We start from the raw sequence: 72,089 nt of genomic DNA, 5'->3' as shown, positions 1-72,089 counted from the left end.
AGATATGTTTTCTCCATTAAGGTGTAAGTTTCAAGGATGTACCATCAAAATAAAACATTCTTCAAAAACGACAAAAATACAAGTACCTTAAAGTAACACCACAATTCAGGTTTCTGCCAGTATGGTTAGGTTCCTTCAATAATGTTATTGATCGTTTAAGCGCATTTTTCCTCTCTTATATCGGAAGTTTTCCGATGCCCAAAGATGTATGCAAAGAAGTTAAAAAAATGGCTCTGAGCACTATGGGACTTAACGTATGCGGTCATCAGTCCCCTAGAACTTAGAACTACTCATACCTAACTAACCTAAGGACATCACACATATCCATGCTCGAGGCAGGATTCGAATCTGAGACCGTAGCAGTCGCACGGTTCCAGACTGTAGCGCCTAGAACCGATCGGCCACTTCGGCGGGCTTATGTTTTTTTTTTAAGGGGAGGGTGAAGGATTGGTGACGAGGAGGGATGGGGAAGGGGGTTAGGGCAGCCCAGAAATGAAGGAGAACTGCACTAGCTCGGGGTCCCGTGCTCGCCAGGCAGCCAGGCACGTATCCACAGAAGAGTTGTGGACCCCCTGGGGGGGGGGGGGGGGTGGCAAAGAAGTCTCTCCCACTATGTGACCTATGAAGACAGCGAGTGATGCTGCTGTCTCTGCCTTTACTGACTTTTAGGATGGTGTGGCACCTTCATTGACTTTTTGCGGATACACACTAAAATAATTACTGAAGCTATTGTACGACAACTGGTCTTACATTAACTACCTTCTCTCAAAAATGTAAGTAAATTTCGAGTATTACATGTAATGGTGTCCAGGCAGGGAAAATATTTTAAATTTACCTCCATTTGTCGACAAACAGACATATTTAACCGCAATTCTCTGTATATTGTTGCGGGAGTGTAATCATTTATTAAAAACAGAAAAGACACGAAAACCAGCTCACATATCGACTCCACTACGTTTAAAAATCACATGTAAAATCATTACGTCTTAATTACTTGGAATCACACATTCTTAACTTCTCCTTTCTCACTAGGTGTTTGTCCTTGAATCGTACAGATCCTAATTTTCCTTCGTTGCCTATCCATGAAAATTCACGTCATTGCTCTCTGTCTATTCATTGTCCTTCGACTGTCTTTCCCCCAAGATTTACAGAGATATTCATTTCACTGGGCATGGTATTCACACAATAGGAACTATTCTTCCGTAAGACAGACTTACAATTTTACGTAGACCCAGTAACGTAGATAATATTAGTTAAAGGGAAGAAAAAAATAAATAAGTAAGGATCCAGAATGAGATTTTCACTCTGCAGCGGAGTGTGCGCTGATATGAAACTTCCTGGCAGATTGTGTGCCCGACCTAGACTCGAACTTGGGACCTTTGCCTTGCCCGCGAAAGGCAAAGGTCCCGAGATCAAGTCTCCGTCGGGCACATAGTTTTAATCTGCCAGGAAGTTTCATAAGTAAGGATGTCGGACAAAATCTGACCCAGTGGCATGGAGAAGAGAGAGATGTAATGTGGCTCTCGAGAACGCCGGTTGAAAATACGGAGCGCGTCAGTAGCGGCATAAATAAAACTATAGTCATATTAAAATTACTCGACAGTTGACGTGTGTCACCTGTCGCAACAGTGATGCCACATCTGCTGCCGGCTGCCGTTCGGGTATAGGTAGCACACAGAACAGGGCGACTCACTTCACGAATGCCGATAATGTGCAACGCAGAGCAATGTCGGAAATAGCCGCCTCGAGGTATCCCAGAAATGTGATTCTCTGTCGACAGCTGATTTTAAGGGACCAATGACTGAAATACGGCGGACAACGAGTATTGGTATTCAATTGATACTCGTGTGCTAAGCTATCCACAACCTCGTGACGTGCAATGTACCCGAAAAAAATGGCGCTCAACAATTTGCCGCCGATCTAAACCCACATTGGCTTTGTTCATGGCGATTGAACCTAACCTCTACTAACAGGGAAAAAACAGAAAGAAAAAAAAATGGTTCAAATGGCTCTGAGCACTATGGGACTTAACATCTATGGTCATCAGTGCCCTAGAACTTAGAACTACTTAAACCTAACTAACCTAAGGACAGCACACAACACCCAGCCATCACGAGGCAGAGAAAATCCCAGAACCCGCCGGGAATCGAACCCGGGAACCCGGGCGTGGGAAGCGAGAACGCTACCGCACGACCACGAGATGCGGGCAAAAAACAGAAAGAAATTCAGTTTCAGTGCTAAAAGCAAATTGTAGTTTCTCGCTATCATTCCTCACGTGAATGTATCCTCAAACAGGCTACAAGTGCTGCCACGTTACTACTCAACTGCACTATTATGGCACCATAGCGTTTTCAGAAACTTTAAACTAACACAGATGTGTACAAGGAAAACGCATCAACCTGCCAATGCTTCCAGTTCAGTTGTACATATAGTATCATCCCTCATTACTCACTAATTCACAATAAATCAACGAAAGTACCCAGATTCCCGGGTGCAGTAATATTGTTTGTCGACTAGTACCGACCAAGGAGCAGTTCTCGTTGCTACTTGGTTAAGATTTTAGGCGACACAGGCGACTCCAGACGAAAAAAGAAAAAAACGTGTGACAGGAAGAAGAATATGTGCAAATAAAAAGTCGGTACAATGGTGAAAATGATGTGGCAAGGAATTAGAAATGAGAAGAGAACCTTAAAACCAATTAAATGAAAAAAGTAATAATCAGACTCTTTTTATTAGAAATAGAAATAAAAAAATTACGTTCTACACGTCACGTTTATATTCTAAACCAGGCACTCTCTCTCTCAGCGCTCTTCAGAGTCTATGTGCGCTGTACACCGCCCATCCCTTAGTGCAACGGATCCAGAAAACCGTCACTTGCTCACTCTTGGTGGAGCCACTGTGAAATTTATGTGGGTTCCATGCCATGTCGGTCTGCCAGGAAACGAGGCTGATGACGCAGCTGCCACGGCTGCAGTCCTCGTACCTCAGCCCACTAGTTCCTATATTCCCTCCAATGGTCTCTATGTTGCAGTCTGTCAGGAGATGGTGTCCCTTCGGCATCGCGTTTGGTCTTCCCTTCATGGGACTAAGCTCAGGATTATTAAACCTCTCCCAGTGGACTGGACGACCTTCTCTCGGCACTCCCGCCAATAGGAGGTCACTTTAACTAGGTAGCGTACTGCGTAGCCATTGTCATTTGATAAGAGGCGCTCCCCGACCACTTTGTACACATTGTGCACAAGTTTCAACTGTCCACCACTTACTGACGGAATGTCCATTTTTTTTAAACGTTTACGGTCCCGCTCGGGTTTGCCTTCTGAGTTATCGGCCGTTTTAGCGAATGACGCCTAGGCTACCAACGGCGTTGTACTTATTATCTGTCGAAGCAATATGGTGAAGGCTAATTAATTTTTAGTTCAAATGTTGCAAATGGCTCTAAGCACTGTGGGACTTAACTTCTGACGTCATCAGTCCCCTACACTTAGAACTGCTTAAACCTAACTAACCTAAAGACATCATACACATCCAAGCCCGAGCCAGGATTCGAACCTGCGACCGTACCAGCAGTGCGGTTCCGGGCTGAAGCGCCTTGAACCGCTTGGCCACAACGATCGGCAATTTTGTTTTAGTTATGGACCTCCGTTTCTGTATGATGTCATTAGTAGCCCTTTCTCCACTTCCTGTTTTTACCTGTTTTCTCTTATGTCATTTGGGATTCACGTTTAGTCGTTTTTTAACTCCTCTCTGTTTTCGGGTTCTATAGTTTTGACGTGGCCGCGTATGAGCCCAGTTGTTTTGCGCCCTAATACAAAATATAACAAAACACTGGCTTTACAGCTATATTTACAACTATGGTGCCCAATTGCGACGATGAATTTCAGACTTCAAAAAGTCAGCTACACGCAATGTCGTGTGATGCTTTTCTAGTGTAACCCGATCTCTGTGATTACGATTACTGTATATATGACACTGAATCGCGTCTTGTACGGAAGTATCTACTATTATTTGGTTAGAAATTTGCATTAAACGTGTGTATTCGTTAGCTTTCTTGGAAGTGTGTGCCGGCCGGAGTGGCCGTGCGGTTCTAGGCGCTACAGTCTGGAACCGCGTGACCGCTATGGTCGCAGGTTCGAATCCTGCTTCGGGCATGGATGTGTGTGATGTCCTTAGGTTAGTTAGGTTTAAGTAGTTCTAAGTTCTAGGGGACTGATGACCAAAGCTGTTAAGTCCCGTAGTGCTCAGAACCATTTTGGAAGTGTGTGTGTGTGTGTGTGTGTGTGTGTGTGTGTGTGTGTGTGTGTGTGCGTGTGTGTGTGTTTTTCTGTGTTTTTTATGTGGTTACCATGTGTGATGTAATACGAAAAAAAAGTGATTCTTGATCCGAACGCATCAAGAAAGAATGACGGACAAGGAATAGAACGTGGTAGCGAATTGATCTGTTGTTGACGCATTTAGGCAATGGCGAACGGTTCGGGCGTGAGGTTGAGCGTTCTCAAATGGTTCAAATGGCTCTGAGCACTATGCGACTTAACTTCTGAGGTCATCAGTCTTTTAGAAATTAGAACTACTTAAACCTAACTAACCTAAGGACATCACACACATCCATGCCCGAGGCAGGATTCGAGCCTGCGACCGTAGTGGTCGCTCGGCTCCACACTGTAGCGCCTAGAACCGCACGGCCACTACGGCCGGCCTGAGCGTTCTCACTGAAGGTAATGCGGACGCAACTTTCATGTCTTCCGATGGGCCCTGATACAGATTTTCTAACATTCTGCGTGGTATCTGTTCTATATCGTGTCTCCCTACCACTTTCGCGCAACGACGCTCTGAGCGGGTTTTTTAGGGAATTGACTAGTTTGAACCTGGGACCTGTTGCTGGTAAGGAGATGCCAGACCACACATCACATGTAGAGTTCACAAGGGTTCAGTGAGACTAGCGATGATATAACAAAATACTTAACGATTTCAGCGTCAGCTCACTACACTCCCTGTAAAAGAATCTTAATACTAACTAAATTTAGTGGAAGGGCTTCAAGGCTTTCCTATCTTTAGTTAGCTGGTAAAATAACGTCGAAAAAGCAGTTAAGTTTACCATTGGAAATTTTATTCTACTCACAAAACATTGCTTATTAATTGCACTATTGATAAAAGGAAATGTTTTAATACAGGATGGTAAAAACCAACTGCGTTCAACAAAAATGTGAACGAATATTCCCTGAATGGGTTTCCAAGTTCTACAATGGATCGAAGGATGACGTATGCCATATCACATCTATAATCTAGGTTTAAATTAAGTTTCACAAAAGGGAAAACTATCAAAATGGTCTACATTTACCCTCAATTATCTTTTTACTTATCTAACTTGTCGTAAATTACAGTGGCTGATGTGGCTTCTCAATAACTATATAACAGAAAAATCATTGCGTTTCAGATTTTTACTTCAAGTGGCACATGTGAACACCATGAGCTTTAATTGGCGATCGACACTAGTATTACGCAAAAAGGGGGTGTAACAGATGAGACTTCTGCAGTTGTGAGTGAAGCTTTATGCGCTGTTATGAGGCAACACGTGCGTTCATTACCTTGTCGGTGTTCGTCAGGGGGCGACGGCCGGCGCAGCTCTGCTCACCTCGCCGTCTCGGAAGCCACTCTCTCCTAACTTCTCCTTACTACAATTTACCGAAGTTGGTTTAAAAAAACTATCTGGCTGAGTTTTCATCTGACCAATCAGGGTCTCAATGTTAACCTTAAGCTCCGCCTACACAAATTCTGTCCATCCAATGAGAAACGTTATACTTTTTGTGGTGGGGCAATGTTTAAAGTTTGCAACGTAACAGAGACGTGCAAAAATCTCACGCTTAAACTTGCATCTGGTGTGGTCCTTTTAGTGTTATCGTAAGATCTATACTGTTCTTCTGTAGGGCTCTTGCTTTTAACATGGGCTGGGGGGTGGTCCTAGCGGTTAGCTGGCGACGTGGGTGTCCGTCCCTTATCGTAGGGCCTTCCAGCTTAACACGGTTCTGCTCTCGGCTTCTCGTTTCTCCCCTCGGAACTGCGTCTGTCTCACGGTGGGAAGGTATGGCATGCATCTAGGCATTCTTGTGTTAGTCTGTGGTATTCCATTTGCTCACTCGTTACTCGTATTACTTTGGTTAATTTAATGTCACGATTTATTCAGAGCTATGTGACATACTACTGGATTTGCTTATCATGTCAATGTTTTCATGGAAGGTGTTGGATTTGCCTGACACCTTACAATTTTGATGCTTCTGCTTCGTCTTTTTGTCACAGCGATTCTTAAGATTCTGAGTTGCTACAATCTTTTCCCCTGAACTATACGAAAATTGCAAAGGCCATGGAAGGTGGTCCACATTTAAACATTTTCTAACATACATTTGCACATCTTGGCGTCGTTCCTTGCATAGCATAAAGAACTCTGTAGGTCACCCATACTTTGCCCGTCTGCATAGCCTCGCTGTACAGAAAGCTGTGATTTTTGTTCAGAATGATAGTGGAGAATCACCTGTGTTTATCACTAAAGCTTTGCAAAAGGTAGTGTTGCAGTTACTTCACCAAGTTCACTGGGGCGTGGTTGGTACGAAACGGTTAGCGCGCCGACACTGCACTTGGCATGGTATGGACACCCAAATGGAACACATAACGTCAGTGTCGCGCATGTGCGGAAAATAAGTCCGCTCCGCCACAAAACTTCAAAGCTTGGCCTAAGTCGCAATCGCCATGGCAACGGGTGCACAGAGACTTTGCGGGATCTTTTCGGAACACTTGCTGGTTGATTGTGATTGATTCGTATAGCAAGTTCCCTTTTGCTTTGCCAATGAACTCGACAACGTTACGTAGCACTATTCAGCTGTTGTCATCGACTTTTTGCCTAGATGGTTTACCTGAAGTCATTGTGCCAGTTAACGACCGCACTTCATTTCAAAGGAATTTGAAACATTCTGTGACCGCAGTGGCATACAGCACGTAACCAGTGCACCGTTTTATCCACAGTCAAACGGCGAAGCAGAGCGATTTGCCAGAACCTTCAAGCAGCAGATAGCCAAACTACGCTCCGCACACACCAGGGATCACGCATTGCAACTGTTTCTCGCCTAGTATCTTTCACACCCAAGGGGTGGGGCATCGCCGGCGGAATTGCTTGACGGCCGCCGCCATCGGACACTGCTCCACCTGCTCCACTCTCTTCAGCATCCGGCGCCGAAGGATGGCCACAAGTATCTATTCGCGCGGCATTATTATGACTTTTACAGGGCTTTTAGCGCGAGACGATATCTTCCATTGACTTGGCGCTCGCATATATCTTCTTTCAGGTCCAGATGGCTTGCAGGGCCGCCATCAAAATCAATTTCTGTCATGTACACAATGATCTGTAAGTCTCTCTTCCCCCAGAATCACGAATTCAGAGGACAAGGCGGCCACAGCAGTCGCCAGAGGGTGTTATCATGGCACCACAGGACAACACCATGGAGATGGAGCATTCGCCTCCTCCACCTCCTCTCCTGTTACCGATGAAACTGGACATCCCAGACCGCAGCAATCGCCGCCTTCTTCATCTGGTTCATGGCAGTAGGAGGTGGACGCGTAGTCTTTCGGTCGTTTTCCGGGAGACGTTTCCGCCAAGTGCAGGCAGGATGGCGGAGCACGGCTGGAAGCTTGACGTCGCCTGCAGCCACAGCTTCCGGCCAGGCGATGTAGCCACACTCCTGCCTCTCCCGCTGTTGTCGGACTCCCTACACGACGACGGTCAGTCGCTTTGGGGGGGGGGGGGGGGATGAGCAATGTAATGGCGTTAACACAAGCGCCAGAACGGAGATGAAGAAAGCAAGCGAAGAGAAGGCGGTGAGAAGACGCCGGCCAATGGTGCTCTCATTAGGACCACACCACGACGGGAGCAGCGTCTACAAGAAGAGAATATAAGTGCTGCTCCTGCCAGCCTGGGCCGTTCAGTATTTGGACAGAATTAGCACGGCCTAGCAGAGAGTGCTACGATAGCAGTGAAGTGTGATCCAAATCAATGGCTTGCATGAACACTGTATATAGCAAAGTACACTTATCTGCATGTCGCTCATCGCTTGAGACCACTTGTTGTACATACTAGTTTAGTGTTGTCATTCTTCTTATTTGTAATAAAACTATTAATGTGATTTTGTTTGAATTATTGTATAACATTCAGAGAACGCAGTATGCCTTGGGCGCCCTATACGTGACGAGTGGGCTGTGGTGATTTCCTGTCAGAGAGATCTCAGTTCGTAGTAATTGACAGAAAGTCATCGAGTAAAGCAGAAGTGATTCCTGGCATTCCTCAAGGTAGTGTTGTATAAACGATTTGGCAGACAATCTGAGCAGCCATCTCCGGTTGTATGCAGATGACGCTGTCGTTTTTCGACTAATCAAGTCATCAGAAGATAAAAAAAACTGCAAAACGATTTACAAAAGATATATGAATGGTGTTGAAAGTGAAACTTGACCCTAAATAACGAAAGTGTGATGTCCTCCACATGAGTGCTAAAAGGAATCCGTTAAACTTCGGTTACACGATAAATCAGTCTCTTCTAAAAGCCGTAAATTCAACTGAATACCTAGGTATTGCAATTACGAACAACTTCAATTGGAAGCAATACATAGAAAATGTTGTGGAGAAGGCTAACCAAAGACTGCGTTTTATTGGCAGGACACTTAGAAAATATAGCAGATCTACTAAGGAGACTGCCTACACTACGCTTGTCCGTCCTCTTTTAGAAGAATACTGCGCGGTGTGGGATCCTTACCAGATAGGACTGACGGAGTACATCGAAAAAATTCGAAGAAAAGCAGCACATTATGTATTATTGCGAAATATGGGAGAGAGTGTCACAGAAATGATACAGGATTCGGGCTGGACATGACTAAATGAAAGGCGTTTTTCGTTGCGACGGAATCTTCTCACGAAATTTCAATCACCAAGTTTCTCCTGCGAACGCGAAAATATTTTGTTGACCCCAACCTACACAGGGAGGAACGATCACCACGATAAAATGAGGGGAATCAGACCTCGTACGGAAAGGCATAGGTGTTCATTCTTTCCGCGCGCTAAACGAGATTGGAACAATAGAGAATTGTGAAGGTGGTGAGATGAACCCTCTGCCAGGCACTTAAATGTGATTTGCAGAGTATCCATGTAGGTGTAGAAAATTTCTTTGGGTTTTGTGAAATATCACTTGACAATATTTTATTACGGTAGTGATCCAAGGCATCTTGTATTTTTCTCTTGAAAGTCAACCGAATTTCATCTAACATCTCCCTATCTATAGTCCTACGCTTTGTTTTACACATATTATGCAGTAGTCTGTTCCTTTAATAGTGTCTTTGCAGTGGCTGTATATCGCGGAATTTGCCTGGCATTATTGGGGTTATCTAAAGTACAATTTCAATAGCTGCTACGTAGCACACAATAAACGAAGACGAAATACAATTAAACCTTAGTTGCTCGGATAAAACGTAATTTCAGTTTCCTATTATTAACATGGCTCACTTTTAATATTTGTAAATATCTCAGATAATTTCAGAAACTATCACATATTAGTTTTTCTGGCTTGTACATGAAATGAACAACACGCCAGATTTATTTAATATGTCGTTCGAGAGAGAACGAAAGATTGTTTTTGTTTAAAAACTCTTGCTACCCAAATGGTAAGTATCTCCATAAAGGTCATCGTTATAAGTGATAGTCATCCGCCGTTTGTGAACCATTGCTGGGTAAAAATCCTTTGTAGATTTTTCCTATGAGAAACTGTCTTCTGCTTGATTTCTGGTGTCTAATTTCCTTCCATTGGGTCTTCTCTCACGTTCCGAAATACAGCAAAGAACTTAACTCGGTTCATCCACTGTCCTGGCTACACTTCTCATATATGTAATTTCCATTACATTCATGATTATTTATTTCGCCCCAGTTTATTTTCTGAATAATTTGTTTATTTTTCTATTCCTTTCAGCAGTTCCAGCTGGCATGTCTCCATGATCCATGATTGGTTGACCAACGATCGGTTCTGAAGGACTATTTTCGTTGGTACCACACAACAGAGCGCGATGGCGCAGTGGTAAACCAGGAGGACTCGCGTGCTGGGGAATGAAGGTTTAAATAGCCATCCGACCAGCGAGACTTAGGTTTGTCATGGTTTCTGTTAATCACTTAAGGCAAATACCGGGATTATTTCCTTGAAATGAGAGCGGACGATTTATTTTTCCCGTCGTTCTACGCCTTGAGTTTGCGCTCCATAGTGTATGGGACGTCATACCTAAATCATCATTCTCCTTACTCACTGCCATAACTCTGTTAATTATTTATTACGACTTACACACATCGGAATCTTCGTTCCACAACTGTATTTAGTTTGCCAAAACACCTCTGCTCACATTTATTTCAGTGAATAATGGATCAAAAATATACAAGATTCCAATTTATACAAGAACATTGTGAGGTCGGAGTATGATATTCAGGGTCCATGATCGTCGATATGTGTATATGTATGTATATATTTCTTTTATTGTCCTTCCGGTCGTTGTCTTCAACAGCTGTTAATGAAAAAAAAATCAATTTGTTGTATGATTCCAGTATAAAATTGTCAATTGTTTCGATATGTTGATTGTATATCATTCTACACCTATTACTAAACAGTTTTGGGTCTGCTATCGAATTTGTACTAATACGATGCATTAATAATTGAAGTCTATCTGTACTGGAGGTAATTAGTACAACGCCATCCACTTCATCTGCATCTACATATACACGAGTACTCTGCAACTGATACCTAAATGCCTTGGAGGGGGTTTATCAAACCACTTTCACACTACTTCTCTACCGTTCTACTATGTATAGAGCACGGGAGAATAGTAATATTTCCGTGTGAGCTCTGGTTTCTCATATTTAACAAGTCAGTTCTCCATATGTAGGTGGGCGTGAACGAAATGTTTTCGCTCTTGTATGAGAGAATTTCATGAGAAGACTCGTCGTTATGAAAAACGCCTTTTCTTAATGTCTGCCACTTCAGCTCCTGCATTTTATCTATGACAATCTCTCCCCTCGCGAAAATAGAGAGCGAGCTGCCCTTCGTTTACCTTTCCCGAAGTCCTCCGTCAAGCCTATCTTGCAAGGTTCTCATAAAGCACATAAATACTTTAGTAGATGACACGCAAACAAGTGTAACCTGTCTTTTTAGTGGATTAGTTGTATTTTCAAAGTGTTATGAAATGTAACACAGTGTTCGGGTGGGTTTCCCACAAGGATACCTGCACGATCATTTACATTTAAGTTGTTCAAATTTGTAATCCCTAGCTATTTACTTGAAGTGACAGCCTTAAAATTTATGTGATTTATCTTTTACCCTAAATTAAACAGATCTTTCACTACTTATGCGGATGAGCACATACGTTTCATTATTTAGGGTCAATTGCCACTTTTCGCACCATACAGATATCTAGTTTTTTTTGTATCCATCCTCCTGATTGGAGATTTGAGGAACTTGTACCTTTCACTTATGGCATAAAATCGAAAACCTACAGTGTCCTTACGATGGTATTTATTACATGGCTACCAGTTTCGGCGCTTCAGTGCAATATGTCCAGGTCTTAACTGACGCTGAGGGGTTTACAGCAATTGTATACACGATTCGTCAGTCACCAACATCAACGAACTGGTTTTCGCAGACTACTTACAACAACGATGTTGTGTCTCCAACCATCAGGTATCAAATGAATCATCTCAGTTGATAGCAGACTGTCTCCAACAACGATGTTGTGTCTTCAACAATCAGCCATCAACTGACTCTGCTCAGTCAAGTCAGTTGATAGTTGATGGTTGGAGACACAACACCGTTGTTGTAAGTAGTCGGTGAAAACCAGTTCGTAGATGTTGGCTACTGATGAATCGTGTTTACGATTGCAGTTAACCGCCTCAGCATCAGTTAAGACTGAAGAGATTGCACTGAAGCAGCGAAACTGGTAGCCATATAATAAATAACATCGTAAGGACAACTGTAGGTGTTCCACTTTATTACATACAGATATCCTGTCTAAACCATGTTGCAATTTGCACAGATCTTCTGATGACTCTACTAGCCGGTGAAAGACGGCATCATCAGCGAACAGTCTAAGATGGGTGCTCAGACTTCCCCCATAAATGTTAAAATAGATTAGGAACAGTTGAGGACCAGTGACACTTCGTTGGAGTACGCCAGATATCACTGCTGTTTTACTCGATTACCTTCGATGAGCTACTACGAATACTCACCAATCTAACAGGTAGTCATGAATCCAGTCGCATAACTGAGACGATAGTTCATAGGCACGTAATTTGGTAGCAAGCCGTTTGTGATGAACGGTATTGAAACCCTTCTGGAAATCTAAAAATGTTGTTGTTGTTGTTGTGGTCTTCAGTCCTAAGACTGGTTTGATGCAGCTCTCCATGCTACTCTATCCTGTGCAAGCTTCTTCATCTCCCAGTACCTACTGCAACCTACATCCTTCTGAATCTGCTTAGTGTATTCATCTCTTGGTCTCCCTCTACGATTTTTACCCTCCACGCTGCCCTCCAATACTAAATTGGTGATCCCTTGATGCCTCAGAACATGTCCTACCAACCGATCCCTTCTTCTGGTCAAGTTGTGCCACAATCTTCTCTTCTCCCCGATCCTATTCAATACTTCCTCATTAGTTATGTGATCTACCCATCTAATCTTCAGCATTCTTCTGTAGCACCACATTTCGAAAGCTTCTATTCTCTTCTTGTCCAAACTATTTATCGTCCATGTTTCACTTCCATACATGGCTACACTCCATACGAATACTTTCAGAAATGACTTCCTGACACTTAAATCAATACTGGATGTTAACAAATTTCTCTTCTTCAGAAACGCTTTCCTTGCCATTGCCAGCCTACATTTTATATCCTCTCTACTTCGACCATCATCAGTTATTTTGCTCCCCAAATAGCAAAACTCCTTTACTACTTTAAGTGCCTCATTTCCTAATCTAATTCCCTCAGCATCACCCGACTTAATTAGACTACATTCCATTATCCTTGTTTTGCTTTTGTTGATGTTCATCTTATATCCTCCTTTCAAGACACTGTCCATTCCATTCAACTGCTCTTCCAAGTCCTTTGCTGTCTCTGACAGAATTACAATGTCATCGGCGAACCTCAAAGTTTTTATTTCTTCTCCATGAATTTTAATACCTACTCCAAATATTTCTTTTGTTTCCTTTACTGCTTGCTCAATATACAGATTGAACAACATCGGGGAGAGGCTACAACCCTGTCTTACTCCCTTCCCAACCACTGCTTCCCTTTCATGTCCCTCGACTCTTATAACTGCCATCTGGTTTCTGTACAAATTGTAAATAGCTTTTCGCTCCCTGTATTTTACCCCTGCCACCTTTAGAATTTGAAAGAGAGTATTCCAGTCAACATTGTCAAAAGCTTTCTCTAAGTCTACAAATGCTAGAAACGTAGGTTTGCCTTTCCTTAATCTTTCTTCTAAGATAAGTCTTAAGGTCAGTATTGCCTCACGTGTTCCAGTGTTTCTACGGAATCCAAACTGATCTTCCCCGAGGTTGGCTTCTACTAGTTTTTCCATTCGTCTGTAAAGAATTCGTGTTAGTATTTTGCAGCTGTGACTTATTAAGCTGATAGTTCGGTAATTTTCACATCTGTCAACACCTGCTTTCTTTGGGATTGGAATTATTATATTCTTCTTGAAGTCTGAGGGTATTTCGCCTGTTTCATACATCTTGCTCACCAGATGGTAAAGTTTTGTCAGGACTGGCTCTCCCACGGCCGTCAGTAGTTCCAATGGAATATTGTCTACTCCGGGGGCCTTGTTTCGACTCAGGTCTTTCAGTGCTCTGTCAAACTCTTCACGCAGTATCATATCTCCCATTTCATCTTCATCTACATCCTCTTCCATTTCCATAATATTGTCCTCCAGTACATCGCCCTTGTATAGACCCTCTATATACTCCTCCCACCTTTCTGCTTTCCCTTCTTTCCATCTGAGCTCTTGATATTCATACAAGTCGTTCTCTTATCTCCAAAGGTCTCTTTAATTTTCCTGTAGGCGGTATCTATCTTACCCCTAGTGAGATAGGCCTCTTCATCCTTACATTTGTCCTCTAGCCATCCCTGCTTAGCCATTTTGCACTTCCTGACGATCTCATTTTTGAGACGTTTGTATTCCTTTTTGCCTGTTTCACTTACTGCATTTTTATATTTTCTCCTTTCATCAATTAAATTCAATATTTCTTCTGTTACCCAAGGATTTCTACTAGCCCTCGTCTTTTTACCTACTTGATCCTCTGCTGCCTTCACTACTTCATCCCTCAAAGCTACCCATTCTTCTTCTACTGTATTTATTTCCCCCATTCCTGTCAATTGCTCCCTTATGCTCTCCCTGAATCTCTGTACAACCTCTGGTTCTTTTAGTTTATCCAGGTCCCATCTCCTTAAATTCCCACCTTTTTGCAGTTTCTTCAGTTTTAATCTACAGGTCATAACCAATAGATTGTGGTCAGAGTCCACATCTGCCCCTGGAAATGTCTTACAATTTAAAACCTGGTTCCTAAATCTCTGTCTTACCATTATATAATCTATCTGATACCTTTTAGTATCTCCAGGGTTCTTCCATGTATACAACCTTCTTTCATGATTCTTAAACCAAGTGTTAGTTATGATTATGTTGTGCTCTGTGCAAAATTCGACCAGGCGGCTTCCTCTTTCATTTCTGTCCCCCAATCCATATTCACCTACTATGTTTCCTTCTCTCCCTTTTCCTACACTCGAATTCCAGTCACCCATGACTATTAAATTTTCGTCTCCCTTCACAATCTGAATAATTTCGTTTATTTCATCATACATTTCTTCAATTTCTTCGTCATCTGCAGAGCTAGTTGGCATATAAACTTGTACTACTGTAGTAGGCGTGGGCTTCGTATCTATCTTGGCCACAATAATGCGTTCACTATGCTGTTTGTAGTAGCTTACCCGCATTCCTATTTTCCTATTCATTATTAAACCTACTCCTGCATTACCCCTATTTGATTTTGTGTTTATAACCCTGTAGTCACCTGACCAGAAGTCTTGTTCCTCCTGCCACCGAACTTCACTAATTCCCACTATATCTAACTTCAACCTATCCATTTCCCTTTTTAAATTTTCTAACCTACCTGCCCGATTAAGGGATCTGACATTCCACGCTCCGATCCGTAGAACGCCAGTTTTCTTTCTCCTGATAACGACATCCTCTTGAGTAGTCCCCGCCCGGAGATCCGAATGGGGGACTATTTTACCTCCGGAATATTTTACCCAAGAGGACGCCATCATCATGTAATCATACAGTAAAGCTGCATGCCCTCGGGAAAAATTACGGCTGTAGTTTCCCCTTGCTTTCAGCCGTTCGCAGTACCAGCACAGCAAGGCCGTTTTGGTTATTGTTACAAGGCCAGATCAGTCAATCATCCAGACTGTTGCCCTTGCAACTACTGAAAAGGCTGCTGCCCCTCTTCAGGAACCACACGTTTGTCTGGCCTCTCAACAGATACCCCTCCGTTGTGGTTGCACCTACGGTACGGCTATCTGTATCGCTGAGGCACACAAGCCTCCCCACCAACGGCAAGGTCCATGGTTCATGGGGGGGAATCTAAAAATATGGGATCATTTTGACATGCCCCGTCGATAGCATTCATTATTTCATGAGAATAAAGAGCTAGTATTTGGTTATAGCATAGTTCCTAATATACATGCATATTTAAAAATATATTAAACATTTTTGTATCATATAGTACAGTGCTAAATCGACGTACATCCGCTTCATTCCTTCGGTTTCAACTCCAAGTCTTCCCTTTGTGTGATCCACGGAACATGATATACAGTATAGCCATATTTGTCGCGAAATGCCGCCATAATTTGTGAGTTTCAAGATCGTCCCGCGTAAGCTTTACGCTGGACGCTTAATGCCCCTAAATTTTGGCAGTGCTCACAATTCGAAATGAAATGCGCATTTACTTAAAAAATGGTCGATTAAGTGAAACTTCCGAAGCAAGTTCGAGAACGCGTCGATGGCGCAAGCATGAAAGTTTAAATACAGTTCACCGGGAGGTAGTGATCAGCTGATGAGCTAAACAGAGAATTGTGCGCGTGCCAGAACACTGAGCTGCATGGTTTCCATTGTACTATTTCTCACCAAGCCACTCCTTTGTGAACAGTGTTTCAACTGCTGCCCCCCCCCCCCTCCCCCCCTTCCCACCGACCGACCGCTACTTCTCTTGTCGCATCATTTATTATTTTGTTGATTTCTGCAGAACTTTTTAATAATAGCATTACGTTGGTACTTTCTGATGAACAGCACCGTACTTTTGACTTCATTTGTACCAGTATACCAACTTTGTTCACTACAAACGACAAGAAAATTCTTAAGAAATTGGATAACTTTTTTATCGCCCGTCTTAGTTGCATCGATGTAAAATGCATCTCCAGTGGTTACCGATTTCGGGCTGACACGTCCATTTTCAAGCCGCACACCTGGCTGTTAACGGTAGTTATTCACAGAATATAGTGCCTAACGGCACAGCAAAGTATGCAATAGGCAACAAGTATCCTCGTTGATCTGACCCTACTACTGACTGACACAACCTAACTACAGCCCAAAACCGGTAACCACTACAGCTGAATTTTATATGAATGCAACTGAGATGGACAAAATAAAAAATCATTCACCTTTCTCAGTACTCAACAGTTGCGGGGGTACTATTCAGTTGCCGCATGTCTGGAATAAACAATAATGAAATAAATGTGAATGTATGCTTTCCCGGCGCATACAGCTGGCGAAGAGTTCTCGGGCTTCGAGCCGGATGGCGGTGTCTTCAAACTGCGACGTTTCGACGAGTGACATACTCGTCATCTTCTGGCGAAGTGCCGAGACTTTGCGGATGCCGGTCCCTTTATACCTGCGGCGTGCCCCCCACCACCTGGCCGCGGGAGGCTGGATTCAGTGGAGCCGGCGGGCGGGTGGAGGGGGAAGCGGGTGCGCCGTTCGTGTCTCCGTCGGAGCATTCCGGTCGCGTCTCGTGAGCTGGACGGTTCTTGGTGCGTTCCTGGCGTATTGCGGCTAATGCTGGATTCCAGGCTGCGCTCAGTTGATAACCTTTGTCCCTGTTCACAAGATTCTCGTGGACCCGAATTTCTATTTATTCTTTAATGACGCTGTCCCAATAGCTCCCGGCTCGGCACAGCACCGTGGAGTTTTCGAAATTAAAGGTGTGGTTTTCTTTGATGCTATGTTCAGCTATAGCAGATTACTCCATCTGTCCAAGTCGGACATGCCTGATGCGTTCCTCGCACCTTTTAGAAACGCAGCGCTGCGTTTGTCCAATGTACTGTACACCACATCCGCAGGCAATGCTCTATATACCAGGTGTGTTGGGTTTGAGTGGGTCTTTAGCTGAGCACAGCAGCTCTTTCGTCTTCGGCGGTGGTCGGAAGACGGTATTTATGTTTGATTTTCTCGGTAGCCTCCCGATTTTGGCTGATATGGGCCCCAAATATGGAAGAAAGGCGAGTCTCTTGTTAACTTCTTCTTCCTCTTCTTCCTCTTACTGAAATTTGTCAGCCTGTGTCCTCTTGAAGGTCCTACCAATCTGTGTTTCACTGTACTCGTTTTCCCGAAATACCTCTCTTAGGTGGTGTAATGAAATACTCTAAAGTCTGAAAATAGTCGTCTTCTCTATGATATTTGTCCTATTAATTTTTTAAACCATCCGTGAACAACAACCAATTTCCTTCACATTGGAACTGGCGATAATAATGCCAAACGTAAAACGAAATCGTGCTGGCTGTAGTAAATCAGTATGTACAATGCGCCGATTATTAGCCGTATTAAAAGCGATAATATCCGAAGTTGCCTTTTTTTCCAATATTTGCCGGTTTTCATATACCAGTGACTAACCACAGCTGTGGAGAGACATTCAAAGTGATTCCGTCCGCTAGCAGTACGTGCAAATGGCTCTATCGGAGAGGTGCGCAAAGTATTTCCGGGACAGGTCGCGGACCCTCCCGGCAAATCCCGGTCCGTAACGAACGACCGCCGATCGGAGGGGCGATGGTCTGTAATTGCCGATCGGCCCCGTAAAGATAGCGGGGGCAGAGCCGGCGCAGGTGTGCTGAGGGCGCAGCATGGAGGCGGCGGAGGTGGAGGCGGTGCCGTATCAGCCGCGACCCGCCTCCGCGACTACGCCCTTGGCGCCGGGGCAGGGCCGGGGACGCACAGATTCGCCGCCGTCTGTTTTATTGTTATGACAGTGGAGGCGCGCGGATAATTCGGCCTCCATCCGGCCGGGGACAAACAGGCTCTTTATATTCAATTGCCCGCCCCCGGGCACCGCATGCCGCCTCTTCGCCCCCGAGAGGCCACCCTACCGGATGGGGCGCAATAGTCACGCCTGCTACAACCGCGTCCGGATTTGTCTTCGTGGAGTCTCGCAGGTCTCGGCTAGGTGCTACAGTGAACGAGCCTGGGACAAGAAGGTCGTATTGGGGGGGGGGGGGGGGGGGGAACCGCTCCCTTTCGTATGACGGTGTGGGGAAGTCCCCCTTGGAGGATGGCTGTCGGCGGTTGTAAGTGGGTCGAGAACTGCGCCGCGGACACAGTTGTTCCGTTAAGGGTAAGGGGATATTCTATTGGTAGGCGCAGAACGTCTTGGGAACTCATCCTGTCACCATCTTTGCCATTTGTTGCTTTGCAGATAAGCTCTCCACGCTAAATATTAGTCACGCCCTCAAAAGAGAGCATCAGTCAGTTTGGAAAGGCAACACCGGGCGAGGGGACGCAATGGTTAGTACACTGTGTAAGCGTATTGTCATATCCCTTAGTTGTGGAGTATCTCTGCGGGCAGCCGCATCTGCAGAGTCGATGCGGGACACGGAACTGTTATGTTGTGTAGTGTGTAGGTCTGAATATGAGAGGCACTGTTAGTATGGAAGTTGAAGTGTTGCTACAAGTGCTATTACAGGAAAGTGATAAAATATGCAAATAATTCAGAGGAAAGTGCGTCAAGAAGCAATTTAAGAGTGAGCAGTGCCGCTGATAACGTATTTGTGTATCCTCTCGTTGCGTGTCGTACCGTACAGAATCAATCATCCACGCCGTGTTCGGTTTCTCAGAATGAACTAATGTGAATAAGCAAAAATTAGTTACCATAAAAGAGTGAAAACAACTGCCAGTGTCATGTAGCGAGTGTGAGGACGTGCGTTCGATCATCGCGTTTCCGCATTATTAACAATCAGCCGCGCCGCGACGGTTACGTGCACGCTCGTACAAGTGAGAACTGAGGACTGAAAATTTAACTTTACGGACAGTGTTATATCATTACCAGTGTCAAGGAGGACTGGTACCAAAAGATGTCTGTGTATGCGTGGCGAGAGCAAGAACTTCGATTATTCGGCCTTCGCAACATCAACAGTCATCCACGCCGTGTTCGGTACGCGTACGCTCGTCCAAGTGATATTGTGGACAGATAATCATCACGACTGTCAATTGGGATAAACATTTACGACTTAGAGTGTAAACAGTGCAACCTGTGATTTCCATATCGTCTCAGAATATACACTCCTGGAAATGGAAAAAAGAACACATTGACGCCGGTGTGTCAGACCCACCATACTTGCTCCTGACACTGCGAGAGGGCTGTACAAGCAATGATCACACGCACGGCACAGCGGACACACCAGGAACCACGGTGTTGGCCGTCGAATGGCGCTAGCTGCGCAGCATTTGTGCACCGCCGCCGTCAGTGTCAGCCAGTTTGCCGTGGCATGCGGAGCTCCATCGCAGTGTTTAACACTGGTAGCATGCCGCGACAGCGTGGACGTGAACCGTATGTGCAGTTGACGGACTTTGAGCGAGGGCGTATAGTGGGCATGCGGGAGGCCTGGTGGACGTACCGCCGAATTGCTCAACACGTGGGGCGTGAGGTCTCCACAGTACATCGATGTTGTCGCCAGTGGTCGGCGGAAGGTGCACGTGCCCGTCGACCTGGGACCGGACCGCAGCGACGCACGGATGCACGCCAAGACCGTAGGATCCTACGCAGTGCCGTAGGGCACCGCACCGCCACTTCCCAGCAACTTAGGGACACTGTTGCTTCTGGGGTAACGGCGAGGACCATTCGCAACCGTCTCTATGAAGCTGGACTACGGTCCCGCACACCGTTAGGCCGTCTTCCGCTCACGCCCCAACATCGTGCAGCCCGCCTCCAGTGGTGTCGCGACAGGCGTGAATGGAGGGACGAATGGAGACGTGTCGTCTTCAGCGATGAGAGTCGCTTCTGCCTTGGTGCCAATGATGGTCGTATGCGTGTTTGGCACCGTGCAGGTGAGCGCCACAATCAGGACTGCATACGACCGAGGCACACAGGGCCAACACCCGGCATCATGGTGTGGGGAGCGATCTCCTACACTGGCCGTACACCACTGGTGATCGTCGAGGGGACACTGAATAGTGCACGGTACATCCAAACCGTCATCGAACCCATCGTTCTACCATTCCTAGACCGGCAAGGGAACTTGCTGTTCCAACAGGACAATGCACGTCCGCATGTATCCCGTGCCACCCAACGTGCTCTAGAAGGTGTAAGTCAGCTACCCTGGCCAGCAAGATCTCCGGATCTGTCCCCCATCGAGCATGTTTGGGACTGGATGAAGCGTCGTCTCACGCGGTCTGCACGTCCAGCACGACCGCTGGTCCAACTGAGGCGCCCGGTGGAAATGGCATGGCAAGCCGTTCCACAGGACTACATCCAGCATCTCTACGATCGTCTCCATGGGAGAATAGCAGCCTGCATTGCTGCGAAAGGTGGATATACACTGTACTAGTGCCGACATTGTGCATGCTCTGTTGCCTGTGTCTATGTGCCTGTGGTTCTGTCAGTGTGATCATGTGATGTATCTGACCCCAGGAATGTGTCAATAAAGTTTCCCCTTCCTGGGACAATGAATTCACGGTGTTCTTATTTCAATTTCCAGGAGTGTAGATGTTCATACCAGACGTAGAACAGTGTTGTGCTTAACGCTGACTGGCTGCCCTAAACCCGCTTGCATATTTAGACAGATAATTTTAGCAAGCCAGCAGCAGTGTGGAGAAGAACAGTACGACCGCCGCGGGCGCGTTACAACTGGACTCGCTTTCCTGAAAACGACGGTTGAAATCCCCATTCAGGCCTCTACATTTAGGTTTTCTGTGATTTTCTGAACTCGCTCCAGGCAAATGCCGGGATAGTTCCTTTAGAGCGGAACGGTCGATTTTCTTATATATTCACTCGTCATCCGAGCTTGCGCTCCGTCTGTAATGACTGTGCTTTCAACAGGTCATTTGCCTCGTATATCGCCATCGGCGGGTAAGCAAATGATTAGACCTGCAATTATTTGTGATATGTACAACTGCCGCCACAATTCCCTAGTGCTGTTTACGTTGGTGCTGTTAACAGGCCTAGTAGTAGGGTACAAAAACAGCTTCAACAATGTCAGATGTTCATTGATCACTGTGATATATACGAAGCTTCTGCGTACTCGTATGAGATTGGTTTGATAAATCAGCGCATGAAAGAGTTTCAAAGGGGTCTCATTGAGGGTATCTACGTGACTGAGTGATCGGTCGTGAAATATTCACGTATGTAGAGGACTTTGATATGTCAGGGGCCCAATGTTGGACTGCACAAGAACGTGAGGACACACATACTCATTGTCAAGTCAACCATGTCTGGCCAAAGCAAGGGTGGATCGTCGTATAGTGAAACAACCACTTTCTTTGCATCTGCTATTCGAGAACATGAAATGGACCCACTGTGACATTCTGTGTTCTCTTTCTTTCCACCGTAGGAATAACAAGACCAACCGTTCGGTTGGTACAGTGATTTAGGTTTCGACACCTCTGAGGAAGTCTTCATGAGAATGAAATTTTAAGAAACTCTGTAAAATAATAAATAGGAAACTATGTCTGAGAAAAATACTAACCAACAAGACATTCATCATAGCTTATAAAGTAAAGACGCATTGCGGGGAACCAATGGTCAAAGTTAAGGAGTTCATGTCCCTGGCACGAATCCGTCCGGCGGATTAGTGTCGAGGTCCGGTGTCCCGGCCAGTTTGAGGATGGCTTCTAAGGTGGTTTTCCATCTGCCTCGGAGAAAGCGGGCTGGCTCCCCTTTTTATGCTTCAGTTACACTATGCCGGCGACTGCTGCGCAAACACTTTCTACACGTACGCGTACAACATAATTCCTCTACCAAGCAAACATTGGGGTTACACTCGTCTGGTGTGAGACGTTCCCGGGGGGGGGCTCCACTGGGGGCCGAACTGCACAATAACCCTGGGTTCGATGTGGGGCGGCGGTGGGGTGAGTGGACTGCTGTAGCCCGTTGAGGGGTTGAGTACCACTGCCTTCTACGGCGGGGACGGAGCCTCTCCATCGTTTCTAGGTTCCCGGTTCCATACAATTCAATACAATGGTGAATGTTTCGAGCAGACATGCTGAAGTCAAAAATTAAAATTAAACGCGTTCCAGTCTTTGGCACGTATGCCGTGCAAGGAAGAACATCAGACTGATCGACGCAGTGGCAATACAAGTAGCACCGCCCATTGGGTGCCGTGAGTGGCATGTGCCATTTAAGACGTAATCAGTTGCTCCTATTCACAGTTCAGGAGTTTATAAAATTTAATCAGTTGCTCCTATTCACAGTTCAGGAGTTTGTAAAACTACTTGTGACACATGTCCTGCTTAGCCGATTTATTGTATAGAACGAACTGGAAGATCATTCAGTGTCAGTTACAAGGAACATTTATTGGGAAAAAGAAGCACTATTGTACATAATTCCACTTCTGCTGATCATCTGTTAATTCCGTTCACAAGCCGAAAAGTGTCGAAGAAATTTCCATTTTGCATAGACAGAAGAGAGATTACAAGCTCGATGTACTCTAAGAGCTGGAAATTTTAAATTTCTAGAAACGGTGGTCTAGTCCTCAATGAGCAGTTACAGTTACGTAACAAAACCTTTTTCAATCGCTTTAATCCACTACTTACGGAAATTTGATTCCTTTACTTTTTACTATGTTTTCGTACCTCTAGCTCCGATACATCTTTTTCTTCAAACCTCACAGACGTGCACTTCTTAAGTTACCTTCATGCAGGTGTTTTTTCTCGATTGTGCAACCGTTTGTATAAATATTGTATAACATCGTATGCTTTGCGTAATGGTAATTTCTGTATAGCCCAATAGATGGCTCTGTTATATTTCATTTGCTTGACTTTTTTGTATTTTCAAAAACACACTAAGATCTCTTCCTTTGTATTTCGTTTTTACACTTTACTGTTGTTTAATTCTATTATTTCTGTTACAGTGTCTCAGATGGGCACAGTTTACTGTGCGCGCCCTGACTAGCCTCATCTTGTTGATAGCAAGGAATAAGCGCCCAAGAATGAAACGTGTTTAATTTTAAATTTTCACTTCAGCATATCTGCTTGAAACTTTAACCATTGCTTTCGTGTAATGTAACTTTACTTTGTATGCCATGACGAATATCTTCTAGGTTAATGTTTTTGTCAGATTTAATTTTCTGTTTATTATTTTATAGGATTTCTTAAAATTTCATTGTTTGTTGTTCTGGGGCTGTAAGTGTCATTATTTTCAAAAGTCAAGCAGGGAACGCCACCGTGATACAATCGGTGTGTGTCCTCGCCTTATACTTTCACCCACGTCACCACAGAACTCTTTAATCTCTGTCGGTAACTTTATTTTGACGTAAATGTCTTCTGGGTGTGGTACCGCCTCGTGTAATAAAGGCTACACTGAGGTGACAAAAGTTATGGGATGCCTCCTACTATCGTGATGGACCTCCTTTTGCCAACTCAGTGCAGCAACACAACGTGTTATGGACTTAGATATCCCCTGCAGTAATAATGAGCTATGCTGACTCTAAAGCCGTTCATAATTGCGATATTGTTGCCGCTGCATGATTTCGAGCACGAAATGACGTCTCAACTACGTCCTATAATTGTTCGATGATGCTCATGTTGGACGATCTGAGTGGTCCAACTATTCGCCAGAACTGTCCAGAATGTTCCTCGGACCAGTCACGAACGATTGTGGCCCGCTGATACGGCGCTTCGTCAACCACAACAATTTCATCGTTGTTTGGGAACATAAGGTCCATGAATAGCTGCAAATGATCTCCTAGCAGCCGAACATAACCATTTCCCGTAAATTGTCGGCTCAGTTGGACCGGAGGACCCAGTTCATTTCATGCAAACACAGGTCACACCATCATGCAGCCACCACCAGCTTGTACAATGCCTTGTTGACAGCTTTCGTCCATATGTTTCGTGAGATCTGCGGCACAGTAACACCTTGCCATCAGCTGACAAGGCCAAGGTTTTACAATCGTCTAGATCCAACCGATATTGAGGCTAAGAGAGACACGGAAGGTGATGTCGTGCTGTTAGCAAAGGCACTCGCACTGATCGTCTGCTGCCATAGCCCATTAACACCAAATTTCCCCGAAATGTCCTAAAGAATATGTTCGTCGTAACTTCTACTCTGATTTCAGCGGTTACTTTACGTAGTGCTGCTTGTCTATTAGCACAGACAAATCTACGTAAACGCTGCAGCTCTCGGTCGTTAAGTGAAGAATCTAATGGCTCTGAGCACTATGGGACTTAACATCTGAATTCATCAGTCCCCTAGAACTTAGAACTACTAAAACTTAACTAACCTAAGGACATCACACACATCAATGCCCGAGGCGGGATTGGAACCTCCGACCGCAGCGGTCACGAGGTTCCAGACTGAAGCGCCTAGAACCGCACGGCCACTGCGGCCGACGTTAAGCGTAAGCCGTCGACCACTTCATTGTCCGTGGTGAGAGGTAAAACCTAAGATTTGATTATCTCGGCACACTTGAAAAAATGGTTCAAATGGCTCTGAGCACTATGGGACTTAGCTGCTCAGGTCATCAGTGCCCTAGAACTTAGCCGGTCTGAGTGACCGAGCGGTTCTAGGCGCGTCAGTCTGGAACCGCGCGACCGCTACGGTCGCAGGTTCGAATCCTGCCTCGGGCATGGATGTGTGTGATGTCCTTAGGTTAGTTAGGTTTAAGTAGTTGTAAGTTCTAGGGGACTGATGACCTCAGATGTTAAGTCTCATAGTGCTCAAAGCCATTTGAACCCTAGAACTTACATGTGTGTGATGTCCTTAGGTTAGTTACGTTTAAGTACTTGTAAGTTCTAGGGGACTGATGACCTCAGATGTTAAGTCTCATAGTGCTCAAAGCCATTTGAACCCTAGAACTTAGAACTACTTAAACCTAACTAACCTAAGGACATCACACACATCCATGACCGAGGCAGGATTCGAACCTGCGACCGTAGCGGTCCCGCGGTTCCATGCTGTAGAGCCTAGAACCGCTTGGCCACTCCGGCCGGCACACACATTTGACACTACGGATCTCGGAAAACTGAATTCCCTAACGATATCCGAAACATACCTTGCTTCTAGCTCCAGTTATCATTCTTCGTTCATAGTCTGTTAATTCCCTTCACATGAATCGCCTGAGCAGAAATGACAGCTCCACCACTGCACTGCCCTTTTATACCTTGTCCACGCGAAACTACCGCCATCTGTACATGTGCATACCACCATCCCGTAATTTTTGTCACCGCAGTGTATCCTTCTCCACACGCCTTCAGTGTGCAGAGCGCTACGTTGTCCTTGGTGGAGCCTAGTATATCCTCAATCTTGCGGCTGCTGTAGAAGGCAGGCTGGACACTATGTCGGCGAAGGTGTTTTTACCAATCCAGTTAACGATATCCTTCAGGTGGAGTAAGAGTGCTGCTGGCTGCAGATTGTCGAATTCGTGCTCATATTGTTGGCATTATCGTGCAAATAAATTGATTGTTAAAATCAGTGGCAAAGAACTTAGTTGAAAGACGTTTGAGCTCAGACGTACCGTTGTGGTCACCATTTGGGCACTACACGTGGATAGCCATAGCCAGAAAACGGATGACTGAGTTCTCCTGCGCTGGGTGGTGGTTGGTTTTGGCGTGGAAATCCCTGGCCCTATGTGTAGGCCTCAGTGCTCTTCTGTGCCGCCAATTGTCCTACATACTTCCATTTCTAGAAATCTAACTACGCCATTCTTCCGTACTTCGAGCGGGAACTCAATCTCCGCGTGCTTCTTGTTCAAATTTTCGCGAAGTCTGTGTTCCTTCGTCTCATCGAGGCTCCATCTAGCGAGCGTGTCGTTCACGAATCTGAACAACCAGCGTGTGCGTAAAAGAGCAGAAGTAGCAGCAGTTGCTTTAAAGGACTCAATGAATAGGTCGGCTGCTAACAGGTTGGGGGAACCCACTGCTGCGCCGTCAGTTTGCTCATAGTAGTTTCCTAACCATTTGAACTAAGTTGATGACAAACATAACCCATCCAGGAGGCATACGTCTGGCGGGACATGCTCTTTTAGGATGCGAATAGTTTGTTCTATTGACACGTTTGTGAATATCGACTAGAAAAGGCAACGACGGAGGGTACCTAGTTAGAGGACACAAACAGTCAGTTCCTAGAGGAAGTGCTGGGGAAAACCTTTGAATATCATTTGTTATTAAGTACCTCCGGCTCGACATGTGATTTTACTCTGGTTTCAGCTGTTTTGCGCCGATTTAGATTTTCGGTGAGATGATCGGGAAAAGTGACCAGGCAATCCACACTGGAAAGAATGTCCCTTACAGCGAGTGACGTTATTAGCAACTATCGTACTGTCACCCAGAAGAGGCCAGGCTTCCCTAACATGGTCACGTCTAGCATCCGCTTTAGCATTCACAATGACGTCAGAAACCAGAAGTCTTGATACATGGCAGGCCTTTCCAAAAACAAAATCCGAGCCCGATCATCTTGATTGATGCTCTGCACAATGGTAGCCACTGCCTCTGCCTCTGCACATCGAACACAAGGGCGGTAGAAGGCATTTCTCACATGTAATCAGTAAGGGGTCCCCCAGCTTGCTGTACTCGAAACACAAATTGGTTATTTAACTCATTCTTGATCTGACCAGACACTCTTTGCTAAATGTTCATGGAGTGTAGCTCATGCATCTCACGTTTGTAGACCAGGACACTGTTCACCATTTCAGCTGACGGACCCTACACAACGGGTAAGCAGACAGAAACCCTAAGTAACAAATACATTGACTTGGTTCTCTAGGTTTACGGAGAACCACAGAAATTTCATGAGCCGTGGTAAAAATTGCTGTTTTTAAGAGCGCGCTGCAGCGCGTAGTGTGAAGCTGTCGGCCTCCGTTTCTGGCGGAGGCGCCGCTGTGGCATTCGCAGCTTTGGTGTCTCCCTCTGGTGGGAAAGGGGAAAGGTTGCCTGTTCACGTGTATTTAAGGGGCGCTATAATCTCGCCAGTCTGGTCAGTTGGTCAGCCGGGTCAGTGTGGGGTAGTCAGTGTCTGTTGTCCGGAGTGCTAGTATGTGTTAGGCCGCCAGTCTGCTCGAGTTTGTTCAGGCAATGGTCATTGGAGGTTGGATCGATCGGTTGGTCAGTCGCACACTGGGACACAAGATGACTTGTCCGTCTTGAGCGTCGCCACGTCACTCCAGTGGGCCGCACCATATAGGGAGGGGTAGTGACTTCGCGGCCGGCACAAGAGCAACAGGAGTCAACCCAAGACATCGCTCTGGCCGGTGCGAGATGCGACGCCGTGAGACGGGGGATCGGCGCGCCTCCCTGCGTCCATTGAAGCGGCTGGCAGGTCTTCGCCTGACATCGCAGTTTATTAGAAGTGAAGTGATTCGTGATATGTTGTTTCATTTACTTCTTATATTCTACTTGTTTTCTTGGTCAATCTCTCGTCCCCAGCTTGCTCGTCTGTCTCTCGTCCGCATTTGTTAGGCAGTTAGTGTCTGTCTGACTGTCGGTCTGCCGTACGTTAATAGCTGCCTCTGTCGTGTTGTCGGATTCGCTGATGAACGAATCTATTGCCTAAAGTGTAACGGCCGAATTCCTGAAATATGTTTTTATGTTGCGTATCATCTTGAGAGGCGGTATATGTATAATGTAGAGCATGTTTGGCCAACCTTGTATATTTTATGTGAGACTGCATTTCATGGATTTTTATTTATATGGTCATTTTAGTATGTAAAGTTGTCACCCTTCCACCATAAGAGTTTTTTTTTTAATCAGGTTGCAACTTCGGTGGCAAGTTAATCTTTTAATGTTAGTGTTTTGTACCATTTCCATCCCTCCTATGGGGTGCATAGTTTATGTGGTTGTGTGAGTTGTTAAAATTTTTAGCTTAAAGTAATCTGGTGTGTTGCAGATTTGCACCAGTGTAATCTTTCAGAGGTTGTTGTGAGCGGTCGTGACTACGGCCATGTCAAAAGGAAGCGGCAAGGTTCCCAGCCCGAAAGCTCATACAGTCAAAAATTTGTTCTTTCTACCTCTGAATAAACTGTAACTTGATATTTAGAGGATGCTTTCTGATTATAATTTTAAATCTGTTTGTAAAAAAAAGGGCTTTTAGGAATAAAATTTCCATTTGTTGAAAGAAATTTGATTTGTTTTCATCAGTTACCCACTGGCAACTACTTCCACGCTCTCATAGTGTGATTAAATGTGTTAATGTTCTTGATGAATCGCTATTAAATAAAGCAAATTCCTAAAAAAAGGTTTTTGAAAGTAAATTCATGATCATTTCACTGACTGATTAATGGTATCCGTAGCAAAATAATCTATGCCCTCAATCGGGCTAAGAAATGGATTCGGAAGTTCTACAAAACAGGCTGCCTCTCCAGGCCAATTGCGTTCCACGGGACTGTGAGTTTCCCCTGGATGCTCCTTTGCCACACCACTACCTTTACAAACTCGGATTCCCCAGTCCCATAATCTCATTCTAAGGCATTCAACCTTCTTTGCGCGTACGGTATCGCGTGCAGTAATTCATTCACTTTACCCCTAGAGGAAACATCAGAAATTACAACTCCCAAGTCCTCTATGCGGTCTAACAAATGCGTCATCTGCACTTGCAGGCGATAAATTAGCGAGAACTCCTATATTCTTGTCTATCAAGTGTGACAGGGAAGCAGAGCAATTCCCAAACGCGTCACTAACCTGTCCTGTACACACCGCTGTAACCTACACGGGAAGCGTGACCGCTACACAGGCACGTACAAGTAACTCACTGATATCGCCATCCTCTCTTTGGACTCGTACTCGCAATTCATGCTTAAGCTGCTGCTTCTTCAAGGTCCCCATTTCGGTCACGGTATGAGTTTCTACGTTGCCTAGAGTACCTGAAACAACATCCGGGCGCAAACGGTTTCCAAGCGATGAAATGTTACACAGTAAAAAATAAATATTCCAGTAAAATCAGGGTTAGACTAGAACGTAATGTAACCGTCGTAACTGTGTTCTAACTGCCAGTGCGTGTTTGTAGTTTGAGGACGCAAAGAGTCAGATCTTGGAGGAAGGGCTAGAGAAAACCATTGACCATCATTTGATCATTTGTTATTAAGCACCTCCTCCAGAAATTAATTAAGCAACAAGAAAGTCTTTCGCAAAACAGTAACAAGGTACATCCACCAATGTTTTCTTTTGTATTTAAGAAAAGAAAAAGAATACGACAAATCCATTTTAGCAAAAAATACTGATCTCCAAATACCAGACATCACACAATTTAAACACGCTTGACAAAATTAAAAGGATTACAAAACATAAAACACATTAAAGATTAACAAATCACAGTCAATCAACCCGACGTCAGATTGGCGGCGCAATTGACCCCCAGTCCTCAGCGACAACAAGGTGACCGCTATATGTACAGCAAACGATCTCTTAGCGATAGGGTAAAGCAAAACTAAGGGCTTTTGCCAAACTCTGAAATAAATCACACTCACAATTAGTGTAAACATGGTAACGAAGAATCGAAGTTTATTTATACTTTACATATAAAACAAGTACCACCACAGTCTTGACAAATGCTAAAGTCTCTTTCGAAATTACTACCCGCAGTTTAAAACGTACCTCGGTCCTTCTTTTATGAATGTCTCTCTTTCAGCTTAATGGTCACATCAGGGGTTTATAAGTACTTCAGTTGATCTTGCTGAATTCCTCCTTGTAAACTTTCATATAGAATTTAAAAGATGTGAGCATGGTTAGAACAACATATGAAATATTCCACTTATGCCACTAGAGAGTAACTGCGTTATCTAGTCGGGGAGATATACTAGAAGAACCAAGTCAATTATATCAATGGTTTTGAAAAGGGAAGTTGTTATTCACGATCTAGTGGAGATGCTGAGTTGCGATTGGCACAACAAAAAGCCTGTCCCAGAATAAGTTTTGGGGCTAAAAAGGCGTTTATCAAAATTAGACGATAGCCAGACACACGCTCACCCAAACGCAACTCAAACACACATGAGTCATGCGTGTGAGAGTTGGAGAGTTGCGTTTCCATAAGTGTGTGTGTGTGTGTGTGTGTGTGTGTGTGTGTGTGTGTGTGTGTGTGTGTGTGTGTGTGTGTTAAACTCAGCAACTCCGCTAGATATTGAGTTGCAACTTTCCTCTTCATAATATTGTTACATTCGATCCTGATTTTCCATTGTTTGATATCAACGTTTCTTTTCTTTTTTTAAGAAACATCAGGACGTAATGTGGTCCTCAGTGATAAATCATGACAAAATATAAGTGACTCTGGACAGCAAAAACATACTAGCAGACTCAGAAGAACGTCGTTGTAATTGGGATCGCATCGTTAATTTCACTAGTAACAGTGTTTTCTAATACGTAACGGTAGCACACCCAGAAAAGTTTTATGTCACCTGACTCTAGCCACGGAAGCCTACACAACCACTTTATATTGAGCGAACTGATTCGTCACACACTCGAGTTACTCTCATAATTACAGTTCCCAAATCATACGGACGTTGATAACATTCGCTAAAACTGAATAATTACACAACAACAGATGTGTCAAGCGGTTTGAGATTCTAGGTTTTACTCCACACTGCTAAAAATTGCTGTTATGTTTCACTACTCTTAATTCAATTTATATGTATCACAACTTTCCATTTGTCAGAGCTGTCATCTGCAACTGCCTCTCCTGTTCCGGTTGACTTGACGTCCTGTTACAACGGTGAAAAATGTGTCACTTTTACGCCGGCAGCCGTTAATGCCTGCACGCCGAACCTAATTGCAGAAATTATAGTTAAACTGCGCCGTCAATCAGGCCGCGCCAGAGACAACATCTGCCCCGCAGCAGTAATCAGTGTCATCACCGTTTTATCCGATAAGCGGCATAATCGAAGGGAATTCAGTTACCGACTAGTCTGCGAGAGAAATTAACGGTAATGGCTGATTCGATCGTTGCCTGCAGCCTTGTCGACATACAGCTGAAGTATAATGCAGGTAATGTTCGAGCGTCCCATTATAACGATGTTTCTAATGTTGGTCAATTACTACGAGTACAGCCGAGCGTGTATTGGCTGAACACATCTACAGCGGCCAAAAATATGCGACATTTCTTGTAAAACATTTCGTTCTACACCTGTTCACTGAAACAAAGTTCATTCCATCAGATAATTCTTGATCTGATAAGAGTTCATCGCTATTTGTCAGCAGAAAACCAAAAGACATTCTGGTCGTATCGCAAAGTATACCAGAGTAGGACGTAGTCAATGACTTCGACTCGCGATAATATGGTAATGTTACTGATTTCAGCGACCGTTTAGTAACATAACATGGCCTTCTGAAATTCTTTCATCGAGGAAGATGTAGTCAGTGTTGCACAATTGTAATTTGGAAGTAGATAGCTTGAGTTGCGAAGCAATTTAAGCTTGGAAAATGCACAAATACACCAGAAAGGAGATTGAAGTACAGAACCACATCATTAACATCGATGTGCAGAAGGATTTTGGAATATATACTGTGTTGGAACGTCATGAAATGAAGAAAACTATCTATTAACAAATAACTAACACGGATTCTCAAGTTGATTCCTTTTTTCCAGATTATACACCGTTCCAGTCAAATGACCTGCCTATGAAGTTCGTTTCAGTTGTGCAAGTATATTCGTGATTTCCTGTAGGAATAACGAAAGTTCGTAGTAATTTACGAGAAGTCATCGAGTGAATCAGAAATGATACCTAGAATTCCAAAAAAAGTAATAGGCTATACTTGTAGACCCTCTTCCTTTCCTGATCCAGTCCTCTTGGATTGTTTGCAGGTGATACTGCCTTACCTCACAGTCTTCAAGCGACCATAACGAATTGCAGAATGAATTAGACATGTCTGTAAACTGTGATATGTGGTAATCGATACTAAATAAAAATTTGAAGTCCTCCACAGAAGTACTAATAAACGTTCCATTAAATCACGTATACACAAATTTAAAGCTTCTCAAATCAACTACGTACCTAGAGATCACAATTATGAACGACTTGTACTGAACCCATCAAACAGAGAATGTTGCGAGGAATACGAACCGAAGACTGCCTTTTACTGCCAAACACTTAGAAAATACAACAAATCTACTCAAAAGATTGCCTATACCACGCTTCTGCGTCCTCTTCTAGAGTACTGCTGCGCGTTATCGCGAAATAGGAGAGTGACGCTCACGTGTATGATACACTTGTTGGAGTGTCAAGCATTAAAACAAAGGCTTTGTCACTGCGGCTAGATCTTGCCATCAAATTTCAGTTGTCAGCGATGTCCATGAAATCCAAAAATATTTTGTGACTCCCATGTGCAGGGAGGTATGACCATCATAATAAAACAAATAGAAATATAGGCTCGTACTGTAAGGTTTAGTTGTTAAATTTTCCTACGTGTTGTTAGGAAGTGAGACCGTCGAGCTATGGTCTGAAAGTCTTACAATGCCATACACGCAAGTGAATAACAGACTAGTCATACACGAGGTACGTTCCGACTGTGGTTTCGACGTTGTTTTCGGAAAAGAAGATGGTACACCAGATGACACAAATGCGTTATGTGTCCATTACCGTCGGTGGTTGAACGACGGAAGGTGTGCCGGTGGAGGAGGAATGATTCATGCACAGGGAGCCTAAGAAGAGAGTAATAGCTGACAGGCTTGCCCGAGATCTTTCGAGCATACGTCGCGATAACAGACGTGTACTGACAAATGAGCCAATATGGCCTTGCTTGGTTTGTAACGCGAATGGCTGATGATCAGACGAAGGTAAAGCTATTATACACTCCTGGAAATGGAAAAAAGAACACATTGACACCGGTGTGTCAGACCCACCATACTTGCTCCGGACACTGCGAGAGGGCTGTACAAGCAATGATCACACGCACGGCACAGCGGACACACCAGGAACCGCGGTGTTGGCCGTCGAATGGCGCTAGCTGCGCAGCATTTGTGCACCGCCGCCGTCAGTGTCAGCCAGTTTGCCGTGGCATACGGAGCTCCATCGCAGTCTTTAACACTGGTAGCATGCCGCGACAGCGTGGACGTGAACCGTATGTGCAGTTGACGGACTTTGAGCGAGGGCGTATAGTCGGCATGCGGGAGGCCGGGTGGACGTACCGCCGAATTGCTCAACACGTGGGGCGTGAGGTCTCCACAGTACATCGATGTTGTCGCCAGTGGTCGGCGGAAGGTGCACGTGCCCGTCGACCTGGGACCGGACCGCAGCGACGCACGGATGCACGCCAAGACCGTAGGATCCTACGCAGTGCCGTAGGGGACCGCACCGCCACTTCCCAGCAAATTGGGGACACTGTTGCTTCTGGGGTATCGGCGAGGACCATTCGCAACCGTCTCCATGAAGCTGGGCTACGGTCCCGCACACCGTTAGGCCGTCTTCCGCTCACGCCCCAACATCGTGCAGCCCGCCTCCAGTGGTGTCGCGACAGGCGTGAATGGAGGGACGAATGGAGACGTGTCGTCTTCAGCGATGAGAGTCGCTTCTGCCTTGGTGCCAATGATGGTCGTATGCGTGTTTGGCGCCGTGCAGGTGAGCGCCACAATCAGGACTGCATACGACCGAGGCACACAGGGCCAACACCCGGCATCATGGTGTGGGGAGCGATCTCCTACACTGGCCGTACACCACTGGTGATCGTCGAGGGGACACTGAATAGTGCACGGTACATCCAAACCGTCATCGAACCCATCGTTCTACCATTCCTAGACCGGCAAGGGAATTTGCTGTTCCAACAGAACAATGCACGTCCGCATGTATCCCGTGCCACCCAACGTGCTCTAGAAGGTGTAAGTCAACTACCCTGGCCAGCAAGATCTCCGGATCTGTCCCCCATTGAGCATGTTTGGGACTGGATGAAGCGTCGTCTCACGCGGTCTGCACGTCCAGCACGAACGCTGGTCCAACTGAGGCGCCAGGTGGAAATGGCATGGCAAGCCGTTCCACAGGACTACATCCAGCATCTCTACGATCGTCTCCATGGGAGAATAGCAGCCTGCATTGCTGCGAAAGGTGGATATACACTGTGCTAGTGCCGACATTGTGCATGCTCTGTTGCCTGTGTCTATGTGCCTGTGGTTCTGTCAGTGTGATCATGTGATGTATCTGACCCCAGGAATGTGTCAATAAAGTTTCCCCTTCCTGGGACAATGAATTCACGGTGTTCTTATTTCAATTTCCAGGAGTGTATTTCCTAGGGGTACGTAACTATGCCGTATAGCTTAATAATGGTGGCATGCTGTTGGGTAAAATAGACCCCAATTTCAAGCTCCGGGCGGGCCTACTCAGTATGATGTTGCCATCAGGAATTACAAACCTGGGATTCTACGGTCCACTGCTTCGAATGTTACATACCATTATTGAGTAGGAAGGTTCGCGAGCTTAAACACAAAAATGTTTGTACTGAAGTTAGATACAGAAGGAATTAGTGAAGACAGTGGCAAGAAGAAAATGCCTTTTGGCCTGATATGCACAGAGCTACTTACAGAAAACTCTAATAGGAGTAATTGGAGAGTAGACCTAGTCGTAATGAAGAAATTAGAACAGAGGGTTTGGGTAAACTACTATAAACTACATTCTCGTAGCCAAGATAGATAAAAAGCGAACACCCACTACAGTAGTACAAGATTATATGCCAGCTATCCCACAAATAACGAAGAGAATGAATAAAATGTGTGATAAGGTAAAAGAATGCATGCATTAAGTTAAGGTAGAATGTTATTGTGTTATAAAATAGATTCCGATAAAAGTAAAGGAAAGAGATGGAAATATAAGGGGAGAACGAGGAGTAGGGGGAAAGGAAAGAAAGAGAAAGCGACCTCGTACATCTTTGCACACAGCAGGATTTAATCAACACTAACGCTTGGCTTAAGAAACATGAAAGAAGTTTGTATATGCGGAAGAAACCAGGAGGTATTTGAAGGTTTTAGACTAATTATACCCCGTGCGTTCAAAATATTCCTAGACTGATTTTATTCCTGTCGCATAAGTGATGTTAGCGTAGTAACTACTGTCGCAGCCTGAACTTAGAGCTGCAAAAAACAGATGTCCATTCGACTAATCAGTTGTGAACAGGGACTGTTAGGTAGTGGACGTGCGGCCTAGCTAGTCAGTGTTGTTGTGACACAAATGACAGTTGAGCAACGTTTCTAAATCACGTGTTCGAGACATTCTCCACAATGTTTTCAGAAGAGAAAGTTTTGTGCAGACTTTGTCCCAGGCACCTTGACTACCGAACAAGAAGAGTCGCATGGACACTTGATTGAAATGCAAATGTGGACAGTTCTCTTCTAGAAAAAATCATTGTGACAGACAACATTTAGTGTTATGAATACGAACTGTCACAAAAACAGAAAGTGCAGAAATTCACATGAACGTTTAACGCCTTGACAGCACAATCGACATTGAAGTCAATGGGACGTGCTAATTGAACAACATCTCAAAAAAAAAAAAAAAAAAAAAACTTTTCTGATACGCTTGTACAGAAGTTCTGTGCGTTGTATTCAGTTGGGGCATAGAGTATGCAGAATACTGGGAGCATTGAAATTGCCATCTCAGTGTTTCTCTAGTTTTCATTAATTCAATCTCGTAACTTTTTGGACTCATTGGGTATATTGTGCTATTGCGATTTCACATTCGGTGACAGTTCGGAAAATATAAAACTATTGTTAATTAGTATCAGCTGTGCACGTTGTTACAAGAATGTGGTTTGATGGATAGAGTTCATTTATCCTCAAAATGACTTATTGGAGTTTTTTTCACTGAAATGATGCATTACTCTTTTCGGTCTGTTCCTGTTTACTGTAATTTTAAAGGAAGTTTCAGAAAGTATAATGAAAATTCCAGTTGTTTGCTATTCAAATTGGAATGGCGACTGTTTTTGAAAAATGTTTAAAAGTGATAGTCGTCCTCTGCTTTATGGCTAATAGTATTCCACTATAATTCGCTTTTGTGGAATTGTGACAATGGAAGGAATCGATACGTATTTGCGTCTTTCACTCTTTACTAAATTTAGTCCGCTAATGTGTATGAAGTGGCAACTGAACGACTATTGAACTTCGCCTGTAGAATCTACGAGGCATTATTCACGTAATTCCTGTCAGCAAGGACAGATGATAGACACATCTGCCCCCCGACCAGCTCAGCGGTTCATGAATCCCTGTGGCTGACAAGAGATATATGCAGAAGAATGTAAACGAAACTGAGGTTCTCTTTGGAGGCGATCATTGTGGCTGTAGGAAAGGTAAAGGCATAAGAGGGGAAATTGTGGTGTTGTGCTTGATAACGACAGTCAGTCTTAAGGAAAGTCAAATGGTTCAAATGGCTCTGAGCACTATGGGTCTCAACTGCTGAGGTCATTAGTCCCCTAGAACTTAGAACTAGTTAAATCTAACTAACCTAAGAACATCACAAACATCCATGCCCGAGGCAGGATTCGAACCTGCGACCGTAGCGGTCTTGCGGTTCCAGACTGCAGCGCCTTTAACCACACGGCCACTTCGGCCGGCAAGGAAAATCAAGTGACTTTCATAGGGTCTGAGAAACATCAAGTCACTTTCACAGGGTTTTTTCGCACATCGTACATACTTTACAACATAAAATCGTGCGAGACTTTCGAAATTCTCAGAAAAAATGTATAAGCCATAGAAAAGTCGGAAATATACAATATCTAAAAGACCCGCGATGAAAAAAAAAAAAAAAAAAAAACATGAGAGGATGACTAGAAGAATATGCAACATTAGGTGACTGGATAAGAAACGAAGTTGTGATCCCTCAGGTTTTCTCGACGTGATTTATTAATGATGTGTAATAATTCGGTGGACTTTCGGAAGAACACCATTAATGAGGAGGTCCTGCTCAGAAAGGTTAACGAACATGTGGTAAACTAAGACAAGAAGTGTGTTTATGCTTCAGTGATGTTCAACGACGAGGTAATGAATGCACTAGGGACTCGATGATAGGACATGTGCCAAGAAATGTTATAACTACCGTGGTACAACAGGTTGCCAGCGAATGTAAAAGCTGTGGTGTCACCGCCAGACACCACACTTGCTAGGTGGTAGCCTTTAAATCGGCCGCGGTCCATTAGTATACGTCGGACCCGCGTGTCGCCACTGTCAGTGATTGCAGACCGAGTGCCGCCACACGGCAGGTCTAAAGAGACGTCCTAGCACTCGCCCCAGTTGTACAGCCGACTTTGCTAGGAAAGGTTCACTGACAAATACGCTCTCATTTGCCGAGACGATAGTTAGCATAGCTTTCAGCTACGTCATTTGCTACGACCTAGCAAGGCGCCATTACCAGTTTATATTGAGATTATAATTATGTATCATCAAGAGCGATGTTCTCCTATTATGGATTAAAGTTAAGTATTCCAAGATCTTCGTACTTTATTTGCAATTCTCAAGACATTGTCCTGTTTCAGACCTCACGCCAGTCTGCGTGGGCTTAAACGAGTGCCTTTCGGCTACCTCCGAGTGGCTTGGCTGTCTTGCCAAGACACTACAAAAGCTGTCGGGGAAGACAGAATTGGGATTATATCCAGCAGTTAATTGAGAACGATGTGTGCCAATGCTACGCTAACACGAAGGAGAGACAGTCAGAAGACTGATGACTAAATTTAATACTCGGGGGGACTTTCGCTTGAAAAATGACCAAAAGTTTGAAAAAAATACTTTTGCACTATATGAAAGCGCATTTCATGCAGATCACAAAAATGTATAGTTTATGGACGTTTTCACTTACTGTTTGTTCTTAAAATTATTACAGACGGAATGCTGCACAAGTGGGACATCTGTGCATCATTTCTAAATGTGTGGGTACACGTGATGCAATTGTCGTTTTTTTTCATTTAAACTGATAGCTACGGATTGTAGAAGGCTCTAAGTAATGGAGCAAAAGTACAGGTATACACTGAGGTAACAGAAGTCACAGAATACATTCCAGTATCGTATCCAACTTACTTACGCCCACAGCAGTGCAACATCTCGACATGGAATGGACTTAATAAGTCGTTTGAAGTCCCTTGCAGAAATATTGACCCATGCCACCTTTACAGCCGTTCATAAGTGCGGAAGTGTTACCGGTACAGGATTCTGTGCACGACACCTCCTAAATGTTGGATGGGATTCATGTCGGGCGATCTTGGTGGCCAAACCGTCCCATCATATTGTCCGGAATGCTCTTCAAACCAGTCGCTACGAGACTATGGGTGTTCTGGTTGTACACAAAGTATCACGGGGCTGTGCCCATCTGACTTCGGAATGCGCTAGTTTTTTTTTCTTTCTTTCTTTTTTAAGTGAGGGATTGCGGTTCTGTGTGTGTTTTCTGTGCGTAAGCTTGTCTTTGGTGTTTTATGTATGTGCTATTGGTCTGTAAAGAGGCGTGTAAGGGTTAATTTTGGACGTTTGTGAGTACCTTCTGGTGGTTCGTTTCCTAAATTTTGTATGAGAAAGTGGGGCGAACTTTGTGTGGTTTCATAAAATGTTGTGGATTTTTCCTGAATAAGGGTGTAGATGGTGGGTTGGCTTAGGAGGTGTCTTATGTGTGTGTTAGGTACATATCTGCCCGCGCCAGAGATGACAGGCAAAACTTTGTTCTGGAGACGTTGCAGTCGGGAAAGTGCTGTGTCTGACGCCATAGACCATCCTTCCGAGCCATATAGAATAACTGGAAGTATGAGCTGGTGCCAGAGAAAGAGATTGCATTGGATGGTTATACTATAGCCTTTCAGGAGTGGGTATAGCTTAGAGAATAGGGCACAGCCCTTGTTTGCAGCAGTAGGAGGTGCCTGTTCCATGTTAAGCGGCGATCTGTTTCGACCCCCAGGTAAATGATTCAGTTTCTCCAGGTTAACTCTCGGTCGCCAATTGTGAGTTGGCGATCCGGGAGTTTCATCTTAGGGGTGAATCAGATCGCTTCGCACTTTGCCGGATTGATTTTCATTTTCCAACCGTTGCAGCACTCGGTTACTTTGTCGAGATGTTGCTGGAGGTGGTGGTGTATAAGTAGGAGTCTGCGACTGCTTCTGTATATTGCGGTGTCGTCCGCATAGAGAGAAATCTCTACACCCAACTGCCTAGGGATGTCATTCGTGTATATGGTATAGAGGATAGGACCTAAAACCGAGCCCTGCTGGACTCATGCCGCAATCCGTCGTGTCCGTTCCTTACGAAGAACTGACGTCTTGTAAGGAAGGAGTCAATGATTTTCATCTACATCTACATCCATACTTCGCAAGCCACCTGACGGTGTGTGGCGGAGGCTACGCTGAGTACTTCTATCGGCTCTCCCTTCTATTCCAGTCTCGTATTGTTCGTGGAAAGAAAGATTGTCGGTATGCTTTTGTGTGGGCTCTAATCTCTCTGAGTTTATCCTCATGGTCTCTTCGCGAGATATACGTAGTAGGGAGCAATATACTGCTTGACTCTTCAGTGAAAGTATGTTCTCGAAACTTCAACAAAAGCCCGTACCGAGCTACTGAGTGTCTCTCCTGCAGAGTCTTCCACTGGAGTTTATCTATCATCTCCGTAACGCTTTCGCGATTACTAAATGATCCTGTAACGAAGTGCGCTGCTCTCCGTTGGATCTTCTCTATCTCTTCTATCAACCCTATCTGGTACAGATCCCACACCGATGAGCAGTGTTCAAGCAGTGGGCGAACAAGCGTACTGTAGCCTACTTCCTTTGTTATGTGAGCTGGGCATCCTATTTGATAAAGTTTGTAGATTAGAATATCGTGCCAGACACGGTCAAATGCTTCCTCTATGTCTAGGAACACTGCTCCTGTTGCTTTTCTACTTGCCTTGGCCAGACAAATGTGTTCTACCAAGCGAAGGGATTGTTGGGTGGTGGAGTGCTCAGCGCGGAAACCAAACTGTTCGGGCATAAGAATGTGGTTTTCAGTCAGGAATTGACGGAGGGGTGAAAGGATTATCAGTTCCATCATTTTACTCAGGCCAGTTAGGAACCAGTCGCAAACAACTGTAACCAGTGACATGGCGAATTGCCAACTGAATTCGGGACTTATCTGACCAGGCCACAGTTTTCCAGTCATCTAGGATCCAACTAGCCTAGGAGAGGAGCTGCAGGTGATGTCGTGCCGTTCGCAAAGCCACTTGAGTTGGTCGTCTGCTGCTATAACCCATTAACGCCACGTTTCCTCTTACTGTCCTAACTGAAGCTTTCGTCATTGATTTCTGCGGATACTTCAAGTATTGTTTTTCGTATGTTAGCACAGACAACTCTGCGCATCACCGCTGCTCTCGGTCATTACGTGAAGGCCATCGGCTACTGTGCTGTCTGTGTTCTAGTGTGACGGAGATTTGGTATTCTCGGCACGCTCTTGACACTGTAGATCTAGTAATATAGAATTCCCTAACGATTTACAAAATTGGATTTCCGATGCATTCACCTTCATATAACATTCCGGTTTCAAATCTGCTCATTCTCGCCGTGCGGCCATAATCACGTCGAGAACCTATCCACATGAAATGCTTGAGGACAAACGAAAGCTCCGACAATGCATTGCACTTTTATACCTTTTCTGCGCTATACTACCGACATCTGTACAAGTGTATATCGGTATTCCATAATTTGCCACCACGGTGTATTTAGAAGTCTATGGTTTAGCTGCTTCCTAAGATCTTAGGATACTTTTTTTTTCCCTCTTGGCTTCCGAAGTGTACATGCGCTTCACAGTTACTGCTGTAATGTTCTGTGCACGTCCTTCATAGTTACCGCTGCGGTGTCCTATTTGTCAGTGTATGTGATTTACGTGTTGCAAATGCGGAGAATAAAGGAATTTCACAGAAAACGGACGTTCGGGGCAACCCGTTCAGACCATATACCCAATAATCATCCACACCCGGTAGCTCAGTGGTCAGCGTAACAGAATATCAACCTTAAGGGCCCCGGTTCGATTCCCGGCTGTGTCGAAGATTTTCTCCGCTCAGGGAACGGGTGCCTTGATTTCCTAATCATCATTATTTCATCCAAATTGACGCCAAGTCGCCGAAGTGGCGTCAAATCGAAAAACTTGCACCCGGCGAACGGTCTACCCGACGGAAGGCCCTAGTCACACGCAGCCCGCGCACCGAATAATCCACATCATTGGATTCAACACCCGGCTTCAGATATTGTGTCTAGAGGTAGTGCTTCTAAACGTGAAGTTTCTCACTCCATTTTATAACATGCTAATTTAAAATGCTGAAAAAGTCATACATGAGACTGAAAGTAAACTTACCGAACTTTTGATGCAGATGTTCAATACTAGTACCTTCCCTTCGGCTACATGCCACACATCCAACATAAAAGTCAACTTCCCCCAAACTTTGGTCAAAAATTCCAGATAATTGGATGCGGCCCGCCACTAATTCCTCTACTGCGCCAGCCTCTTCATCTCAGAGTAGCACTTGCAACCTAAGGCCTCAATTATATGCAGGATGAATTCCAATCTCTGGCATCCTCTACAGCTTCTGCCCTCTACAGCTCCCTCTAGTACCATGCAAGTAATTCCTTCCTGTCTTAACAGATGTCCTGTCGTCCTGTCCCTTCTCCTTATCATTGTTTTCCACATATTCCTTTCTTCTCCGATTACCCGCAGGAACTCCTCACTCCTTACCTTATCAGTCCAACTAATTTTCAACATTCACCTGTAGCACCACATTTCAAATGCTTCGATTCTCTTCTGTTCCGGTTATGCCACAGTCCATGTTTCACTATCATACAATGCTGTACTCCAGACGTACATTCTCAGAAATTTCTTCCTCACATTAAGGCCGATATTTGATATTAGTATACTTCTTTTTGAGAGGAATGCCCTTTTTGCCATTGCTGGTTGCTTTGATGTCCTCCTTGCTCCGTCCGTCATTGGTGATTTCACTGCCTAGGTAGCAAAATTCCTTAACTTCAACTACTTCGTGACCATCAATCCTGATGTTAAGTTTCTCGCTGTTCTCATTTCTACTACTTCTCATTACCTTCGTCTTACTTCGATTTACTCTCAGTCCATACTGTGTAATCATGAGACTGTTCATTCCGTTCAGCATATCACGTAATTCCTCTTCACTTTCACTCAGCAATGTCATCAGCGAATCGTATCGTTGATACGCGTCGTAAGCGCGTGACTGCGTGTGAGATCGCTCTCTAAGTTTTCATCTATTTTTAGGTTTCAGATATATATTTTAACGGTTTTTGTGATAATATTTACTATATAAGTGACTTATTAGTGGTTTCTCCATTCACCTCTGCCTTTCTTGTGTTGTGACCTGATATTTGTGAGTGTTTCGTATCGAGCAACTTAACCTCTTAGCCTTGTTTACGTTCCGCGCTGACCAGATGCAGCTGTAGCGGCGCATCGAAAGCTAACTACTAATTAATTGTTTGTGTATAGTAGTTTATTTAGGAACTTTAGTAGTCTTCAGCCGGTGTTCTCGGTGTTTTCCGGTGAAATAACATCAGAAGAAATTTTTGCGAACTGCTTTCAGTTTCGTTACTGTGTCATTAGACGTTTGATTTTCTTTCTGTGTTAGTATTTTGTTATATTCTCATTTGTTGTTGATTAATACTGTCAATAATACTAGTTACTTCCCTTGTAGAGCAAATTTGTGATTATTGTAACCAGTTTTTAACATCTTCTTATTTTAGTAGCGGAACTTAGATAAAGTTGTTTTCTTGCTTCAATAACTGTAAAATTTTACCATGAGTGAGAAGTGTGGGCTTTGCCGTAGGTTCGTGAGAAGTGGATTGCGGTGTGAGATTTGTTCGAAGTATTTTCACTGGGGGGAATGCAGTGGGGAAGCCAGTGGGTATTCTGGTGAGATCCTCTCCTGGAACTGCAGGTTATGTAGCAGGAGTAAGTTGATAGAGGAGCAGGACAGTAAGATCTGTGCCCTTCTGGTGCAGTTGAAAAACGCACAGGAGGAGCTAGATAGGATGAGGAGGGAGAAGGGGGTTGGGGAAAGGGAGCTGGCTGTTGGCAAGAGATCTGCTAGGAGAAGGAGTTTTTCAGATAGTTTTACTATTGGTGTTTGTAATAGATATGACCAACTGTCAGAGTCTAATGGAGACGAATCTCTGGTAGCTGTAGATGTAGGAAGTATGCAGCAGACCTCAGCAGTTACGGTGGCTAGGACAGTTGCAAAGTCTAAGAGAAAGAAGAAGGTTCTGCTGTTAGTTAGTTCTCATGGTAGAGGTGTAGGCCAGCAGTTGCAGGAAGTTTTGGGGAGTGAGTACCAGTTCACCAGCATTGTGAAGCCTAACGCAGTATTGGCTAAGGTGACTGTTAACATAGGGGGGTTATGTAGGGATTTTACTAAAGAGGATCAGGTAGTGATTGTGGGTGGGGCTGGTAATAGTATTGATAGGGATGGGGGGTATGACATAGATGGTGACCTGGAAAAGATAGCCACTCAAACTGGCAACACGAATGTGCGTTTCGTGGAACTGATTCAGCGTCACGATCGGCCTCATCTTAATACAGCCGTCAGGCGTAATAACATGAGATTTGGGGGTGCGCTGATGACAGAAGGCATGAGTTACATTTCAGTGGTGTCGGTGGAGTCCGTCAGCAGGACGGGTTTCACTAGACATGACCTGCACCTCAACAGATATGGAAAGGGGGAGTTGGCAAAGCTTATCGGTGACAGCATAGGTGGGGATGGTGGGATCACTCATGGGAAAATTCCGGTAGTTGTGGGTGTTAGAGCTGTACCTTTTTTAGATTGAAGTCACCTGATAGGTATTCCTGCTTAAAGGAAGTCTCTCTAACAAAGAAACCACTTTCGACAAAGCTTAGGTATTCGATTAATGAGGGAACTGCTTATAGATGCTGACTCTGAAATGATTGGTATATCTGAACACTTCTTAAATAACCTGATAGGTATTCCTGCTTAAAGGAAGTCTCTCTAACAAAGAAACCACTTTCGACAAAGCTTAGGTATTCGATTAATGAGGGAACTGCTTATAGATGCTGACTCTGAAATGATTGGTATATCTGAACACTTCTTAAATAAGGAGATAATTCAGAGGCTTCCTTTACCAGGATACAGGTTGGCTGGCAGCTTTTCTAGGAGTTATTTGCCGGCCAAAGTGGCCGTGCGGTTAAAGGCGCTGCAGTCTGGAACCGCAAGACCGCTACGGTCGCAGGTTCGAATCCTGCCTCGGGCATGGATGTTTGTGATGTCCTTAGGTTAGTTAGGTTTAACTAGTTCTAAGTTCTAGGGGACTAATAACCTCAGCAGTTGAGTCCCATAGTGCTCAGAGCCATTTAGGAGCTATTTGCGGTGTAGGGGAGTAGCCATGTATGTGAAAAATGGTATCCCTTTTGAGTCAGTTGATGTTTCAAGGTACTGCACTGAAAAGGTGTTTGAATGTTGTGCAGGTGCGGTTAAACTTAGTGGAGCTAAACTTCTTACTGTTGTTATTTATAGAATCCCAGACTCCGATTTAACAACATTTTTGGTAAAGCTAGAGGAGGTTCTTGGTTCACTTTATAGGAAATCCAAAAAGTTATAAGTGGTGACTTCAATATTAATTGTATAAGTGACTGTGTAAGGTAAAGGATGCTAATAGACCTCCTTAATTCATATAATCTTACGCAAACCGTATTCTTTCCGACGAAAGTGCAAGAGAACAGTAGAAAAACCATAGATTTTTGTTCATTCCTCATTACTAGAAGGGTATTCTGTTAGCAAAAAGGTGAATGGCCTTTCAGATTATGATGCACAAATTTTAAGTCTAAAAGATTTTTGTGCTGCAACACATGTTAAATATAGTTACCAACATTTTAGGAAAGTTGATCCAGTTGCTGTAGAGACTTTTGTAAACCTTGTCAAGGAAAAAGAGTGGCAAGATGTTTATAATGCTGATACAGTAGACGATAAATATAATGCTTTCCTTAAGACTTTTGTCGTGCCCTTTGAAAGTTGCTTTCCGTTAGAACGTTCAAAACAGGATACTAGCACAAACGGGCAGCCAGGGTGGCTGACTAAAGGGATAAGAATATCTTGTAGAACAAAGTGGGAATTACATCAAAACGTTAGAAGCAGTCGCAATCTAAATGCAGCTGACCATTACAAAAAGTACTGTAAGGTGCTTAAAAAAATTATTAGGAAGGCAGAAAGTATGTGGTATGCAGTTAGAATAGCTAAGTCTCAGGATAAAATTAAAACCATATGGTCAGTCGTAAAGGAAGTGGCTGGTCAGCAGAGTCAGTGTAACACTACGCTACTGCGCACGATACTTATCAAAGCCTGTACTATGGTAAGTTGACGGGCTTCACCTTAAGAGAAAGGATTTTTGTATAGATTTTGACCGCGTGTACCTGAACGGAGGCAAATCAGACTTTCACCCACTCAGTAACAACAATAATACGTCAAGCAAGTCTGAAGTGCAACTACACGTTAGGACGGACAAGAAACAACACCGCAGATGCTACCAAATTGTTAATAATACGGTCGCCAGCCTAATTAGGCATTAACTGAGTTTCTTCCCAGTACAAGTTGATGTACGTTCGTACAAAACAACACGTAATAACACTGCATACTATGGTAAATTTTAGAACCAGAAAATTTACTGAACTAATGATTTCACTTTCTGTACTAATATGGGCAGGCCATAAATACACAACAATACCCTATAATGTTTACTACAAACCTCGTACTGTCTATTGATCTGATTAAAATCGGGCATAGGTTACCCTAGAAATAGCACTTTCGAAACACACATACAATATCAATTTTGAACAAGGTAAAACACTAATAAAATTTTGGTTTTATATTGACTTTAACTTTGCTGGTCAAATCAGTTCAGTACACTTCAGAATTTAAATAAATAGGAAAGAAAAAGGGGGGGGGACTCTGAAACTGTTATGATCACTGTATTGAAACTATTAACTATTGAAAGCATTAAGCACTCAAGATTTCCAATATATGAATTACTACTCTTTGTATCCTATTTCCTGGTCATTTAACTACCATTTTATCTGTCTCAAATAATTAAACTTCATTACTAAACCAATTTCACCATTATCTTCCAACTTTGCCAGACCTATATATTCATTAAGAACAAAGTCCTTTAAACATCATTCTAACATAGATAGTTCTGCAAGTAAGTATTATTAACATAAACTTTAAATCTTCATTTCGGGACACTCGGATTGCACATGTGGAAAGGACCCGGTCTAGGTTAGTGATGAGGATAATTAAATGATAGAACAGTTCTGGTAAAAGTTAAATTTTTATTGAACAGTCAGAAACAAAAGTAACACTGGTCCACACGAATACGGTACTAAAAGTTTCAATCTGTTCGTATCGATGCGGCGGTTGGCGGGCGGCGAGATGGCGAGGCGCGGAGCACACATACAAGCACAGCTATGGCTCTCGATGTATCGGCACTTTACTTCTTCATAGTGCCGCAATATTTTTCCATTTAGTGCCTATAGGATTTTGTCATGCTGTCTAGTTGTCGGAAACGGCACATCCAGAACGTGTTGCTCAGATCAAAGCCCAACTCCGACTACTACTGCTGAGCCCGTTATGCCGTGCAGCGCCCGTGTGCATTTTCCCGCGCTCGCCTGCCATCCACCTTTTACCGCTCCCCTACAGACAGGGTACTCACCAAAGGTTTTCCATTCCACATATCCTAATACATTGCCTACGTATGGACCAGACGCACAAGCACAACTTTAACATCTTACAAAAGTTTCAACATTTCTTAAATTTCCATTTTGTTATAACATTGCTTGCAATTTGACATAAACATTAATATTCACATCGAAAATTGTTTACAGTTTCTTTAACATAATGTTATGAAAAGAAAAAAAATGAAATCAGAACATCGCGTACACTAATTTATCGAAATCAGAAGAAAAAATTATTATATGTACAGTTGTTGTTGTTACAACAGGTCGAGGATATAGAATCAGTGTGTAGTGGGAATGTCCGTGTTACTGATAAGTCGCATATATGTACAGTATTTAATAATCACTTTCTGAATATAGCACGTGAAGTAAATAGAAAGCTAGTCCCAACAGGGAATCAAATAGCGCTCGTAGAAAAAAGTGTTCAGAGACTGTTACCTGAAATGCTCCTGCATGATACTGACAAGGAGATTGAGTTAATAATTAAATCACTAAGGACCAAGACCTCTCATGGATACGACGGGGTATCTAGCAGAATACTGAAATATTGTTCCATGTATGTTAGCCCAGTACTTAGCCCTTTCTGTAACTTTTCCTTTACGAGTGGTCGGTTTCCTGACCGATTAAAGTGCTCGGTAGTGAAGCCACTTTATAAAATGGGAGACAGGGATAATGTTGACATTTATAGACCTATTTCTATGCCATTGGTGTTTGCTAAAGGTATCGAGAGGGTTGTATATACAAGGTTACTGGAGCATTTAAATTTACATAATTTGCTGTCAAATGTACAGTTTGGTTTTAGAAATGGCTTAACAACTGAAAATGCTATAGTCTCTTTTCTCTGTGAGGTTTTGGACGGATTAAATAAAAGGTTGCGAACGTTAGGTGTTTTCTTTGATTTAACGAAGGCTTTTGACTCAGTTGACCACAAAATACTACTGCAGTAGTTGGACCATTATGGAGTAAGAGGGGTAACTTACACAATTGGTTCGCCTCTTGCTTTAAGAACAGAAAGCAGAAGGTAATTCTCCGCAATATTGAGAGTGGTAGTGATGTTCAGTTCCAATGGGGCACTGTTAAGTGGGGCGTTCCCCAAGGGTCGGTGCTGGGGCCACTGCTGTACCTTATTTATATAAATGATATGCCTTCTAGTATTACAGGTGATTCAAAAATATTTCTGTTTGCTGGTGACACCAGCTTGGTAGTGAAGGATCTTGTGTGTAATATGGAAACATTATCAAATAATGTAGTTCACGAAATAAGTTCGTGGCTTGTGGAAAATAATTTGATGCTAAATCACAGTAAGACTCAGTTTTTACAGTTTCCAACTCACAATTCAACAAGAACTGATATTTTAACCAGACGGAATGGATATATTATAAGCGAGACGGAACAGTTCAAGTTCCTAGGCGTTCGGATAGATAGTAAGCTGTTGTGGAAAGCCGATGTTCAGGATCTTGTTCAGAAACTAAATTCCGATTTTTTACCATTAGAACAGTATCTGAAATAAGTGACATTTCAACACGAAAAGTAGTCTACATCTCATATTTTCATACGATTATATCATATGGTAATATATTTTGGGGTAATTCTTCTGATTCAAAAAGGGTATTTTTGGCTCAAAAACGGGCTGTTCGAACTATGTGTGATGTAAGTTCGAAAACCTCATGTCGACCCCAATTCAATAGTCTGGGAATTTTGACATTGCCCTCACAGTATATATTTTCTTTAACGTCATTTGTTGTTAGCAATATTAGCTTATTTCCAAGAGTTAGCAGCTTTCACTCAGTTAATACTAGGCAGAAATCAAATCTGCATGTGGAATGCACTTCCTTCACTCTTGTGCAGACAGGAGTGCAGTATTCTGCTGCATCCATTTTCAATAAGCTACCACAAGAACTCAAAAATCTTAGCAGTAGCCCAAACACTTTTAAGTCTAAACTGAAGAGTTTCTTCATGGCTCACTCCTTCTATTCTGTGGGGGGCTCCTGCAAGAGCTAAAATATTAAGAAAATTCCAGTGTTGCATTCTTGATTTTCTTTATTTAAACTAACAACTTGTCGCCTGAATATGTTTCTTACATATCATTTTATCTGTTTCTACAATCTACAACTGTATATGTTTCTTATATTTCATTTTATCTGTTTCTACAATCGTGTTATAATTTCATGTATTGACTCGTTCCATGACCATGGGGACTTCTCCTTAATGTGGTCCCACGGAACAATAAATAAATAAATAAATATCCTTTCACCTTGAGTTTTAATTCCACTCCGACACCTCTATTTTATTTCCATCATTGCTTCTTCGATGTACAGATTGAATGGTAGGGGCGAAAGATTCTATCCCTGTCTTACACCCTCTTTAGTCTTAGCACTTCGTTCTTAGTCCTCCACTCTTATTATTCCCTCTTGGCTCTTCTACCTATTGCGTATTACCCGTCTCTCCCTATAGCTTACCTCTATTTTTCTGAGAATTTCGTACAGCTTGTACCTTTTACATTGTCGAATTCTTTTTTCCAGGTCGAAAAATCCTATGAAAGTTTGATTTTTCCTTGTTTCCATTATCAACCAGAACGTCAGAATCGCCTCTCTCGTGCCTTTGTCTTTAGTAAAAACTGGTCTTCATCTAGCACATAGTCAATTTTGTTTCCTATTCTTCTTTATATTATTTTTGTCAGCAATTTGGATACATGAGCTGTTAAACTGTTTGTGCAATCATTCTCGCACTTTTAAGCTCTTGCAGTCTTCGGAATTGTGTGGATGATATTTTCCGAAAGTCAGGTGGTATGTCGCCAGACTCATAGTCTACACGCCAACGTGAATAGTCGTTTTCTTGCCACGTCCTCCGATGATTTCAGATATTCTGATTGAATGTTATATATCTCTTCCGCCTTATTAGATATTAAGTCCTCCGAAGCTCTTTTTAGACTACGATTCTAATACAGGCTCTCCTCTAAATCTAGTCATGTTTGTTCTTTTATCACATCAGACATATCTTCCCCCTCATAGAGGTTTTCAATGTGTTATTTCCACCTATCTGCTCTCTCCTCTGGATTCAGCAGTTGAAATCCCGTTCCTTTCTTAATGTTACCAACCTTGCTTTTAATTTAGCAATAGTTGACTTCCCTCTATACTGAATCTGTCCTTCCAACAACGATTTCTTCTTCGATTTCTTCACATTTTTCATGGTGTCATTTCTTCTTAGTTTCCCTGCATTTCCTATTTATTTCATTCCTCAGAGATTTGAATTTCTGTATTCCTGAGTTTCCAGGAACATTTTTGTACTTCCACCTTTCATCGATTACCTGAAGTATTTCTTCTGTTACCCTTGGTTTCTTCGCAGTTACCTTCTTTGTACCTACGTTTTCTCCAACATCCGTGATGGCCCTTTTTACAGATTTCCATTCCTCGTCAACTGAACTGTCTACTGAGCTATTCCTTATTGCTGTAATTGTTGCCTTAGAGATGTTCAGGGGTATCTCATCATTCCTTAGTACCTCCGTAACCCACCTCTGCGTATTGACTCTTCCTGACTAATCACAAACTTCAGCCTACTCTTCATCACTATTATATTGTGATCTGAATCTGTATCTGCTCCTGCGTACGCCTTACAATCCAGTATCTGATTTCCGAATCTCTGCGTGAACATTGCATGGGGGCTTAATTAAATATAATGCAAATAATTTTAATTTTTTCGATTTAGTAGCTGTCTGTTCGGTTACACTGTCTCGTAACCGGTTGGCACTGACTAGTATTAGTACACAATCTGACTGCAGAGAATAACAATAAAGAATGAAAGGAAATTTCCGTTAACACAATTAATTAATTAAGTCCCCAGCAACTATGAAAGCTACGAAACAACAAGGCACAATTGTAACTGTTCTGTATGAGGAAGTGTGATTCAACGTACACATCTGGCACGGTTCTTCCTCAATAAGACAATATATTTTAAATTACATTTACAGTGAATTAATCAAATAAAACTGAAATACTATAATTGCACATAAAAAACAGAATTACACTCTAATACATGAACACAAGCCAGATGCTTTGTTGACTGAACCTGTGACCAAGAGACATCGTTAGTTAGGAAATTAAAAAAAAATAAAGAAATGTTTTTACCTTCATATATATTGACTAAAAATATACTCTGATCATTACAACATCTCCATTGGAACGTCTGCTATCTAGTCCATCAAAACAACTGCACACAACATGGCCACAAATAATACAGCTATCAACATCCTCTCAGCAAAGCACTAACCACCACAACTTCTGAACAAGCACTCCAGTGGAGGCGGCGGAATGAAACTCTTTGGCGCGATCTCTGGCGCTGTGACTCAATGTAACCACCTTTCATATGCCCTTCCTCCACGGGCTAGAATTTGATGGTATTTTTGCCAGCATTGGTGGTGAAAATACCACCAAATTCGCCAAAAAAAATATCACATAGCTAGATATCACATAACTAGATAAATTTTGGCTTAGCACTGGCCCTTCAATAAGCTAAAATATAAAATACAGTAATGAATACAAATGCTTGCATACATGTGATTTTACATAATAGTTTACACAAGTATCATTCAATCAATGACACCAGCAATGACGAATAAGTGTAGGTAAGAGTCTCATAACATTTCATAAACAGTAAATACACAAAAAAATCAGTTTGTACAAATATTCACATAAAATCCTTTCAATAGTTTAATAAACAAGTAGCACTCCTCAAAGTAGTTCACAGTTCCAACAGGTGCTAATAGCAGTCTCATGACACTTCATCAGCAGTATTTAAACAGCTCCAACAGTGGCACCCAGCAAAGTTGAACAGGTGCAGACACCAACAAGTGACATTATCTCAGTAGAAGCAGTTCCATCAGTGGCACCCAGCAATGTTGAACAGGTGCAGACAGCAACAAGTGACATTATCTCAGTAGAAGCAGTTCCATCAGTCGCACCCAGCAATGTTGAACAGGTCCAGACAGCAATAAGTGACATCATTTCAGTAGAAGCAGTTCCATCAGTGGCACCCAGCAATGTTGAACAGGTGCAGACAGCATCAAGTGACATTATGTCAGTAGAAGCAGTTCCATCAGTGGCAACCAGCAATGTTGAACAGGTGCAGGTAACGGTACATAATATTCACTATCACTAATCAGACAGTTCATCAGAGTTCATCAGCAGAAATTAAACATTTCTAACTGGCATCCATTATTGTTGAACAGGTGCAGGCATGAACAACAGATTGAATGACCATACAATTGCTATTACAAAATTATCATCAATGCTCTTACACTAAACATAAAAATAATAATAAACACACAATGATATCAGATAATTGTCATATTAAATATTACAAATACACAAATATCAGTAATGTATTTATGGGTGTCAGTGCAAGCCACAACAAACAAATAAAATAATTTTTGTCAGATAGGTCGGTATCAATTATTTGGGATTAGGAAGGGAAAACACACAAAACACACTCACTCATGTTTCATCCACATTTAAGTACTACTGTGTAATTGAATAGTGTTAACTGTGTAAATGCAATTCTATCAAAATTTGATGTTCAACTTGTGTATCAAGTAGTAGTGGCACAGTGTATAACAGTCAATAATAGCTAGTCAACATCATAGTCATCATGTCAAGACCAATGTTTGCCAAACCAAATCAAATGTTCCGTTGTTGAACAACTGTCAGTGTGCCAAGATATGCAAATACTTTCTCTCTCCAAAAAAGAGAATATACTGCTCAGTGATTTAACAAAGTGTGTGTGTAGACAATCTTTCTTCCACTTGAGTGTTCTAGTCTGCCATCTTCATCCTCCTTGTTCCATATAAACCAACAAAAAAAATATGCTCCTCACTTACTTTACCTCTTATCCACCAAAACTCCAATAATCATCAGCATCACATAATCTTAATACTTCAATAATACCTCTTACGTCGATACATATAAATCTTATCATCAATATCATTTACCTTACCTCTTGTCCACCAAAACTCCAATAATCATCAACTTCACACAATCTCAATACCTCAATAATACCTCTTCAATACGTCGACACATATAAACCTTATCGCCAATATCATTTCACTTCCATAACAACTCTTTCCTCTAGTCAGTCTCCTCGAACAAGTACAGATAAAATCCTAGTGCAAACTTCAATTCATCATCCCATACAATCCGAAGACACAATGTCCACACACAACCTCTGTGTAATCCATCTAACCCAAATCTTCTACTCATTATGAATTATAAAATACATTTTGGTTACCTTGTCCATCATTAAATAAGAGAAATGCGTACATGACCTCTAACAGCCTTTAGTTTGAATAACTTTAAGTAATTAAGTACGAGTACGGAGTGTGAATGACAGTAATAATTCACAGTGTGTACACCACTTTAAGAATCATGGCAAAACAGAAGCAAACATGTGGAGTATTTCTTATGTCAAGTGTCACTTGCTATTCCAATTGCTCACGAAGAATGCAGTGTAATAACTGTCAATGGTCTAAACCTAGTGTTGGTATGTCATGTCGTTTGCTTCCTTCCTATTAGCATAAATTTATACAGCTTCCATAAAACCTCCAGCTCATGTGACTTCTATGAAGTTTCTTGTACTAATGTCGTTCCTAACATTGTGGTAGTTCATTTTCTTATCTTAAAATATAAGGCACTGAGCGTAAGCAAAACATGCAATAGTGAGTAAATATACCAGTAGAGAACAGAATGTCAACAAGTGGATGCAGCACATTTCCTACAACGAGGCTCTGCCAAGCGAACATTCTATAACTAATACCATAGTGTGACCTAAACCCCATGTTCGTACACCGCATATCAGCATTTCTATATACCAAATTAAAGAGTAGTTATGACAACAAACAGAACTGTATAAATACGCAATCCATATGCAAAGCAGCAAATATGTATCTTACATAATAAACAGGTCATTAGCATCATATCAGCATAAGCAAATAAATGTTCATATGTAATATTAATAAGTAAACATGAAGGCGCAAGCAGATAAATCACAAAGTGTAACCTACATACATAACCACATCAGCACAATTAGTCAGGTGACAATTATGATGTAAATAAATAAGCACAGCAGGCACATAATAGAAAAATATGACATCAGTGAAAAAGCAGAGCAGCCATGCAATGCTTAATATACACAAATAACAACCCTGTTCATTAATCAACCATTGTCAAAATCAGTTAATATACGCAAGCACATCGCTTCACAAGTAAATTCATAAAATATGAAGTTTAGCACAAAGTATGAATCACGTAATCGCGAGCAGCAAATTACGTCTAAAGTACGTACCTAAGTGTAAATATGTTACCTGAAAAATAAACTCAATTAATAGTTATCTTTTTATTTTATTACTTTCTTCTTCGAAATTACATTCTTCCTGAAATTTTCTCGATAGCAAGTCCTCTTAACATCGGACACACACAGAATTTACCTGAAGTTCTTAAATATTTTATACAACCGTATCCTGAAAAATACTGAACGTTAATAACATAATTTATCAAGTCACTATAGCTTTATACTGAATTCATCGGAGAAATTAGACTGTGTATTTGTTTACGGCTGTCAGTGCGTTGGCACTGAGCGCTCGATCAGCTGTAGGCGCGTGACGTAGGAAGTGATTGTTTGCGGTAAACGACTGCCTTGTTCGGCGTGCAGACTTGACTGTTGCTTTGAGTATGTGCCGCCGCCAGAACACGGCGCGGTATCCTAGTACTCTCCGTGTGTTTACGTATAACTGTTAGTTTCTCAAAAGTATGTCATTCCACAAAAATTTGAACGTTCGATATATGATGTATTCCCTTAGAGCGTCGAGATTTGAGAGTTTCTACTTCGACAGTGTTATCATGAATAATTTTGCGAACTCTATATGGACCGTTATAAGGCAGAAAAAATTTGCGACACAAGCCTTTTCCTTCGTGAGACAAACGATGAGACTTGATTAACACCTTTTGACCAACTGACAAGGTTTTTAAACGACCAGGACGTTTAGCTGATTTCTCTCTTCTAGCAGCCGCAGATGCAATATTTTGCAGAGCCAGGTTGACAACTTCAGAATGCCGCAGTTTTCGTGTAGGCGGAAAAGGAACTATTTCAGAAATGCGATTTGTTGGTGCTTTATTTTTTAATATCAATATAGGCAGTAAAGAAGTTGAATCAGTAGGGAGTTCATTCAGAATGTTTTGAAAAATATGAAGATACTGATCCCACGTTCTATTATTCTGATGACAATGAAGTGGACACAAGTTATTGATTTCCTTCATCCATCTCTCTGAAGCGTTAGATTGAGGTTGAAAAAGTGAAATGAAAATTGGTTTAATCTTACGACGCCGTAGAGTACGAAGCCAAATTTTAGAGCGAAACTGTGATCCATTATCTGATATAACCTTATCAACATGACCCACTTCTTTAAGAAAATGTTTGATGAAGGCATTAGATACTGAACGAGCTGTTGCTTTGCGTAAAGGTGTAAAACTCACATATTTTGATGTCAATTCCACTGCTACCAAAATGTACGCAAAACCATTAGTAGAACGAACCACTGGACCAAACAAATCGACTGCAGCCATGTTCTTCAATTTCGCTGGAATGATAGGAAACAAACGGTGCTCTGTGAGAAATAGTTGGCGGCTTAGCCTTTTGAAATAATTTGCATTTGGCAAGAACAGATCGAATACGTTTTTCCATATTACTGAAGTAGCAATTTTCTGGGACCAAAGTGTGGATAACTGAAATGTGTATACCAAATCAATTTATTAACCCACTCATCAGGAATACAAACTAACCAAACAGAGTTGTCGACCGATTTTCGTTTAAAAAGAATATCATTGCGAACTAAATAATACTGTCTAATCGCTACGCTTTCCTTTCTCCTCCACTTGTCCTTAATGTCCTTCCAGATTGGATCCTTATTTTGCTCCTTAGCGATGTCCTCTGGTTGGCCCTGACTAGTATTAGTACGCAATCTGACTGCAGAGAATAACAACAAAGAATGAAAGGAAATTTCCGTTAACACAATTAATTAATTAAGTCCCCAGCAACTATGAAAGCTACAAAACAACAAGGCACAAGTGTAACTGTTCTGTATGTGGAAGTGTGATTCAACGTACACATCTGGCACGGTTCTTCCGCAATAAGACAAGATATTTTAAATTCCATTTACAGTGAATTAATTAAATAAAACTGAAATACTATAATTGCACATAAAAACCAGAATTACACTCTAATACATGAACACAAGCCAGATGCTTTGTTGACTGAACCTGTGACCAAGAGACATTGTTGGTTAGGAAATTTAAAAAAAAAATAAAAAAATGTTTATACCTTCATATATATTGACTAAAAATACACTCTGATCATTACAACATCTCCATTCGAACAACATCTGCTGTCTAGCCCATCAAAACAACTGCACACGACTTGGCCTCAAATAATACAGCTCTCAACATCCTCTCAGCAAAGCACTAACCACCACAACTTCTGAACAAGCACTCCAGTGGAGGCGGCAGAATAAAACTCTTTGGCGCGATCTCTATCGCTGTGACTCAGTGTAGCCACCTTTCAACATCTAATAACGAAAATGGAGTCTTCTCGTATCACCCGGCCTCTTCCAAGTATACCTCCTCTTCTTGTGGTTCTTGAACAGTGTATTCGCAGTTACCAGCTGAAATTTATTACAGCATTCAATTAGTCTTTATTCTCTCTCATTGCTTGTCCCAAAGCCCTATTACACTGCAACATTTCTTTCTGTTTCTTCCAGTACAACTGCATTCCAGTCCACCATGACTATTAGATTTTTAATCTGGCTTTACGTACTGTATTAGCCTACTATGTCCCCATGTACTTTCTCTATCTCTTCATCTTCAGCTTTCGACGTCGGTATGTATACCTGAACTATCGTTATCGATGATGGTTTGCTGTCGATTCTGATATGAACAACCTTATTCACTGAACTGTTCTCAGGAAGACACTCTCTGCCCTTCCTAATGGTTCATAATGAATCCAACTCCCGTTATACCATTTTCTGCTGCTGTTGATATTACCCTATACTCATGTCACCAGGAATCCTTTACTTCTTTCCATTTCACTTCACTGACCTGTACTATATTTAAATTGAGCCTTTGCAGTTGCCTTTTCAGATTTTCTAGTTTCCCTACCACGTTTAAGCTTGTGACATTCCGCACCCCAACTAGTAGAACGTTATCCTTTCGCTGATTATGCAGTCGTTTTCTCGAGGTCACCTCCCCATTGGCAGCTCCTCCCCGAGATCCGAATGGACTATTGCGGAATCCAATGGACAGATCTCATGACACTTTTTCAATTACAGGCCCCATGTCTGGTGCGTACACGTTACCTATCTCTAATGCAGTGGTTTCCATTGCCTTCTACATCTTCTTGCCGTTGATCATTGCTGATTCTTCGGCTTTTAGGACGAAAGAGTGCCCTGAACCTCTGTCCGCTTCTCTGTCATCATTGACAAGGCAGTTGGCAGAATGAGGGTGACATCTTCGGCCTCCGATGCTGATTATTAACCAAGATTTAAGCAGTGGCGTGTTTCAAACCCGAGACCGAGAACATTTTGATTGCTAATCAAAGACGCTACACTTAGACTACGGGTGTCGTTAATTCTGCGTCTCTAAAAGTCGTGAGTAGTGGCAGGAGATTGGACACGATAAACGCCCCAAAGAGAAGAGTCGCATGGTGTGTGGTTTGGTGAACGTGGAGACCAGAGAAAATACCATTGCGATTAGTCCAACGGTCAGGGAATTTTACTTTCAACCTTGCTTGTACAAAGAGGTGCCAAATTGGAGGGTTGCATCTTGTTTGCAAATAAAGATTTTATATTCACCTTCTAACTGATGAAAGAACCAGTCTTGCTACATGTCGAGATAAGCCACCCTTGTCACAGTAAAACGTAAATGTCGGGTAGACCGTTCGCCTGGTGCAAGTCTTTCGAGTTGACGCCACTTTGGCGACTTGCGCGTCGATGGGGATGAAATGATGACGATTAGGACAACACAACTCCCGGTCCCTGAGCGGAGGAAATCTCCGACCCAGCCGGGAATCGAACCCGGGTCCTTAGGATTGACGTTCTGTCACGCTGACCTCTCAGCTACCGGGGATGGACCCTTATTGCAATTGGTTCAGCGAAAAAACGGTGTGTACACTTGACATCGGGACACAGCGCAAAAACGTTTAGCTTCTTGAAATCCCTTTGATATTGTTCAAGTTCATGACAATGTTATGTCCCAGATGCGAACGTTGTGGGTAATTTATCTTCACAATCGGACGGAAAGTAGCCTCATCACTAAACACCACACAATCAAGAAAGTAATCTTCCCGCTGAACACATTACTTGCTAAGTTGTAATGTACACCATAGTCATCTGACTTCAAAGCGTATAGGAGCTGTAACCAATAACAGTTTTGCCTAAGAACCTTCCCCACTGTCGATTTTGGCAACTGAACTTATGACATTTTTTTCGAACACACTTCTTAGAACGACAAAGGTAAGATGCTACGATTCGCTCAGTATCCTCTTTAGCCACTTTTCGTCATCATGTGTGTTCTGGCGTAACCACACGCGCTGGAACGAAGATACGATAACTCAAGAACAGAGAAGGTGGTGGGGGAACATTTGCCAATGGTGCGCGGAATTGGCCCTCTCCTCGCCAAGAGCGACACCTGGAAGAAAATATAAATGCCGCTCCCGCTAGCCTCGGGGGCACAGATCGGCCCGAGACTGCTACTGACATTTGTGCTACGCTTTCAGACTTTCGTGGTTCGTATCAACTGCCTACATGGACTTTGTGTGTAGCAAGAACTTCACTGTTTTCATGTCGCCTCTCGCTTTCGACTTCTACTTGTACATCTCCAAAGTTAAATATTGTCAATAGCTTTATAGAAATGAAACTATTAATGTTATTTGTTTGAACTGTTCTACAGCCTTGCGAGAACGCTGCATCCCGTAGGCATCCTATTAGCGACAGGTGGGCAAGACTCCACAACGTGCACTTCCGTTTATTCCCATATCTCTCTCTCTCTCTCTCTCTCTCTCTCACACACACGCACACACACACGCACACACACACACACACACACACACATACTCACACTTCCGGACGTTTGAAATTGACTGCACAATCGATGGATGGTTTGCTTGACGGGGCCTCACAAACTGTAAACGAACCGTCCCGTTGAACCGAAATAACTGATTCACTCTTATCAAACCGCAGGACACAAACCACTGTACGGTCTGGAGTCGCCATTTTGCGCATGCGCTTTACGTTCCGCTGCAAGCAAGAAAACAAGGCCGAGGCAGTATTCACACATGCACTTATCCAAAACCGCTTGAGTTACTCTTTAATCGTGATGTTGAACCATCATTGTACACTGCTTACAATTCACGCAATTAAAATTTTTTATCTGGTACACGCTTTTATAGATGCCCTGTACTATAAATACTCTACTGATTGATTAATAATTTTAGTAATAATGAATACGATCGAAATTTGCGGGCGCCGTACAAGACGTACAGCTATAGTGAGTTTGCTAGCGAGCGCGTATGTCAGCTAATTTACGCACAGCGGCTCACTCCGGAGAGACAGGATTACGATTTCTCTTATAAACGAAAAATCTGTAACATATAATATTGCATTATTAGCTGATAGCTGCTCGAGCCATGGAGGTATTTAGCTCCTCGTCTCCTCTGAAGACAATATCACGACGTACAGTTTGCTGTGCTTAAATTTCTTGCTTCTGCAAAGCATTACATATATCAGGAGCACAGATAGATAGATCAGGTGAAATAACGAACTAATAAATGGCATTGACCTCGTTCCATAAGAATTAATATATTTCACGTTGTTATTGAACTAAACAGAGCCACGTCCTCTCTCTCTATCATGGACGCGAAAAGACAGACAGTACAAGGTCGATGCAACATCCGATAGGAGTTTTTACAAACATAGGAAAATTCATTTTCTTCATATTTTCTCGTTAACTTTACAGGCTTGATTGCTACGGGCATACCGCGTTTTGATGTTAGCCGTAATCTACTTAGGCGAATTGACGGATAAAGATAGACAGGAAAAACTAAAACGTATACCGATATAGCTTTCTCAGCACAAGATCCAACAAAATGCCTAAATAATTTCTCCAGACAGTGTTGGCTAATAACCCTAATTTGTTTGTTTGCATGGCCTTCTTCTGCAGCAACTATTAAAATAATTTATGATTGGTTTCTCCGTCTTAAGCTAACTTCAATAACTTAAAGAGAATTTTGCATCAGACACGAATCGCTTGTTTATAAAAACCTTCTGTCGCCATTCTGCAAATATGGATACAAATGTTCGTACATTTCTCCCTTGTTTTCAGTATAAAACAGTACTTCTTTGTAAAACTGGTGTGCAGTTTAATTGCGGTGTTTCTGCCTCTAGTTCAAATATTCTGCAAACCATTGCTTCTTCCCCCTTTGGCAATGGAGACTGACGTTGAAAGAAAATTCCTTACACATAATTTATACACTTCGCAGATTTTTTACTTTTTGCAGTTTCTCTGAAGCTGCATTGGCGTTATTTGCACTTCATCTCACTCTTGAAAATACAATCTTTGCTGCACTTATAAAACAGTGTTACATTGTTTGCGTTAGCACATTTGTTTTTAGTGCAGATCACGAGCGAGCGTTGCCAACCTATGAAACCATTTCATTTTATATATATAACTCGTGTGTGTGTGTGTGTGTGTGTGTGTGTGCATCGGTGAGCTAGTGTAAATTAGTAAGGATGTCGTATATGTTCGACAGAGATGTGAACGATGATGGTGGTGGTGGTGGTGGTGGTGGTGATTATGAACTGCGATTCAAATTTTTGGGGGACGGTGATTACAGGAAAAGAAACTGAGAGGAGATGCAGTGGTGAAATGGGTCTGTTGTTAAATCTATATGTTTAATGTCGTATTTTAAATGTGCATATTTAATGTTATATTAACTGATCAGTTAGTTTAAAAACTGTGTGATCTGCCTGATTGGTCTGATCGTTTATGAGTTGCTTCTTTTCTGTTATGGTTTTCTGAGTGTCGTAGTTTCCTTGCAAGGTCAGGAGGCGTTTCTTGTTATTGTTTATCCTTATGATTTTCATTTCTGTGTCTCTGGTGCTAATTTTATGCTGGTGTTGATGGAAGTGTTCTGCAAAAATTGAATCACTCGTGCCATACTTCCTTGCTCCTACATGTTCTTCGGATCTGGTGTCAAATGTACTCTTGGTTTTACCTATTTATAATCCATCATATATATTAGGTTTAGAAAATAAGAAAAAAAATCTGTATCACTAATTATGAATGTAACAACTTAAATGCAATACATGTCATGGAAAATACATACGTCAGACGAGCAGGACACCAGATACACAGAACACGTATGAGCACAGAAGTACAGGAGAAACTATTCATAGTTTGCAGAACACTTAACCAACACCATTACGAACATCAAACTACCACCAGAGGCACATAGATGGGAATCATAAGGATAAACAACACTTGTAAGCAACTCCTCACCTAACAAGAAAGCTATCACATTCAGAAAACTATAACAGAAAGAACCAACTCATAAGTGATCAGACCAGCGTAGCAAACTACACTCTCTTTAACTGTCCACTCAACATTAAATGCGTACATATAACCATAGGGCCCATTCACCGCTACAGTGACCTCCCAGTTTCTTTTATATTATCATCATCCCCCAGAAAATCGAACCACAACTAAGAAACCCCGGCCCCTATCTCCCTTCACATCTCTGCTGGACTTACAAAACATCTTTACTAATTTACTCCAACTCAGACACAACACACACGCACACACACACACACACACACACACACACACACACACACACACACACACACATGGATTATAATTTAAAAAGTTTCACAGGTTGGCAACGAACACCACGCAAAAAAATGAACAAACATAAACACTCTAATACTGTGGTGAGTGCGAACACTGTAGTTCTTTTTCCAAAAGTGAGGTGAAGTGTAAATAATGCAGCGTATACGAGTAACGACTTTTCTTTCCACATTAAACTCTGCTAACAAAGAAGAAAGAAGCAGTGGTTTGCAGAATTGTGAACAAGAGACAGAAACAGCGTAAGTAAACTGCAGGCCAACTTCAAAAAGACATATTTGTTTTAAAAGGTTTTCAGAAATTACTGCAACCAGTCGCCTTTTATGTAGATGTATTTTATTTAACCATGACCGGTTTCGAGCTGCCTAGCAACTCATCATCAGATGGTATATACATTTAGTGCTTTTTTTGTACCCATTGTGTGGGTGGTTGAGTATCTGTGGCTAGACAGAAACGAGAACAAATAATCGCTACATGTGGTACAGTAACACGAAATATTTACAGCATAATTTATGTTTAACGTATAAGAGCAAATAATCACTACATGTGGTACAGTTACATGAAATATTTACAGTTTAATTTACGTTTTGAGGTGTTACTTACAGATAAATCTTTCTGCAGGTATATATATCTCTTTTAGGACGTATTTTTGAAACCATTGTGTCTTGTTTTTCACAATTTCGCAAGTTAAAACTTTCACTAGATGTATATTACTTTTATGAGGCACTGTTGGAAACATATATCTTGTTTTTCGTAAACATCGCTGAACACACTTAGCCACAGATACGAATACAGGATTTACACATTATAAACAAGCCAAAGATTGCAATATAACTACAGTATCAAAGATTTCAAGTTGACCAGAGGCATTATTAGTCATCACACACACTGACAAGAGATTTGTCTTTATTACATAGAAAATAAATATAAATTAGCTTAAACTAGTAAAATGTTTATTTATAAATTAACTGTGCAATTTTAACAGGTATATAAAACTAGATTTTTTTTTTTTTTTTCCTCTCTCCACATCACCCTCTCAACCCCCCCCTCTCCTTTTTCCTATACACCCCCCCCCCACCCCCCCCCACCCCCCACCCCCCCCCCCGCCAACTCCTTTTCCACACCCTTTCAAGTACCAGCATTACTTATTATTTCAAGTTAACCATCAACCTCTCATCCCAGACATCATATGCCAAGATCAGCCAATGGAAGGAGCAAGAAATTAGCTGTCATAATACTCTCAATACCAATAATCTTAAATGTAACTGAAATATAATATAAAAAAAAAAAATCTAGTTTTATATACCTGTTAAAATTGCACAGTTAATTTATAAATAAACATTTTACTAGTTTAAGCTAATTTACATTTATTTTCTATGTAATAAAGACAAATCTCTTGTCAGTGTGTGTGATGACTAATAATGCCTCTGGTCAACTTGAAATCTTTGATACTGTAGTTATATTGCAATCTTTGGCTTGTTTATAATGTGTAAATCCTGTATTCGTATCTGTGGCTAAGTGTGTTCAGCGATGTTTACGAAAAACAAGATATATGTTTCCAACAGTGCCTCATAAAAGTAATATACATCTAGTGAAAGTTTTAACTTGTGAAATTGTGAAAAACAAGACACAATGGTTTCAAAAATACGTCCTAAAAGAGATATATATACCTGCAGAAAGATTTATCTGTAAGTAACACCTCAAAACGTAAATTAAACTGTAAATATTTCATGTAACTGTACCACATGTAGTGATTATTTGCTCTTATACGTTAAACATAAATTATGCTGTAAATATTTCGTGTTACTGTACCACATGTAGCGATTATTTGTTCTCGTTTCTGTCTAGCCACAGATACTCAACCACCCACACAATGCGTACAAAAAAGCACTAAATGTATATACCATCTGATGATGAGTTGCTAGGCAGCTCGAAACCGGTCATGGTTAAATAAAATACATCTACATAAAAGGCGACTGGTTGCAGTAATTTCTGAAAACCTTTTCACACCACAGTCGCAGTGTTCCACATCCACAATGGATAAAAGTCATATTTGTTTTAGTGTGAGACCACCAAAAATGTAAAAATGTGTGTATCCATGTTTGCAGAATGACCACAGAAGATGCTTTGTAAATAAAGGCGAGATGCGTGTGGTGCAAAATTCTCTTCTTTTAACTTCAGTAATCTTAAAACGGAGGAACCACTAATAACTGATAACGTTAATTGTTTTTGCTAATTTTGAGTTACGTCTCTTATATAGATTAGTAAACAGTGAGGGGGAGAGAATGCTAAAACCACCCCGCTCATCGACGAGTCCCTGAATTTCAAGAAGACACGCGCAGTTACAACTGCAACATCCGTGAATGTGGTAGTTCAATTTCGAGTACTGTTACGAATGTATCGCTTATGATAGGACGTTGTAGTTCCAAAATAGTCCAACTAAAGAATAGTACAGATACAGCGGGACTGAGTGTGCCTTTGCTCCTTTGGCGAAAAAGACACAGAACCTAGCTCGAAAGAGAAGCCGACACGTATAGCAAGCAAAAGGGGAATCCCACACTAGCGCCATTGGGCGACCACTATGCTGCCGGACCGATGCTCGCGAGGAACTTCAATTAAATCTGGGGCGCTTATTTTTTGGGGGGACGCAGGGCGGCCAGGTCCGCTGCTACAAACGTACGACCCTGCGGCGCCGGCAGAGGCGCCGCCGTCGCCGTCTGCGAGAGAGGCTCGTGGGTTGAGGGCCGGTGTGGCGCGCGCCGTTCCAAATTAATTCGCGGCGGGCATTAATTGAATCTGGGCAGGGACCCGCTGAGTGGTGGCGGCGGCGGCGCTTGTGGCCGTGGTCGTGGCAGCGGCGGGCGGTCGTGGTCGTGTCCGCGCCGGCGTCGCTTCCCCTCTGCGCCGACACCCCCAGCACGTTCTCGCCGCACCGGCCGTCCCTGGGTTTTATTTACACCGTAACAAAGCACTTTTCTGTGCCGGAGGACACAGAGTGCGAATTCGGCGATGTGGAGATGAAGACCCCCGCGACGAACTTAATGCAAATCTTGGTCTCAGTTAATGATGCCGCGGTGAGGGAGATGATACTCCGGAAACAAATTTCGTCGGACTAATATACTGGCACCAGCCAGTGCTTGTGATTTTTAAACCGTGTATTCGCTTTTTTTCGATGAAATTTATTACAGTAATCAATCTAATGTTCACCTCTCCCATTGTTACTGCCTCATCTTCTGATCCTTGAAAAGAGTATACGCCATTACTAGCTGAAATTTATTCCAGAATTTGATTAGTCTTTCGCTTCTCTCATTACCACTGCCTAACCTATATTCTCCCGTAACTCTTTCTTCGGTTCTTTCCCATACTGCCTACTTTCACATGCTGAATTACCCGTTCAAAGTCGTCGCATGCTATTTCTACGTCTTCATCTTCTGCTTGTGACGTTGCTATGTATACCTGAGCAACTGTTGTTGGTTTTGGTTTACTGTTCATTCTGATGATACCAATCCTATCTCTGAACTGTTCGCAGTACCGCACTCTCTTCACTACTTTCCTGTTCATGTCGAACCCTACTTCCGTTAGATCATTTTGTACTGCTGCTGATACCGCCATGCATACGTCTGAGAAGAAATCGTTATCTCCTTTATTTTTCCCTTCACTAACCCCCACAAAGTCTAAACTGTGCCTCTGTATTTCCTTCCGTTTTCATGTTTTCTAGCTTTCCTACCATGTTCAAAATTCTGACATTGCTCTCTACTACTCGGAAGTGTCTGGTGTTTCAACAGGAATCATATCGAAGATTTATACCACGTACAGGGACAACGGAAAAACATCATCTGCCCAGTCCCAACGAGGACAAACGTGTGTGTCGAGTGATCCTCCCGGACGGTCATTGAGAAGAAATTGAGACGAAGAGGACGACAGCTACAAAAGTCACAGCACTCGTGACCCGTGTTCAAAAATGGTTCAAATGGCTCTGAGCACTATGGGACTTAACTACTGAGGTCATCAGTCCCCTAGAACTTAGAACTACTTAAACCTAACTAACCTAAGGACATCACACACATCCATGCCCGAGGCAGGATTCGAACCGGCGACCGTAGCGGTCACGTGGTTCCAAACTGACGCGCTTAGAACCGCACGGCCACACCGGCCGGCCGTGACCCGTGTCAGCGCCAAAAGAACCCGAAGGGAGTTCCAGAAGCAGAGAGTTAGAATGTGATCTTGAATTCCAGGACCACTCATCTGTGCTGCAAATGTCATTAACAGGAAAAATTTCCTGCGGAAGTCAGGGTTATGGGTTCGAGGTCCCGTGTGGCCCAGACATTTTATCCCCTAGGAAGTTTCCCAACAACGCAGACTTTGCTGGAGTGGGAGATTCATTTTGGATGGACAAAGGTATAATCACACTAACGGAGACGATATATTCAGAACGGTGGAGAACAGAGGGTAAGGGAGAAAGAGGTGCCTGAAATGGTCCATAAACAGAATTCTTAATTAATACCAGGAAAATCAGTGGGAGAATGTAAACTTGCTGCAAGTGTCTTGAACAAAGTAGGCAGAAACGTTGGGATAAAGAAACGAGCCATTTTCTAAAACATCCGTAAGTAAAGGTAATGGAGAAGAATCATGTGGTACTTTTTCATAATGTTGAAAATACAGAAATTGTGCTCAGCTAACAATAAACTACGTAATGTTAGATATGTAGCTAGCTTCTGATAGGACACTTAGAAAGCAGAAATGAGAATAGAATTGAAATTATAGGGTGAGTTTGTTGAAATAACTGCGTGAGAAATCATAATTGGCGGAGAGCAAGTAAGATTTAATAACGTAATTAAGGAACTATTAATATACAAGATGTACCGTAATTCTTAGCGAAAGCACGCTGGCGGAAATATACCGTAATAGGAGCTAAAAGTCCCGTTAAACATAGTCTCGCAAACGATTTATTTGCAAGATGACTGCGAATAAGTGATTATGTATTGCCACTGACTTCGAAAACGTCATTATGCTGTACTGATCGTACACAATACGCAGTTGACGAAGTGACGTCGATTACAGAAGTGAACACTGCCTACAGACAGAGTAGTAATAAAAGCATCCGTATGAGACGAATAGGATTGATACAAAGCACATTCATGTCCTCTGTACAGTCATTTGCAGCCGCAACGAAAAATTTGCGGAGATGCAATGTCGTATCACGTAATCCGCAATGTTATAGCTCGTCTTCGTAACCCATGCGTGAGATTTTCAAATTCTCTTCCTCTCTCCGAGCAGTCTATTAGTGCTACAGAAAAATGAGCGGACCTTTTTGTAAAATTTTTATTGGGATATGTTTTCCCTTGAGGCCACGGTTTTCGAGTATTAAAAAAAAAGTAAAGAAGTGACCTTCAACCACACTCATCCCTCACCAGTCGAGAGTTCTAGTATGTCGTTCGTGACATTCCCTCCGCGTATCAGTGTATAAAAATTTCTGGCCATACGAACATTTCTCGATTGGTCTCCATTGATTGGGTTATTACCCCACGGAAATAGTTGGCTACTTCGATAACACTAGTAATTTAAACGTGCTTGTGAGCGTAATGAACGAAAACCATCTCTTGTAAATGTTACACTAAAACTAATTATAATTCGATCCAAACATAAACCTTAAAAAAAAAGGTGTTTCGTAGTCAGAAAGCCTGACAAGTACAGTAACGTAATTGTTCATTTTATGCTGTTACAACTCACAAAATCATTACGCAAAATTTACACCAACGTCATTTATACAATTTTTTTGTTCTCGACTAAGCCGGTGGCGTAATAAACCCAGTCAATAAAGACCATAAAGGTCGACTGTGGTAAATTACTCGTACAGTAACAAATGTTTGTACAGTGGTAAGAGTGAGTACCATGAACGACACACTAGGAATCGAGACCGATGGGGGATGAGAGTGGGAATGGGCTTGAGTTTGTATCCCACTTTCGTACATTTTTCTCGAATAGGTTCAAACATCCCCTTTGGCAAATTATGAGTTACTGTGCTGGCAAACTTCTTACATTATTTGATTTTCAAACAGCTGAGAAAAACTGAACGTATTCAGACAGTTCTCTCTCTACTTATTCTGATCATCACTAAACTGACACACAATACTTTTTGGCGCAACGCAATCTGGCTTTCAATAATCCCTACAAAAGAATGGCCCTAACAATAACCTATACCTTTCATGAATGACTTACCTCACAGAAATCTTCGTTACTCGAACTACTGCAATACAGGGAGCGCCAATACTGCCTGCTAAATAAAAGATTATAACAACTGAAGGCATTAACTACTGATAGGCATAGTTAGCAAATGAAAGATTTTTATAGAGAACAAACAATGTATTTACCTTAATAATGTTCAAAAGCCATCATATATGTATCTAGCAATTCATGACATCCATCTTCACAAATTTCCTTTTTCTGGCGGTCACACGCCTATAGTAACCTATCAAATGTCTGGCATTTCTATCTCCACATCCACCACTGCTGGCGCCTCACCTCCAATTGTCCAACGCTACGCGCTGTTCACATGCAACTGCCCAACACTACACAAGCGAATATTCCAACAATTAGTCCATCCAGCCACAGACTGCACAGAGCACAGTCAGTGATTTTCATACAGAGCACTACGTGGCGTTACCAACATAAAAACCTCAACAGCCTACTTACAAAGTAAAGCTATTAACTGATAACTGAAACGTATTCCAGTACAAAATTCAACTACATTATATTTCCTACAAAAATATCCTGTTCATTCTTTTCTGTAGGACTAATAGTTGGCATGCAGCGAGTGGCAGAATACAAAAATCTCGCTCATGCTTTATGAAGACCAGGTACAGCGTTGCGGGATGCATAAAACGACAGCATTAGGGACAGCTGAATCCCCCTATATGTATAATAAAGCTGATAGCAGTGCATTGAAACCTGCAAGTTTATAGTGACAAAAATACCCTGATCGAAGTCGTATATGCAGTGGTGGACTGTGCGGCTGGTCCCGGCTGAGGTTCGAGTCCTCCCTCGGGCATGGGTGTGTGTTTGTCCTTAGGATAATTTAGGTTAACTAGTGTGTAAGCTTAGCAACTGATGACCTTAGAAGTGAAGTCTCGTAAGATTTCACACACATCTGAATATCTGAAGACGTATATTTACAATGCTACATTAGCAACTGCGACATTAATGGGTCTTTGCACTTCGGAATGGAGCAGGTAAATCTGCAACCATTACGCCCAAAGTTGAGGTGACGTTTTTGTAAGCATGACAACTCCGTTTAGCATCTTAGACGAAGACAATAGCTGCACAGTAACTAAAATAAACCGCACTATCGGATGGAGACGTACTTCGTTATCATATTTTCCTGTACAATCTTCACCGAGCTCAGTATGTCAGTGAAAGGGTCGTCGATTGTGATGTGGTTGTATCAGTAGGTGCAACAAAAGGCTGCCGTCAACTAACTGTTTGCAAGCAACATTTGTTCACAGACAAGGTGAGGATCGTACCTCACTGTGTTCTTAATCTTCATGGTAGTCTTCTTTGGAGTGGCCTAAACCCATATACTGTTCATAACTGACCACATTAGCATCGTTTGTCATTGACTGTTTGGTTATGGGTACTTGGTGGTCGCCTCATTGGGCCATAAATTGTTCCAAATGAATTAGGTTCCGTACGATTTCTGCTGCGGGGTCTTCAAGGACTGAGTGAGGACGTTTTATTTGACATCTTTGGGGAATGTGGGATACGCATGATGGGAAACAGACACATATTTCTGCTGATGTTAGGCATTTGCGTGCCCCTGTGGTCCAGGTAGAGTAGATCGAGGAGGGCCTGTAATTTGGCCTCAAATGTAACCTACCTAAAATCTTCTGGATTTTTCTATCTGGCGTTGTTTCAAAAATTAAGCAGAAACAATTAAGAAGAAATGAGGCAGCATTTTGTACGATCACATTACAAGATGATCAGGAGAAGTTAGAGAAAAACATGTAACTCACTGTAGGACGAATGGAGCATCGCATCAAAATGCAAGGCTGTCACGTTTAACCAGTACAAGTGTGTAATAAATACATATAAAACACTGCAGTTGTATACTTCTTGTCAAAGTAGGTCATTTGAACCCATACAGATAGGCACTTAAGACTTCCTGGCCAAAGAAACTGTATGCTTGACAGGGACTCTAGCAGGAGTATATTCTAAAGACTGAGCTGTCTATATACAACTCCCGACACATTGTCAAGGGTTTATTTCCGCCAGGACCTTTCCCCTTTCAAAACATTATAGAAGTTGCCTGTATACATCGTAGGACAAGCACTCTTCGAAGAAAGAATACCACAGTTAAGTGGATTAGGCAAAGCCTTAGGGATTGTTTCGAGTGTGAACTGTCATTCTGCCCTAGAGTATGTACCCATTTGTAACCTCGGATCAAACTAAAACTGTGTTTTCCACAAGGAGTAAAACCCTTTACGCCGGCCAGTGTGGCCGAGCGGTTCTAGGTGCTTCCGTCTGGAACTGCGCGACCGTTGCGGTCGCAGGTTCGAAACCTGCCTCGGGTATGGACGTGTGTGATGTCCGTAGGTTAGTTAGGTTTAAGTATTTCTAAGTTCTGGGGGACTGATGACCTCAGATGTTGAGTCCCATACTGCTCAGAGCCATTTGAACCATTTTTGAACGAAGAACCCGTAACCATCACTCTTAGCGGGAAAATGATTTACAGACAAAGTTATCAATTACTGATTCACGACCCTGTGTCACAGCTTCTCGTCAATCGTGAAATGCAAGTTCAGGTGAGGCACTTAGTTTCAGTATGTTAGGAAGATTAAGATCAGCGTACATCCCGCTGCATACTGAAAATTCCTTAACCGAAAAGTATACATTTCAAACACTTTTGAACTAACAAGGAGACCATTTAACAGAGAAGTATATTCCATGGAAAGTATCTCGCAAGCGGCTCGTTTCGTGATGTTCATTGCAATCTTTTTGTTATTATTACCACATATTTCCACCGGTATCACTTTTCACCATTGATTGTGATACACATTGTATTAGACAGTGATCTTGCGGAATCTTAAATTCGGAAGAACGACGGTTCATAAGTGCGTCCGATCGTCCTGATTTAGGTTTCCCGGGAGTTCCCTAAATCGCTTCAGGCAAATATCAGGACGCTTCCATTGAAAGGGCACGCCCGTTTTCATCCCACATCCCTGAAACAATTCGGCTTGTACTCCGCCTCTAATGACTTCGATGTCGAAGCGACACTAAAACCTTATATTTCTTTCTTCCTTCCTTGGAAATCTCTACAATAACTACCTTCCTTATACAGAATGCCTCTTTTTTCCGTATAAAACTATTCTGCCGCCCAATAAAACAAATCCGAGATATGTCATAGTTCTGTCTCAAGGTCGAATACTCATGAGCAAAAATTGGTCGTGTGAGATATTCCTCTTTTGTGGAAGCCCCTTCATTAGAATTCTCTCAGTAAATTTCAGTCTGCAGTATGCCGTTTTCAGGAGATTTATATAACTATTCCACCATTGATCGCTCCCGACTTTTGATTCTACATATATTTTTATTGCAAGTGTTATCAGTGATTGTGAAGAATGTTGTTGTTGTTGTTGTTGTGGTCTTCAGTCCTGAGACGGGTTTGATGCAGCTCTCCATGCTACTCTATCCTGTGCAAGCTTCTTCCCAGTACCTACTGCAGCCTACATACTTCTGAATTTGCTTAGTGTACTCATCTCTTGGTCTCCCTCTACGAGTTTTACCCTCCACGCTGCCCACCAATACTAAATTGGTGATCCCTTGATGCCTCAGAACATGTACAACCAACCGATCCCTTCTTCTGGTCAAGTTGTGCCACAAACTCCTCCGCAGTTCTATTCAATACCTCCTCATTAGTTATGTGATCTACCCATCTAATCTTCAGCATTCTTCTGTAGCAGCACATTTCGAAAGCTTATATTCTCTTCTT

Source organism: Schistocerca piceifrons, chromosome 1 (genome assembly GCF_021461385.2).
Source record: "Schistocerca piceifrons isolate TAMUIC-IGC-003096 chromosome 1, iqSchPice1.1, whole genome shotgun sequence".
Classification (NCBI taxonomy): Eukaryota; Metazoa; Arthropoda; class Insecta; order Orthoptera; family Acrididae; genus Schistocerca; species Schistocerca piceifrons.
Note: the sequence above shows the minus strand (reverse complement) of the source record.